Raw genomic sequence first — 72,089 nt, 5'->3', positions numbered from 1 at the left:
ATATAAGGACTAGAGGACACCAAATGAAATGAATGGGTAGCAGGCTTCAAACTAATAAAAGAAAGTTCTTCTACACAAAGCAAATAGTCAACCTGTGGAACTCCTTGCTGCAGGAGGCTGTGAAGGCTAGAGCTATAAAAGAGTTTAAAGAGAATGAGATAAAGTCATGGAGGTTGGGTCCATGGAGTGCTATTAGCCAGGGGGTAGTAATGGTGTCCCTGGCCTCTGTTTGTGGAAGGCTGGAGATGGATGGCACGAGACAAATGGTTTGGTCATTGTCTTCGGTCCATCTCCTCCGGGGTAACTGGTGTTGGCCACTGTCGGCAGACAGGCTACTGGGCTAGATGGACCTTTGGTCTGACCCAGTATGGTCGTTCTTATGTTCTAAGCTCAGGGTCGGGGGTCTCACTGGACCAAGGCTCCTGGGTTCGCATGTGACCTTTGGTGGCCAGGCTGGCAGCTATCCTGCCCTAGACGGCCACTTTCCTGTGCCTAGTGTGGAGATTGCGGACATTGGAGGCCTCTCCCCCCAAACGTGGATGAAGTCCACGATCTCCGCACTAGATCAGGCAGGTGCCCACCTCTTGCAGCCCCGGGCAGGCTCCTGGGAGCTGCCAGTCTGGTCCTGGGAAGAGGCGGAGGGTTGGGTGGCAGTGGGTGGCTGGCTCATGCCGTGCCAGGTGCAGGGTCTGCTGGCTGGGTGGTGGCAGGCTTGCACCTGGCACAGGCACTGTAGCCAGACAGTGGCCCTTTAAGAGCTCCGGGGCCGGGAGGGGAGAGAAGAGTTTCCCTGGTGGTGCCCAGAGTGGCCACCAGGGCAAGCTGGGGAGGGCTAGTCTCCCACTAGTTCGAATTAAGTGGCTACACAGCCCTTAATTCGAACTACTTAATTTGAACTAGGCGTTAGTCCTCGTAGAATGAGGTTTACCTAGTTCAAATTAAGTTTGCATGTGTAGCGCCTATGAAAGTTAATTCAAACTAACAGCTGTTAGTTTGAATTAACTTTGTAGTGTAGACATACCCCGAGGTCTGGAACCAATCAGGTATATCAGCCTCTGTACCAGATGGCTGGATGATAACTAATGCAACACGTTTTTAAAAAAATGATCCTGGCAATTACAGGCCAGTAAGCCTAACTTCAGTGCCCTGCAAATTGGTTGAAATTTGTTCAGACTCGTAGGTAAACACAACATATTAGGGAAGAGTCAATATATCTTCATTCACAATTCTTTCATGTATCTCTAATCATATGGATAAGGATGATCCAGTGAGACAGTGTATTTGGACATTTCAATAAGCTTTTGACAAGATCTCTTACCAAAGGATTTCAAGCAAAGTAAACAGTCATGGGATAAAAGCAATGCTGATTTAAATAAACTACAGTGATTCAAATGGTCTCAGAATTAGAAAATAAATAAAGAAGATATGGGAAAAAGAAGATTCTCTCTAAATATAGATATTTTCCTTCAAATATGACAAAAATATACATATCTGGCTACACAAGTACTTTTACCCTACCATTATCTTTAAATAATTGTTCATTATTGACAGGTAGGAGGCAAAGACTGGCAGGGGGATGGGGGGGTGGACTATAATTCCACTTGTAAAATTAGTATTTCTTTGAGTAATCCTGCAATCAGTCTCCTAAGGTAATGTTTTGTTTGACAGCTGCTACTGGTAAAATTCTGATTGTGACTTTGTAATTTATTTAAATAAATGAATAATCTCATTGTCAATAAAATTGGGAAATATGTGAGATTGGCTCCGGCAGTATCAAGAAGCAATCCTACCAAGTTACTACTCATGTAGGACTGATCCCAGAAGTGGCATCATGTGTACCATCCATCTTGTAATAACTGGAAAGCCACCATCTTTTGTTTACAGTCCAGCATGCTCAATCATATAATGTCTTTGCTGTTTTTCTTCATTTTTTTAAAGTGTTAGTGTGCTCTCTCTTCTTTTGATCTGTACATACATACAATGGTGTATGTCAGTGTGAATGCTGCTTTCTGTTTCACGTGCTATCCATGCTTCACATGACTGAATTTGCAGATGATTATCTTGTGGACTTGGGTCAAGTGGATCTTGAGGAGGATAAATTTGTGTTGGCTTCCCTGCATCAGGTTTGGGTACTTTCAGTGTATTTTTATAGTATATCAAAAGAACAATCCTAACAACTGATTGCTTTGTAGCAAAAATTAAATTGGAATTAACATATTTATTTTATATAAAACCTGGATACATTTTCTATTTCCCTAACAAAATTAATCAAATATTTGTTCATTCATTCATTCATATGAAAAGAGGATAGTTTTCTTTATCTGGGGTATACGAATAATTATATACCCTCTTTTGTTTTCCTGTAAGAAAATAAAGCTTTTATGTTTATATATTCAATGTCCTTTCTGTGAAAATAGTAAATTCATTTGTTTACGCTATGGAGTCTTTAACACTTGACGTTGCTTAGCACCTCAGAATGTCATAATGCAGCAGGACAAGTAGGAAGATCATCTCATGGATCAGAAACTGTTAAAGATAAATCAAAAGATGGGAATAAATTGTTTTCACAATGGAGAGTGGTAAGAACCCCCCAAAAGAACTGTAATGGGACCTGTACTGTTCAACATAGTGAAAAAATGATCTCAAAAGGGGATCAACAATAAGGTGGCAAATTTAAAATTACTCAAGATATTTAAGTCCAGAGCTAACAGCCAAGAGTTATACAGGGATCTCACAGAACTCGGTAACTTGGCAATTAAATGGCAGATTAAATTCAATGTTGACAAGTGAAAAGTAATTCACATTGGAAAACATAATCTGAATTATACATACACAATGAATGGGTTTAAATTAGCTGTTGTAACTCAAGAAAAAGATCTTGGAATCAAGGACAAACCTCAAAAAAACATCAGCTCAATATGCAGCAGCACTCAAAAAAGCTCTGACAGTACATTAGAACCATTAGGAAAGGGATATAAGATAAGACAACATATCATAATGCCACTGTATAAATCTCTGGTACACCCACACCTTGAATACTGCATGCAGTTCTGGTCATCCCCTCTCACAAAAAGATATACAGTACAATTAGGAAAAATATAGAGAGGAGAAACAAAAATAATTAGGGATAAGGAACTGCTTCCATAAGAGGACAGATTATAAAGACTGTGACTGTTCATTTTAGAAAAGAGATGACTAAAAGAAGGGGGATATGATAGAGTGAGTCTGATAAGTCTGTTCTTGACTATAGTTTCAACCAATTTGCCTGGTACTGAAGTTGCCAGGATCACCTCTGAAGCCTTTTTTTTTTTTAATCTGTGTTACATTAGCTATCATCCAGTCATCTGGTACAAAGGCTGATATAGATGATTGGTTCCAGACATCAGTAATTCTGAAATTTCATGTTTAAATTCCCTCAGAATTCATGGATAAATAATATTTGGTCCTAATGACTTATTACTGTTTAATTCCTGACCTTATAGTGGTGGAGAGGCTTATATATTCCAGTGATCTCAGACAGCGACTGGAGCAGAGAAAGTAAATAAGGAAGTTTTATATGAAGAGGTAAATAACACAAGAACTACACAGTCACCTAGTATAATTAATAGGTAGTAGATTTAAAACAAACAAAAGGAAATACAACAGAACCTCAGAATTATGAAGCGGAAGTATGCAATCAGGCAGGAGCAGAGCAGAGCAACAAATACAGTACACTACTTTCTTAAAGGTAAACAATTAAAAATTAAAGGGAAAGATTTTTAAAAGTTTTGGCAAAGTACATAAAATTAAATTAAGACAGTTAAAATCAGCATTTTTCTTCTGCTTGGCAAAATTTCAAAACTGTTTTAAGTTAATGTTCAATTGCAAATGTTTAAAACAAACCCCATAATATTTTGTTTGGAGTGACAAAAGTTTGAGAGTTATGAACAACCCCCATTGCTGAGGTATTCATAATGCCAAGGTTCTACCATATTTCACACAATGCAAACTTAACCCATGGAACTTATTGCCAGGGAATGTACTGAATGTCAAAATTATGAATGAGTTAAAAAAAAATTAGATAAGTCATGGAAGACTTTTAGTGACTTTTAGCCAAGATGGTCAGAGGTGCAAACCTATGCTCTGTATCCATAGCCTCTGACTGCCAGAAACTAGGAGCGAAGGATGAGATGAAACACTCAGTGATTGCCTATTCTGTTAACTTCCTATGAAGCAACTGGCATTGGCCACTGTCAGAAGACAGGACACTAGGCTACATGGACTACTGTTCTGATCCAGTGTGAATATTCTTATGTTCTAATATATCATGTAAAAAAAACCTTACTATTTTTTTACAACTATAGCACTAGATAGCACACACATATATATAGTTGTTATAAATTGGTGTAATTCAATTGGAATTAATAGGACTGAGGGTTTTGATCCATAATCTTTTGTCTGTTCCAGGAATGGCATTGAAGCTCTAGATGTACTCAATTATTTATTGACATTATACAATCAGTCTCAAAACTACTAGCCATCAGAAGGAATGGCACTACCTTGCCATGATCTGGCAGATACAGTAAGTGGCAATGAATAAAGTAGATATAATAATAGAGCTTAGCACTTATGTAGTAAATTTCACCCATGAATTATAAAATTCTTTACAAGAGGGGGCTAAGTGTTGTTATCCTTATTTTAATCCTGGGAAATCTGTCCATTAAAAGTTATGTGGCTTTCTCAAGGTAACACAGAAAGGTACTGGCAGAGATCAGAAAAGAACAACATTCCTTTAATGGCCAGTCATGTGCTCTAATCATCATGCTAAGTCTGAGGAGGTGGGGACAGCCAACTTCTTTTTTCTGCAGTAATAATGACATTCACGTTTACTTAATAATGATTTCAAAGTTTTTATTTTGTAGCCCCTTTATTCCTGCAAAATATTAAATGGTGATTTGGCCACAAGGGATTGTGCTATTGTATTTATATTTGAAATGTTTGTTATACTACTACTTAACAGTTCCTTTTACTATTATATTGTGCCCAAAAGCAGGCTCCTTCAGCTACATTGTTAGCTCTTGTGAATCAGTGGAAGTCTATTTACAACAGGTCCGCATATGGCTCAAACAAAAATATAGTTCTACATAGCAAGGGAAATATATTAAGGCTGATATTCAGAGTCACTGAGCACTCATTGCTCCAATCAAAGTTAATAGGAGCTGCAAGTGCTCTGTTGAAATGAGTAGCAAAACTCTCTTAGGCTTTGGTATGCCTAGAATTTGACCTATGTTCTACATTTTTATTAGATATTTTTAGTCAGAAATATAACTCACATTTCATTATATGTGGAATTTGCTAGAAAATTTGTATTAATAAAAAAATAGCGCTTTGACCATCTTAAGGCCCAAAGTCCTCCACTCACCCACTCACTTTTTTCTTTGAAACACTTTGTAAGAAGGACTGAGTTGCAAAATCACTGCCATGTCATTTAAACAATGACAGTAATTTAATTCAAAATCTTAAGTGTTGGTGTTTTTTTCAGAAAATGAGAACCCAAAAATTCAGAAGGAGGCCTACACAGAGACTTGAACAGTAGGCACAAGCTTCATAGCAGGACAATATTCCCTATAATAGGTCCAAGTTTGTAACTAGATTTTAAGAATAAAACCTTAAAGGGTACAAAATCCTACTGAAAAACTGGTATGAAATTCCGGCTCCAATGAAGCCAACAGGAGAGCAGGCTAGGACATGGAATTTCCATCTCTGTCAATTTGAATTTTCTTTTTTTGGAGGGAGGGGGAGGAGAAGGAAATTATCAGTATTTCACAGAAAATGTAAAAAGCTCACTGTTTTTCACTGGACACAAATTCTGGAAAAAATGAATTTAAATTGAATTTTTCAGCTTGCTGTGCAGTCAGAAAATAAAAATGGCAAGTGACTTCCAGGTAGAGTGACCTGGAGAAGCCATCAGGCTGTTTGGAGTAGAAATGCTGAAGTCCTGGGTTTCCCTTCCTCCTCCCCACCCTTGCTGTCTTGCTACAAGAGAGCCGGGGAAGCACTCAGCCTCCCTCCAGACTGGTTGTAGCTCCTCTAGAGAGACATCCTCATTTCCATTGGAAATGCTGACAATTGTCAGGAAGTTTCCTTTTGGAAAGTTTTAATTTTGAAAAAGGGTATTTTCCGCCTGAAAATCATTTTGACAAAATTTTTCTGACCATATCTGTTGTGATCAGAAATGGAGACAGGATTTCTCATTCACAACTTACTTTCTGATAGCTTTGAGAGACGAAACTTGCATCTCAGAGTGCTTACAGCCAAAGCCTGATCAAAGCCTTCTAGCAGAAAATCAATGGCTTTACATAGAAGACAGACAGGAGGCATCATACCCTGATCTCAGCACCAAAGGAAACATTTCTACAAGCTTTAATAAGTAGTAAGTATCAGATACCCTAGAATTAAAAATGCAGCAATAAATTTTTCAAAATCCTTTCCCCCCTTGGGGTCATTTTGACTTTTCACAGATTTCCATATGCATAAAGCAACAAGGGCTGTGTTCAAATAGCTAGGGGTTCCTCTTAAAGTTAACTAAGACCTTTGGTTCAACCCTCAATCCAGAATTTCTGAAATCACTGAATACCTTCAGTAGATGCCCTTAACATGCATTGCATTACTTCTCCATTCACAAGAACTAAGAATATAAAACAGGGAGAATTTTATTTGGGAAAATGGGAACACGGCATCAACTCGGGAAAATATAAGAATAATATATTACATGAATGATAAGTAAGACATTTCTTCATTGTAATTTTGGAAATAGTCCATTAATTCTGCTCCCTACCTGCTGGCATGAACATCCCGCAGGCCAATATCTGTTTACTGCATCACTTGCCCCTTCCCAATCCCTAACTCCCAGGCATTGAATCCCACTTATAGGTTGATATCCAAAGAGTTCTAGCTATAGGTCAGTAAAACTGTGATCTACATTTTCAACAACTGACTAGTAAAGCTTGGTCACTCAGTTTAAGACTCTTTAATGTTTTTCAGAAGTATCAAGTTCCTGCCTTTTCAGTGTATCAAGTTAGGCATTAAAAAATTGTGGGCTGTACCCATGAAAGCTCATAATACCATCTACAAATTTAGTTAGTCTCTAAGGTGCCGCAATACTATTCCTTATTTTTTAAGTTTTTTCAGTTAGGCTATGTCTACACTGCATTTTTTTTTATGGAAAAAGATATGCAAATTGCGAACCACAGTTTTTGTACTTTTTTCTGCTTGTTTTTTTTTGGAAAAGGCTTTTCTGACAGTTGGCCCATGTACACAGGGCCAAATGTGGGAAAACCCTCCTCTTTCGGAAGATCCCTTATTCCTCATAAAATGAAGAATACAGGGATTCCGAAAGAATATGCCCACTTTTTCCAAAACTGTCCTGAAAAAGCAGATGCGTTCCCTGGACATGGCTGAGTTTTTCCAGGATACCTCTGGTATCCATACATACCCTTACAGACTCGGTAGCCCCTCTGAAACTTCTGGATCACTGCTCACTTTTGAAAATTTAGACCCAACTGTTTTGTGTGATATACGTGCTAAAAGAGCTATGCACAGTTGCATCAGGAAGTTGTTTAAGCTCTCACTTTAACATTAATTTTCCTGTTTTCACTGATTTGTGACATAGCCTTACAAGTACTATAACATTGGAGATAAATGTAGCTATTTATCAGTCATTCTGTTTTAAGTGAATGGAAATTTAGCCATCACTGAGTTTGCTTAAACAAAATATAGGAAGAGGCTATGCCACAGAAGAAGTTAAAAACATTCTCTTTCTTTCAATGTTCTGTGTCTGCAGGTTCCTTCCATATCAACTTTTTATATAATGCCCATTCTCCCATTTAAGGGCTGGTTCTTCATTATGCTAAGCTAAGCCATGATGATTATATCTCAGGCTACAGTTAATTATATAGCCCATGGTGTGTTACTTTTCAACATCTTAAGTGGTTGTATCTTTCTTCTAGGAAAATTAAACAATGGGAGCTATCTCTTGTATGCAATAATACAGCTTGTGGTGTTGTACTTTGGTTTCTTTTCACACATTCCATATAATTCTAAATTATATCCTTCACTGATGTTTTAGAGATGTGCACTCTAAAATGCTAAGGTTGGCACATATTTTTTTGGGTTATTGTATTTTCAGTATTGCTCTTAGCAAGTCAGATTGAAATATAAAAATACAGAATTACAGAAGTTGTATTTCAAGTTCTCTTCCCCCCCCCTTACCCTGATAATCATGAGATAATAATGAAGCAGAGTAATATTGGAAAAGTTGAATACTCCTAATACCTTGGTACCCTAGGCTATGTCCACACTGCACTCATATTTTGAAAGAATGAATTATTTCAAAATAACAGAGTGCGCATCTACACAGCAAGCCCATTATTTCAAAATAATTTCAAAATAATGGGTTTCTTACCCCTGACTCTTATAACCCTCATTTCAAGAGGAGTAAGGGAAGTCAAAGGAAGAGTGTTCTTTCTTCAGCTTCCTGCAGTGTAAACAGTGCCTAAAGCCGAGTTAAGCAATTTTGACTTAAGCCACACAATTGATATATCTGAAGTTGCATAGCTTAATTTGATTTTAGTCCTGCTGTGTAGATGTACGCCAAGAGGACACAGATGATCAAAGATCAGTGAGGAAGGAACAAGCAGCAACCAAAACTTCCTACACACCACAGATCCATTTCTACTCCAGCTGAAATGGACGGGCGTTCTAATGAGGCCTGGTACATCTCATTCAGTTTTTTACCATTCTCAAAAACACAAAACCTCCAAGTGTGATCTTATGATGTGAGAGGAGTTGAATGATGAAAGTGTGACTAGCTGATCCCCAACTGCTACTTTTATGTAGGTGGTATTTTTAAGAAAGTGTTCTAGGGGCCTGATCCTGAGAGAGGTGTGCACAATGGCCCCATTCATTTATACTGGACTGGTGTGTGCCCTCAGATTTAGCCATAGAAAGCCTGATCCAGAACTCCCTGAAATTATTTGAGACCCTGCCATCAACTTCAATGAGCTGTGGATCAGTCCCACTGTGTAGATATTTTATGCGGATGCCTGGACGATGAGACTTTCAGTTCCAACATATGCTCATCTCTAGAACAATGAAAGTTCAGTTTGTTTATTTTACTTCCTGTTTTGAATTGCATTGTACATGATGTTCCTGAAGCAAAACATCTTCATAGAAAGAAAATGTCCAAAACTGAATATTATTAATCTGCCTACAAGATACAGCAATCATTTTCATCAGTCAATCATAACATTTAACCATAAGCCTATTCACACTTCAATGTGTAGCTTCTTCTGTCCTTAAGCTTCTAATTAATAATGTGTTGTCAAAATGCAGAAACATGTACAGTCCCCAAAGCTCATCCTGTATAGTAGATTATTAATACTTCACCATGAAATAGTTTATACACATGTTGAAGAATATGTGCTTTTAAACATGCTGAAATGTTCTGCCTTGCAGGCCTAATTCCATTTCAATTCTTCAATGTAAATTTCATGGAAATTGAGTCTCTTGTCATATATTTCTCAAAATATACAGTTTCCCTGTAGTATGCAGGACTTCCACTCTTAATTATGGGAAATATTCTGTTATTGGTGCTCACAAAGAGTAGACCCTTACTTTGTGAGTAGTTCTAAAGAAGTCATTTACCATCAATGGGACCATAGCAGACTAAGGGTTTACTTCAAGCTCAGAAAAATGGTAGGAGCTAGCTATAGGGGAGTTATTTAAAATGAAGATGGAATGTTGGCAAACTACAAAGATGAGAGCTGGTCAAAAACATTCTTATTACATATTTTGGGTTAGAATTTGCAAGTTTGTCAAGATCAAAAATGTTTTATGGAAACAATTCAGTTTTGACAAAGTTGTGATGGAAGCCAGAAACAGTTGTGATAGGTTTTGAAATCTGCTTGGCAGGCAAGACCCTTTTGGCTGGGAAAGTTTATACTGGAAATCTCCCTGTTTTTTCTAACAGCTTCCAGACTACCAACTGCTCAGCAGCATGCTAGGAGGACTACCTGTGAGCTTACTAGGTAAGCTTGCCACATGGGATACTGTTGAGTCAGGGCTCCATTAATGGAGAATTTTGAAATGCTGGTAGGATTGTTCTCAATCATAACAAAAACAGCTTTCAAAATATTGAACTTCTCCGTGAGATGGAATGAACTTTCTCCCAGCTCTATGAAAGATGAAGGAAAACAGAATCTCTTGCTATCTATTCATCTGTGTTTCACTCTTCACAGCTTCTTTCATCCAGATCAGCTTTTGAAACTAATACCATATTCACACTTCCAAGAAACTACACGGTAAAATGGCATACATTAAAAAATATATATACATTAGTATGCAGGCAGGAATAAAGGTTCAATTAGATCAATGTGTCTGTACAGAGACATAATGGGCACTCCCCCAATTCCATCCTTACATCTCAGTGCAGGTTACTTAGACTTTGGTTCTCTGTGGCAAGTAGCTGCTGATGTTTACTTACTGCTTCCCAAACAAGGCGGGGGGGATGAAAGGGCAAAGGGGGGGGGGGGCTTTGTTTCCTCTTACCCAGCATATCAACAAGCTTAGCTCAACTAGCCCAGAAAGCAGGTTAGTAATATGTTACTGGCTTTACCAGAAGTAAATTCTCACCTTTTGTAACAAGAGCCATGCTTATAAGAAATGCTATCTTTCTGGGGTATTCATTCTTCCCTGAACTGCCCTGGGGAAGTGCATCTATGCTCTTATATTGGACCAGTGTTCCCTGTAATCTGAATGTTTGACCAACACCCAGGACAGATTCAGGTGCTGCCCATCTGATTAGCAAAGGGCCCACAGCTGACAGAAGGTGTTTCTACTGGTGGTGTCCATCTGCACATGCCTCAGTCCACATAACAAAATTTATCCTACATATGAATAGAAAAAAATAGAGGGAACACACCACAGGATTTGTGTCGGATCCACAACCTGATTCTAAAACATTTGATCATAACACCCATAGCCAAAAAGGGAGACACATTCAGAGGTATAGGCAAGAAAGAAAAGATCTGCTTTAGATGAGAATGAAAGGAGGCAGAGAGCACAGGAGGTAAGAATATATGGCAAAGCTACTCTGGAGAAAAGCATTTTCAAGGGAAATCTCTCCTTTAGTATGACTGGGGCTAGGTAAAGTGAAAGCAGGTTCAGGAAGGTTATAAAGAATCAGGAGACAGACAAGTTCCGGGAGACATGATGTATGACCAGGAAGAGCATTAAAAGAAAACCCAGGAGAGCAATTTTAAACAGGAGGTTGAATGGAATGGGCAGCTAGTAGAGGTGTTTAAGGATGGAGTGGTTTAGTCAGTGCTTTTGTGTGTGATGGTACTGCCCAGTATGCAGTCAGAGCTTAGCTGGAAAGAACAGAGAGTACCGGCACCTTTGTAATGAATATGGCCAACAGTCGGCTGGGTCTTAAAGAGTAACGGAACCTTTTTTTTTTTTTACAAAAAAAGCACCGGGTCTAGTCATATTGAAGCATAAGGTGGGTCTATAGTGAAGTTGGAGGCATGATTGCAGCTCTGATAAGCATACCTATGCTAACTTAAGTTTTATCTAGCATGGCTTTAAAAACGCTGTGAAAATGTGACAGCATAGAGTCTACCACGGGCTAGCAATGCTAGTATGTATCCACGGCTCAAGCAGGTGTGTACACCCCACATTACTCTCTGCACTGCCATGTCTTTGCCACTATGTTTAGCCCTGTTAGATTAAAGCTACCATTGGTGTATATGTGCAGGCTGCAAGCACAGCTCTGACTGTAGTATACCATTAGAGTTAAAAGCTATTGTCTCCGAGACAAGCAAACACAATAATGCCCAAAGCCAGAGGCTGACAGTCACTGGGAGTTATTTTTTTCTGTCTTGAGGAAATAGATTTTAATGAAACAACTAAAATGCATTTTTATTTCATGGAAGAAACTGTCACAAAAGAGATACCTGCAGTTACAACTAGGAAAGTAAATTTATTTACCAAAAGAACAAGCAATTTGGTATGTAAATAGATTTAGCTTTCCTAGTGTTGTTTTTTTCCCCCCAGAATTCTTTCATGAAGCTGGAATTTGTTGAAAATACATTATATTAGGCATGTTGTGTTCTTAATAGCTTACCTCAATGGAAAATACCACATTCATTGTTGACAAACACTCCACTCTGTTTTGAAGTCCCAGATTTGCATTTATCCATAGTTTAGTAAAAGATTATAGTTTTAAGAATACAGTTCATTTTAAATAGGCCTATTTTCCTTTTAGCATTAGGTGTACGGGGGGTTTCTGGGGTTGTGGTTTTTAGAAAACAACATTAATGCATTTGGCAAATGGCTGAAAGGAATTGATATTGTAGTGTTGAGTGGTTCTGTGCAAGGCTCATGCTTTGCTAGATGGATATCCATAATTAGTGTCTGTGACCACTCTATCTTGGCTGATAACAGACAGATACATTGTTAGGATGCAACTGTATCCTTTACAATCTAGATCCTTTGGAAGCTGTGCAGACCTGTATGCACAAGCACAGATTCCCCTCCAGCGTCTCACCACAATGTGGATTGCCTGCAGACTGCACCAGCACCATTTCTTACTCACTTCTCCCTTTCCTTCCCTTTGGAATTGTGCTTTGAAGGCCAGTCATGATGTGGCCCTTAAAAAAATGAAGGCCTGGTCTATACACAGAATGGATACCTGTATAAATATTTTTGTCAAGGCTGCAATTTTTGTTGGCTTGTCAGTGAAATAGTTATACTGGGGCTGGAGCATGCATGGAAAAAAAATAGTGCATGCCCACCACCCCTGACAGCTCCATAGATCAGTGCTTCCCCCTTTCTCCAAGTGCCCCCCACCTGCCACAATCAGTTGTTTGGCAGCATGCAGGACATACTAGGAAGGGGAGGGAGAAGAGCAGGAGTACAAAGAGGTGGGGCATAGTGTGACAGGGTGAGAGAGGGTCCTTGGTGAAGGGGAGGACAGGGAATGTGTCTGCGGCCAAGCAGGGTCCAGCATCCCCAGGAAAATCACAAAATTGGCCCCTTTGCTACCCCATATCTTGATGCATTTATACTGATATAAAGGTGCTTTTTTCCATTATAACTGATTCCTCTTCCCGTATGGGAATAAAATATTCTACAATAAGCACCTTTATAAAAATACCAGGATAGCTGATGCGACAAAACTACTGAGTGTAAATAAGGCCTAAGGAACAGAGAAATAAAAATGACCAACCAGTAATGTCACAAGGGAACACTATTTTAGATTGTAAGGACCTATGGAAATCCAATAAATTCTAGCTTACAATTGAATAGCCACAGAGCTCCCATCATGTGACAATGGTAAAGCATCACAGAAAGTGTTGGTTTCTTGCAATGCCGAATATGGAACTTCTTTAGAATACGTAAAATGGTGTTTTCACTTGAAGAGCCTCTGACTATAAGCTTTGCCAGCCGCCTTCTTTCCAGGTTTGCTGCTACAGTTTTAAAGTCAGTACACATCTAGCAAAAAAAAAAAAAAAAACCTTCAGGAAGAATGTGGGATGGTCCACTCTTTATGTGTGGAGTTCACCCCAGATCATTCCACTTAGGAAATGAATATATTATTTTTGCCCCAAAACCCACAGATGTGAGGGGATCAGCTCAATCTTGGAGGTATGCATATGGAAACTTTAGACTCTGTTTACTGTTCATGGACAACACCGCTCAACTGATGCCAAGCTCTTTTGTGTGTCTTGTCCTTGTCTTTGGAGAGGGTCCAGTGGAGGGCAATCAAAATGATTAGGGGGCTGGACTTATGAGGAGAGGCTGAGGGAGTTGGGTCTGTTTAATCTGCAGGAGCGAAGAGTGAGGGGGATTTGATAGCAGACTTCAACTTCCTGAAAGGAGGTTCCAAAGAGGATGGAGAGAGGCTGTTCTCAGTAGTGACAGATGGCAGAACAAGGAGGAATGGTCTCAAGTTGTGGTGGGAGAGGTCCAGGTTGGATATTAGGAAAAACCATTTCACTAGGAGGGTGGTAAGCACTGGAATGGGTTACCTAGGGAAGTAGTGAAGTCTCCATCCCTAGAGGTGTTTAAGTCTCGGCTTGACAAAGCCCTGGCCGGGTTGATTTAGTTGGAATTGGTCCTGCCTAGAGCAGGGGGCTGTACTTGATGACCTTCTGAGGTCTCTTCCAGTTCTATGATTCTATGTGTTCCTTGGAATCCCCACAAAGAGCTTGTTCCCTAATACAGAACAGGATTCTCAAAATGACAAAGCTTGTTGACAAATGGGAAAACAACTGTACAAAATGATGAAATGACAAAGTTGATTCTATTTAGCAGGATTTAAAATTGACTCACTAACTGTTAACAAAATCCCAGAATAATTCTCAACAGAATTGTACTGAAATGCTGCATTTATTGAAAGGCTGAATGTTACATGATAAATGTGTTGGTATATTAAACATTTTCTATAGTAGATCTCAATAAAAAATTTGACAAAAATATGTCTGAAAAATGTATGGAAATTGTTAACAATATAACTACCTTTTTCCTACATTTCACTTTTGAACACCTTTTTTTTATGGCAAAACTTTACAGGTGAAATACTTTGACCAGTTTTACAAAATGGCTAGAAAGTGGATTCATTTTTCCCATTGAAATCAACAGGCGTTTGGTCCCAAACCTGTGAAATCCCGCTATTTGCCTATTAAAACATTCTTAAAGGTTTAAGTACCTTTACAAATGTACATGAATGGGCCCTAATTTCCTCTTCAAAAGTTGTTTAAGCCTGAAGTATAAGACTATAGTGAAGGTTAAAATTCTGCCCAAGAGAGTATGTCTGCATAGAAGTGAGCCTCTCAGTCCTAATAGGCTTATGTGTGGGGGACTTGTAATACTGTTCTAAAAGTGACTCTGTAGCTCTTTGAAATAATGGTTCAGCTGGAGCATAGACTCTGAAACAGCCCACCTCATTAGGTGTAAGAGCCTGACCTTCAACCTACAGCAACAGCTACACAATTGTTCTGAGCACAGTACTGTTGATCCAGGTTCACTTCTACAGGCTGCAATGATGTACAGTTAGTATAGAGGAAATTAAAACTGATCCAGGTGTTAGCTAAACAAAAAGCAACATTCAGAACAAGAAGACTACATCAGTATGATGTTCTGGATGTGATTTTTATCATGTTTTATTTAAACTCAAAGGTAGCTTTGTGCTTATAACAGCACTTTAACATAATTTTTCTCTCACAATGACAAAGAGGAGAAGGAGCATTTGGATAAATGCCCAAAATGCCATTTTAAGGCTGTGGGTTTTTTTGTTTGGTTTTCCCTCCCATATAACACTAGAGACAAAAAGAGATAAGTTTGGATGGAGCCATACAAAATTCACAAGGCAAATCTTGATCATATTACAAACAAGAAGCTACAGTAACAGAACAATACAAAGGTGGCAAGGTCAAGCACTCAAATTTGGGAAAAGCCCCAGAATTAAAGCTGCATGGGTAACCTTAATTTGCCTCCTTACTCTTATGTACTACGCTACAGTCAAGGGAGCCGACAGACTTGCCAGGCCGCTATGCAAGGTGGAAGGGGCTTCATGTTCTCGGAAGGGTTGGGGCCTTGGGCAAAAGGGGTGGAGCACACTGCACTGATCTCAAAGCCACCCAGAGTGCACCATGCAGCATTTAAAGGGTCTGGGGCTCTGGGTAATGTCACTCTTGCAGTAGCAGTGGTGGTGGCCAGGAAACTCGGGCCCTATTGAAGCACCTGGCCCTGGAGCAACTGTCTCCTTTGCCTCTCCCCCACGTTCCCCTATTGGCAGGCCTGGACAAAGTCTTTAATTACATGATCACCTACTATTTTTTGCACTGGACACTTGCCTCCTTCGGTTAACAGGATTCACAGATATTGTGCAGTTATTGAATCTCTTGCCTTATCCTTATTGTTCAATGTGTGTCTCTGTGCCTTATCTACTGCACACTGTTCAACCCTGTTCTGGAGACAGAATTATTAATGTCCTTGTGAGCTTTTCTATTCACCCATCACTGCAGTATCCATGTGCTTTGCAGATATTCATTTATCTTCCTAACATCCCTGTGAGATGAGGGAGTGTTATTATTCCTATTTTGCACATGGGTTACTGGGACACAGAGGGCATGTCTACACTGCAATAAAAATGCCATGGCTAGCCCATGCCAGCTGATTTGAGCTCACAGGGCTCAGGCTAAGTGCTGTTTAATTGCAGTGTAGATGTTTGGCTCAGGATGGAGCCTGGTTTTTAGGCCCCTAAGAGGTGGGAGGGTCCCAGATCTCACCTATACAGCAATTACACAGTCCCTGAGCCCATGTCCTAGGAGCCTGAGTCAGCTCTCACAGACTAGGCACAGCTTTTTAATTGCAGTACACATACCCAGAGATTACCGTAAAAAAAATCTACTAATTTTGGGTGCCCAATCTGGCCTGAGTTTACAAAGTTCTTAGCCTTATATAGCACATAATATGTTTAAAGCACAGCTCCAGCTGATTTTTGTTGCAGCGGTCAGTGTTCACCAGTTACCTAAATCAGACTGCAAATTAAGCACTCCATGAAGAACACACAATTCATGCCCACTTCTGAAAAGATTGGATTAAGTGATTTGCCTAACATCACATGGCACCTTTGTGGCAGAACCAAGCAGCATTCATCTCCCTTAACCATGAGACCCTTCTTTCTCTTCCTGCAGTCCCTTGTTTCTTTTATTACAGAACCTCCAACTTCTGCAATAAATGAGATAAGGCCATAAGACAACGGCCTCCTTCGACACTATATTCCCATAGCTGGTCCATCCTGAACATTAAATGAGATTAGGGTCTAATGGAAAATAGTATGTGATCATGTATCAATTATATGTGATTCCATAGTTAGCGATTATCCTACTGTATATGCATTTCCTAACTTCTGAGTGGTAGACTTTGCAATTTTCTTTTAATGAAGTTGTGACTGTGTGATGAGAGCCGGCAGATGAATCAGCACTGTGGTCACTGTAAATCCAATTAGTTTCCCTGGAGAGGGCCTGACTGAGGGAAGGAATGTGCCCTGTCACAGCAGTTTTGTTTGTGTGTGTGTAACTTCCTAAGTTTTTATAAAAGTAAACAGAAAACAACAGAAATTCGCATGGATACTTTCTGCTAACAGGGGAATGCTGAGACTCAGGAACCTCAAGCTCTGCTCCAGAACCTGGCAGAGAGTAGGCTCATACTCTTCTGCCCATTTCTCTCAACTTCAACCCATTCTGTCCTTCCCCTCCAATTTGTCACAGTCCTCTCTCTTTACCACCGCTGTCATAGTCCCATTCTCCTTGTCTGCCCAGCCCCCGCCTCTATTTCTTAGACTCCTAATCCCAATTCCAGTCCCCTCTCCTGGCTAGTCCTAGAGCTTCCTTCTGGCTCCATAGCTTGAGTCCAGAGCTCCACCCCAATTTCTCAATCTCTCCTTCTCCTCATGCACAGTCCTGTCTTTAGCTAGTCCCACTTCTCAGTTTCTAATCCAATCAGTCTCTGCCCTGGTCCTACTAGGTTCTCATCTCAATCTCCCTTCTGAAGCTCCTCATCCAATCTCAGAATCTTCCTCATGTTTGCCTTTTTGCTCGGGCAGTCTCACATCTCCCCAGAGCCCAGCCACTTGTCATATGAGTTTCTTCCTCTCCTACCACAACCCCCTTCCCCCAAAGATTCCTTATCCCAGTCCAGACAGTCCTAGTAGCTCCAGCCCCTCATCCAATCCCAAAATGTTCCTGCCCCTACAAGCCAATTTGACCTCTGTCCTCTCTCCCCATTTTCCTTATGTCTCCCAGTCCCAATGTTCTCAGCAGGGCTCCCAGTTCCATCTCTTTTGTGTACCAGTCACACCATGACCTCCTTGCTCCACTTTCCTTGCCCAGTAGTCCCAACTCTCCTCCCCCAATTCAATTGTCAGCCATAGCTTCTCTTCCCTTGCACTCTTCAGGCCCAGGTCTTACCAGTCCAATTTTTTCAATCTACTTTCTGAGCTCCCCCTCTGCCCTCAAATCAGACATTCTTTCCTGCTGCCTGGGCATCAGCAGGGGGTCGGTAAGTGATAGCACAGGAGAAACAGGCTCCTTGCTCTTAGAGCCAATGCCCTGCCCACAACAGCTGGGATCAGCCATTACAGGGAATGTCTAGCTTTGTCTCTGTAGATATAGAGAGGAGCTCTTTCAATCATTATGGAGGAATGGTGCACACACAGCCCTGCCAGCACTAAGAGAAATGCTCAGTGACATAGGTGGGAATGGGTGACAGGATGGATCACTTGATGATTACCTGCTCTGTTCATTCCCTCTAGGGCACCTGGCATTGGCCACTGTCAGAAGACAGGATACAGGGATAGATGCACCTTTGGTCTGATTCAGTATGGCCATTCTTATGTTTTTAAAGTTTTGGGTAAATCTTAATAATGGTAAGCCCTGCCAGCCCCACCTATAACATGCAATGGAAAGCTTAATTTTAAAAATATATTCTTGTTTTTTTAAGCTTATCTATATAGAAGTTTGTACAGTTTTGTTTTCTCTTCTGCTGCTGCTAATGATTTAATATTTTGCATTGAAGTAGCATCTGGCAACCTCAGTCAGGGATTGGAACCCATTGTGCTAGATAATGCCCACACATATAATGAAAGGACAGTTCCTGGCGCAAACAATTTACAGTCCGAAGCCCTGATCATAAAAGGTTTATGTAGGTGCTTAATGCTGAGTTTGTGAGTAATCCTATTGAACTCCTTGGGATTGGTGCCTAAGTAATTATCACTTAGTTAGATTGGCAGTAGCTTTGATAAACTTGCAGGCCAGGAGACATCAAATAACATTTTTTTTTGCAATCAGGTTTAGTCATCAGACTTGGTTTATTTTTAAATTAAGTGTTACCAATATATTTAAAGCTGTAATATGCTGGAAAGGGTTTGCACAAGCCCCTTGTTAGCAGAGGCAGAAAGATCCCATGAAGAAAGAAATCCAACTTCTTCCTTTAAAAAAGTTGCTAGCTGAATTTTTTTTCTTGCAAAGCTAGCTTTGATATGGTAAACTGATCCCTAGATTGAAATGGACAAGTATGTGGGCTCCACTTTTGTAGCACACTCATAAGGCTAAAGTACCAATGCACTGACCCTCCCTCTCCCTTTTTCTCTGTCTCTGTCTCTCTCTCTCACACACACACACATACACAAACACTTTTGTATTTGTATAAAATGAGTCATAAATTTGAGTTGTACCCAAAAGCATCACCTGACTAATATATCCAAAATGCTTAGTCTGTCTTGACACACAATAGTGTGACAATGATGTCAGAGAATAATCAATAATTGGATCTCCAAACTGTTTTATTTCAGGCCCATATCAAAACACTCAAGTCTATTCTTAGTGAAATGTTCAGTCCTTCCTAAAGCTGGAATCAAATCATTTGCTGTCCATGCTGGTAGCTGCTGTTTGTCGGTGCATCTACCATGATGATAGTTGTGGTAACTGCTGCAAGGTTAACTCCCCATCTTTAGTTGCCTAATAAGCATTAGGAGGAATGTCTTCTACCCCACTAAAAGCACATAAATGCAAGAGGTTAAAAATTTAAATAACTTCTCATACTGAGCATAAACTTGTGATACATCATTAAGCTTCCAACTTAGTGAGAGGTTAACCTAAAAACAAACAAATAAACAAACTTCTTTAGCTTGTATAGCACATGTTCTAGGATGAAAGGTATAATAATTTGTATTTCACTGAGGCAAGGGTCACAGCCAATGTCTGGATGTTGAAGCAAGACAAATTTAGACTGGCTATAAAGCATGTTTAACAAGAAGAACAATTAACAATTGGAACAATTTGCCATGGATCATGGCTGATGGTCCATCTCCCACCTTTTTAAAAACAAAACTGGTGTTTTGCTGAAAGATGTGATCTAGGAAATTATTGTGGGGAAGTTCTAGGGCCTGTGTTATACAGGAAGTCAGACTAGAGGATCATAAGGGCCACTTTTCTCCTCTGAATCTATGAAAAAGGGGCAGCTGATTGGACAGAGAATGGCATTACATATCCTTCAGTCACACTCAGCAGCAGAGACATTTCACAGAAGAAGCTAAATAAATGGCATCCAAGAAAGCCTCTCTTCCTTTGTTCTGCAGAGCGATTTCAAAGCCCTAAGAGTCTATTCTGCTTTCAGATGCTTGTTAGTGAACCCCAATCACTTAGGCAATTGAAAACTTGAATAGTACAAATTCATCCTCAACTGGTTGCTTATCAGCATGTATCATGACAAGTATTTCATGCAGCAATGACTGTATATGTACATATGCAGAGTATGTAGCTATCATGTAATGTATTTTGTGAATTGCTATTTGCATGCTTAGGGATAGTATGTAAAACATTGCAAAAGTACAAGTAGCTATTTTTTAATTTGATGTTTTATTCCTGGAAGAAAGGGGGGAAATTCTTTACCAAAAAAAAAAAAAAAAGATAAAGGCATGATTAATGGTAGCAGGGCTCACATCTACAGAAAAGGTTGCACCCTTCTTGCCAAATGCAGATGAAAAAATACATTTGTCCACTGCAACTAATGGGCACCCTCAAGCAGCCAAGGATCCACATATCTTTCTGGGTTGAGTCTCAGCCAGCTAAATCTCCTTTATACCTCAACCAGACGTTGGATATATTGCTTGAATGCACTATCCAGTCCAAAAAAACTAGATACATAGCTTTAGATGTAATCTACTTACAGAAGGCAACATGGCAAAAATCATTTCATTAAGGCTCATAGTAACTTCACATAAACATTGAAGGGAAGGGGCGATTCTTGTCAAATCTCTCATGAGAGATTTCTGAGAACAGACCTGGTCCAATACCACCTCCTGGGACCATTTCAAAGAAAGAAATTGAGCCATCCAAGTGAAACTTTGTCAAGCTTTGCTATGATCAGCAAACATGCCAACAATACCTCATGGTTAGGAGCAATAAAAATAATCAGATAGACCTAAAATAATTAAAAGGAAACTTCATATGTCTCCATCAACAGAGGCGATGGATAGTACATTGTCCACTCAATACAACAGCCTAATACAGGAATGAGTGATGTCACTGTGTCTGGAGTGGCTCACAGGCAAGAATATCAGCCTGTTAAGGAGCATAACCCAAACTGATTGTGAGTTTTACACTTAGATTTCCATAACCAAATAAAAATGTAAACTCCTCAGGCACAATACAGCTTTAAAATGGAGTCACAGATATTCTTCTTCAGAAGTCTGATCTATCTTTCCACCCAGGCAAACTTGACTGTGTGACAGTTGATGACTTTTCAGCAACGTTCACAAAATATTCAGGTTACTACTAGTCCCAAAGGACCATTCGCTTATCCCAGGTCAATTTGCACTTTAGACTTCATGCTGAAGACAAATCTATGGTAAACTAACTACACCTCTTCTAGCTAGGAAAAAAGAAAGGAGAATTATTTATGTGGTTAAAGCAAGTAAGGGCACATATCCTCTTAAGGGCTGTAGGCAAAGCAACAACAAAGACTTGTTCCACAATGGGCCATTTGGATTCAGTAGCCCTTCCTGTAATATTTCTTATGGAGTAATTCACACTTTGTAGTTTGTAATGAAGACCAAGCTTAAGATTGTAAATTTCCCACAGACAGGGGAGCAGCATTACAAAGAGAAGTTTGGGATTTTCCATACGCCTGAATGACATAGTTTTATAGACTTAACCTCTAATGTAAGCAGCACTTTGTCAATAGCAGGGCTTCTGACATAGTACCTATGTCAACAGAAGAAACTCTTCAATCTGCATCGGCAGCATCTTCACTAAACACTACAGTGGCACTGTTGCACCAGAGGAGATGCTTTTCTGTACTGCTATAAGTGTAGACTAGCCCTTACCAAACATTTTATAGTTACAGAGCAAACATTTAAATAACACCTTATATTATGGGAGACAGACATCATGGTGACTCAGACTGGCTCCCAGCTGTGCACTCATCAGTATTCAGTGAGGCCAGAGGCATTGGCAAGAGCTGACACCTGGTCTGCCAGCCTCACAATTGGGATTATCAAGACTGCCTTTCCCACAATTTTTGATTACCTTCCTCTGAAATGAGAAACCTGAAACAGATCAATAAGTAAGATCTTCCACATCACCAAAAGGTGTCTGGAGAAGGAACCTAATGATGGTTTCTTTAATAGATGCTGACACCCCTCCCTTCTTAAAGCGTTGACAATTTTCTCCAACAACAGATATAGATAAAGACATATTGTGAATGAGATCAATAATTAACCGAGAAAATTCATAATCAATCTGAACCTTGAAGTCATTGAGATCAGTCAATAGGGGTATACATTTATTAAGATCATAAGATTCTTTGGTTGGAGGACACATGTTTCTGTGTGTGTTTAATAGTATATAAGGGCATACTGATCCTGGATGGATGCTACATTGATATACATATTAAACAATTTTTATCACGCATGGCTATTAGAAACAAGCTGAAGCTGCAATATTCAGATCCAGATCAATGGGATTTCTGCTTCTAAATTTGTAAGCAGTTTTGAAATTCTCCTTTACTGTGTGCATGTGCTCTAGCCTACACACAGCACCTCCTTGCCACTTATGCATGTCTTAGAGCCACTGAATTTGCAAAAGCTTCAATACCATAACTCCTCCCACAAGCCAGTGATCTTCACACCATACTTTATGGGTCAGCATAAAACCCCTTTCTGTAGCACAAGAGGAACAAAGAGATTTCCAAGCATAGTTGGTCCAAGTACTTCCTTGCACAGACCCAGTGTGGGACTTCCATGATGCGATTGGCTCTGGACAAGGTCTCTGCATCTAGATGCATTTTACTTGGACAGGCTGAAGAGGAATTCTTTCCTCTATGTGAAACTGCTTAAATCTAACCATATCTATCAGCAACATGGTAACATCACAAAACACTATTTCATTGTATAAATAAAGCAATATACTGACGATAGTCCAAGTTTTAGGATACTTTTCCCTATTTCAACTTCTTGTTCTTTCGCTTCCCCTCTCACATTAACAGGAATGGATGTTATTTTGTATATCCAATAAAGAATCTCCTTGCTATCATGGTAGCACAAGTTTTAGTCACTACAGATGATTATAAGGCCTTTCTGAGAAATCTATTTGCTTTTACCTGGAATTGCAAATTACAAAATTAAATTGTGTCTGGATTGGAATAAAAATGATTGCTCTATTTATGGTCCCCGCTTTCCCTCCAAACCAGGTGATGCTGCATAGAATTTTTCCAACTTGACTACTAATAACGTATGTGTAATTTGTAATTTACATTCATTACTGATTACATGTATGTAGTTAAATGTAAACATATAATCAGTCACCGTATATTTTCAAAGATGACTAAGGATTTGCGCTGCTCAACTTGAGATATCTGAAAGAGGTCTGACTTTTCATAAAATGCTTGGATCCCACCTTAAAAAATCAGGCGTTTAATGTTGGATACCTGAGAATGGAGATGCTCAAAATCACTAGTCACTTTTGAAAATTCAGTCTCATATTTAAGAACTTATTTTTCTCTCCCTTCATTTTGTAGACCGTTAGCAGGCTTTTGATACATTTACCATGACTTCCATAAAAAAATTAAATGTATATAGCAAAATAAACCTTTGAAAATTAAGTACTTTTGCTCTATCTGCAGTCATTTATGAGTATTTACATTGTACTCTTTTTTGTGAAAAACCATTGCTATACTTAAAAGGTGACATCAGTGGAACAGACCATTCTCACAGGGAAATATCTCTTTCTGCTATATAAATATCTAGGGGGAAGTATGACATTTGTAAAGTAAATAAGTGTTGAGGTGAAGAAAAAATGACTATTCTTGAAGCTGGAGACACTAATCCCATGGTCTCGTTCCAGACAGCTATCTTCCATCTGGCAAATACCTGATGTAGATATAATCACTTTATCTGAGAGAGACTGGTGCAGTGAGTAAGGCAAAAGTTGTTCCTTAGCCATTGTGGAATTGCTGCATTCCCATTGTTTTAAATGGCAGACCAACCCAATGCTTCAGTCAATGGGGATGCAATTTGTTCATATGGATATAATGCAATTTTATGGCTACATTTTTCCTAACGGACTGTAAATGCTTCTTTTTGGCTTTTATCTATGAATGATAAAAACAATCTGTCAGTCTGACTACTTGCCATATACCCACTTCATTTCAGTGTCTGGAATTTTTTCTTACTCTTTGGTATCCATTCAAAGGTATTTAGTATTTCCTTAACACAACAAATACTTTCTGAATGGCTCCTTCCTACAGGCAGTGGGATATTTTGGTCAGAGGGGTCTTTTTAAGACTTTTGAATTCCTCTTATAGTCAAGGATTGCCTCTTGACTGCAATATGGTATCATAGTCTTGTGAATCCCAGTTGATACAAGGAATGTGCAATGAATACAGTTTGAAAGGAAACATTCTTAATGTAGTTCAGAAGCTCTGTACTCTCTCTCTCTCTCTCTCTCTCTCTCTGTGTATATATATTATATATATATATAATTTTTACTATGACACGTCAATAGAATATCAAAGTATCAAAGTCTGATTTTTAGGGAAAATCAGACACAAACAGATGTGGGAGTGTGTACGGACATTTCCCTATATATATCCTAAGATCATATATAAATACATGTAGCCTATGAGCAACTCATCACTTTAAAATCCTATTAATCTATTTAGAAGGGAGAGATGATGGACAACATTTTGAATGAAAATGATTAGGTGAGCATAGTTGTTTGGGGCAGTCAACAAGAAGTTCAACAGCATTCTGATATTATTAACCATTTCCCCCTAAGTTGCATAGGGAGACAGGGAGGAAACCATCAAAAAATCAAATCACTGCATTACCCTCGTAATCTCTGACCGATGTGGGATGCCTGACTGGAAATTGTATCAGTGCAAGAAAAGCACTTTGGTTCCAGACAAAAACCTGCTTTCCTCTAGCCTGTTACCCAGCCTAAGTAACAGTAGGTGGAAAGGTACAGAGACCCCAGAAAGCACGAAGGGTTAAAGGCATCATTGCAGCCATTTGAGGGAAAAGTTGAAGCAATGCAAACACAGTAGACTCCTCTCCCTTCCTCCCCTCCCCTTTCCCTCACTCCCCACTTCCTAAGCCGGATCAGTGTTTAGGGAGGGCAGTCATGACCACGCAATCCTGAGCAGCTGGAGCTGACGTTAGACAGAGCTGCCAGGTAGCTGAAAAAAAGGCAGAGAAGGCAACTGATACCCACTTTTCGACGTTTCTTTTCCTTTTTTCCCCCTAGTCTCAGTCTGGACTTCAAGCATCACAGCGCCCGAGCCAGCGCATCTGAACCCTCAGTGTATTGCAATACTCGCTCTTCCCAAAGAAAAGATTCCACCGAGTCGCAGAATGCTCGCAGTGTCGCAGCCAGGGCTACCGCGCAGAGCCGTTCTGTAAATTGGTGTGTGAGATTCCTTCTTTTGAGGGCACCTCTGGTTTTGGTTACCCTGATGTGACTTTCGCTTCGCTTTGGAATGATGGGGATCTTTCTGGCGTATGTTGGATGCATTTTCTTTTCCGTTTTGTACATTCAACAAGGACTTTCTACCCAAGGTAAGCTCGCGCATTGGCAAATAGTGTGTGTGTGTGTGTGTGTGTGTGTGCGCGCGCGCTCCGTTTCAAATCCGAAGCAGAGCTTCCAAAAAAAGATGCCCAAGAAAATCAGAAATGTCAGCGTTAGAAACGATAAACAAACAGCGGAAGAGGGAAGAAGTTTACTCCTAGTGAAACTAAACCGGGTTCCTTGTCTCGATTGCAAGGAGGAATTTAAAGGAACACGCTAGCCAGACTCCCCCCCCCCCCAAAAAAATGTTGTGTGTGTATGTTTATGATGAATGTACACAAACGCATGTTTGGGTTGAGTATATATGTGGGTTTACAGAAAATACCCGCCCATGCATACATGATTATTACATGCACACGTAATATAAGATGGCTAAATCATATGCCTTCCTTAAATATTTCAAACTGTATAGGGTCTGGCTCCCTTTCCTCTCTTTCCCGTGATCCCGATTCTCAGACCTTTGTTTCTCTTTGGTGACTAGGGATAGATCTGAAAAAAAGATCGACTTCTTTGAAGACCCCACTAAAAAAAAAAAGCTTGTCTTGCATTCCAAACAGAGCCCGCTCTGCAGAATCCAGTTGTGTGGGACTTTGAGGGCTGCAGTGATCATTTCAGAACCATGGACAGAGCGCCTCAGGCTGTCCTCCGAACGCTGCATCATTTCTGCAACAAACAACTCCCGTCTTAAGAGAGAGAGAGAGAGAGAGAGAGAGAGAGAGAGAGAGAGAGAGAGAGAGAGAGAGTGTGTGTGTGTGTGTGTGTGTGTGTGTGTGTGTGTGTGTGTGTGTGTGTGTGTGTGTGTGTGTGTTTTACATTGACCTGGGAGGAAAACTTCTTTCAGCCCCTGAGCACGCTGAAGGAACGGTCATCTTACCTGCTGAATAGCCAGCAATAAGTAAAAATAATGTGGCGGGAGAACACTAGGATAAAAAATGACCAGTCTGTTTATGCCTCTGTTTCATAATGCAGGTGTTTAGAAAACAAAAGGTGGTTCACTATATTCCCAAATCACCTCTTCCCCCGAATAAACTTCTAATAACGAGGTTGGGCGCATTAGGGAGAAAGAGGAACACTAGGAGTATTCCTTCCTGAGCTTTGTCAACCTATAACTACACACAGCTGCGAATGGATGTTGTATTCTTTGAGCAATGGGTCTGCCTGCCCAACCTTTCTCAGATTTCAAGCAGAAGGTTTATTTGATCCCCCCCCTCCTCCGCCCCCCCCCCCGCTTTGGCCAGGGTGCGGTTTATAAAATAAGATATACAGTACCATCAAGTTTGCTCTATTTTGAAATGAGCCACACGTGAAGCTAAGAAAAACACAGGCAGATACAATGCTGACTTTAAGAAATATTGGTGTCTTGCACTGTGTGCATTTGTAGGAATTTGCTAAACCGGTAGAGAGATATAGTAAGGGGAGAGGGGAGAATCATCTCTGAGGACGTGTGAGGTTTGTTCGTTTCGTAAAGTGTGTGTGCTAGGACGAAGAATGATAAGAAATACTGTTTCTTGATTTCATTGTGCCAGCATAAATTACCATAGAAATATACGTGACTCAGTTAATGTGTTTGAAAGGTGCGTTTTGATGAGTGATCATAACCCACCCCTTAGCACATTACACAATCTAAATATCTATTTCAGTTAACCATATAGTGTTTAATAATTCAAAGGGTATAGCTCATCTAGGAAATGCAATACATGAGCGGGGTTGATTTCCCAAATGGCCTTTCAGTGAAATCTCCCAACGTGTTCGGTGACATAATGTATTCCCCCAAGGATATTTAGACCTATAGGTAACTTTCTTAACCCGAGAGTGATCAGAGGGGATACTTTGCCTGACCATTAGCCAGACTTGATTACAAGAGAGGAGTTGTGTAGACGGGAGAAAATACATAAATGTGCGATGCGAAACAAAGAGCAGGGGGACGAGAGAAGAAGAGAGATGGGAAAAAGGAGCAAGAAAAGATCAGGAAGAGAGAAATGGGAACGAGATGTAGAAAGGTGGGCAGTGAGAAAAAAGGACAAAGAGAGTGGGAGGGAAACAGGAGAAAAGGTAGGGAGAAAGAAAATAAGGGGGAAACAGATGAAAATGGAAGGGGGAGAGGAGGGAGCGGAAGATCCCAACAAACGGTGTCTTTGTTTTGCAGCAAAATTCACCGAATTCCCCCGAAATGTCACAGCCACTGAAGGGCAGAACGTGGAGATGTCGTGCGCTTTCCAGAGCGGCTCCGCCTCCGTGTACCTCGAGATCCAGTGGTGGTTTCTGCGAGCAGCCGAGGAGCAAGAGGCTGGAGCCGAGGTGACGGGCACTCAGGTACCGAGGCGCCTCCACTGGGTCCCCCCTCCCTTGCAAATGGCCAATCCGCCCAAACACTCCCAAAGAGCGGGAGTCTGGGGGGAGGAGGGAGAGGGCGAGAGAGGATACATTATTCTTGCCGACGGTTTAATGCTCCCCATGAACTGCATCTCAGTAGGCATCAGGGAGACATGCCCACCCTAGGGAATGGGTTCTTCGGTGCCTGCCGCTCTTAGGGAAGCGACATGGATAGCTCAAGTCTGAATCCCTTGTCAAAGAAAGCCTATGCTAATAGAGTGCTCCCTGCAGGGCGTGTATTTCCCCAGTGGCAGAATAACACCCCAATCCCTTATTAGCCATTGGTGCACTCGAACGTGTAAGTCTAACTGGGCAGGCATGGAGGGGAACTATTGTGGGGAGCTCTTATATACGCACCTCCCAAAAAATCCATCGCGGGAGCCTTCCAAGTGCACTGCCAGCGAGGACTCTTTTTTGTAGAGAGTCTCCTTTTTTCTCCTTGCGTTGTTTCTGATTGATAGTTAACACTGAAAAAAAACTGGATAGCGGTCAGATCCGAGTCTGTGTAGCATTTCGGGACAACCACACCCGCATCGCCTGCGTTCAGTGCCTCCTTATGTAAAGAAAGGGGAGAGGGAACTCTCCCTTTGCTTTAAACATTTGAAGGGGGGGGGGAGAGGAGATAAGCATCGTCTCTAACCTTTTCACCCTTCCCTGCCCTCCCCATGCGTATTAAGCTAAGGGCCAGTCTCGCCGCCTAATCCTAACAGGGTGCAAAGTGACAGCGTCATCTCCAAAGCAGACCCTAGGCATCTGGTCTAGTGCTCCAGTGTTTGCCGTGTGCACGCGCCTGTCATGCTGGCTGCCGCATTAGCCCTTGTTCCGAACCGACGCTGGCTTCGCGCTCCCAACGAGGTTGTGCCGATAGGTGGCGCCCTTAGCACGCGAGTGTTCCCGGAGAAAGCCCGGCTGCTTTGCCTTAGGGATGGTTTGGCAGAAGGGCCAGTAGCCCAGCCCGGCACCGCGACTGCTGGCCACAAATGTGATCCTTTCCCAACAGGTGGAGCTCCTGCCAGAGAGAGACTTGGACAACGACGGAACAAAGATAAGCGTAAGTATCTGACGCTAAATGAGAGAGCATCTCTCCAGAGCTGATGACACTCTTGCCATCTGATTTCACACGCTTCCAAAAGTCGGTGGGCAACCAACTTGTTATAGGGATGGGGCTTACTTTGGTTTTTCTGTTCCTCCCTCTCAGGCTGGTTACAGGATGTGACAGACTTCTGGACAGATATTTTCGTAGCCCTGTACACAATATGACAGGAACAATACCGCCCAAGGGGTCTCATTAATCTGCATTGGTACAGATTTCCTCAATAGAAATAAAATCAAGGGCCAGGGCATGCTTGCCACAAATATTCCTCACCCTACACAGAAAGGTGGGTCAGTTTCCTCCTGAGAACTGCTCCCCATTTCAGTTGAACCCAGGCATACATCCCAAGGTCTTGCAGAGGGCTCTACATTGGGGCTGGGATCTGCAGGAGTATGTCACCTAAAGTCCCCACCTATCCATTTCCAATTAATCCCTTCTGTTGGATTGACCCCAGGAGAAGTTGATCCAGACCCAGAATTCTAAAAGAGGAATACATTTTGTTGCCCTGAAACCGTATTTCCCTTCTGGTGGAGTAGGTACCTACTTAAATTGATTCAGCTACTTAAATGGGTGATTTCAGAAATTTGTGAAAGCTGGGAGCCAGAGGCTTCTGGCCTGATAAGATCCAAGATGTAATTCTTCCTGTGGTAATACCTCTTTTGCTTTCATTAGGTGTGCTCTCTGTGTAAAACCTTCAAGAATAGACTCTAAAATACTGGAATTAACTAGTCCCCATTTGGATATTAATATTTCCATGCAGTTGTGGGTCAGGCAAATGCTGGGCCTGGGCTCTGTCAGAAGCTGGGAATGGGCAACATGGGATGGATTACTTGTTGATTGCCTGTTCTGTTCATTTTCTCTGGGGCAAATGGGATTCACCACTGTCAGCAGACAGCATCCTGAGTAAGGTGGACCTTTTGTCTGTCCCAGCATGGCTGTTCTTATGTTCTTATGGAGCTTGTAGCAGAGAGTGGAGGGCACAGAAGCCTTTTCCCTCTTCTGCAGTCTCTGCACTTACAGGAGGAGAGGGACTACCCCCTTTCAGTGCCCTAGAGATTTAAGGTGATAGGACCATAGTGAATTCTTAACAAATACTGCAGTGTACACATCTCACTTGTCCTGCAGAGGGATTTTGCCTTTCAGATAAACTCCATTTTGAACTCCTGCTGGAGCAGTGCAGCCCAACACAAGCACAGTATGGCCCTAAATCATCAACAACCACATTAACCAGCAATATATACTAATCATGTATATTAAATACTTCACTCCCTTCTTCTCTGGTGCCTACAAGCTGACTAATTAATATTAGATTGAAGGGCAGTTGGCTGTAGCTGAAGTGACATTTTAATGTTCTGTTAAACAGTGTACACACTTTGACCACAGTCCTCTGACTCACATTTCCTATGTTGCTTGCCACTTTACCCTGTAAACCCATTGCATAACAGATCATATGTTCTGATAAGGACTTCTGATTGAGGCTTTTTGTGTACTAACACAATAGAAATACAACCGCTCCTAATAAACTCTCTAATTACTCAGCACCTACTCATTCAAAACTCCCACCAACGTTCATAGAAATGTTGACTTAATACAGGATTTGGCTCATGTTTGTTACAGTGGTCAGGCTTTTGACAGTAAATGTGTCTCCTATTATGTATGTTAATAATTAAGGCCAGGATATTGTATTATACAGCCCAATATTTTATAGACTTGTGTAATAGATATTTTATATTTGTAAAATACATTAACTTGATATACTTGTTATAAGAGGAGACTACTTTTTCTTGGATGCATGAATAGAATTCACATTAACATTAATGGAGTTTATACTTAAGAAATGGAGAATAAACCATGTCTGCATTTGGTAAATCCTTATGAAGAGATGGTAAAAGGTGGAGTCTGGGTTTTTAACAATGATGAAACTCACCTTTTCTGGTGATCAATCACCTAACAGATAAAGTTCAATATGGGACACAAGCGAACACCAGCTAATTCACACTAGGGAACAGGTTGTCCATCTCTTCATGCACCTATCAAAATTGTATAGGGAAAAAATTGATCATGGGGAAAATCAGTTTGAGTTACATGTGCTGGAATTCTCATCCTCCTAGTACTAAGCCATCATTGGAATTTCTAAATAGTATAGATGACAATTTCCTAACTCAAAAAGTGTTGCAGCCAATATGGGGAAATTATATATTAGACCTTGTCCTATCAGATAAAGAGGGACTGATCACAGAACTATAAATTAACAGTAGCTTTAGTACACGTGATCATGACTTGATTACTTTTAAAACATGCAAGAAGAATGAAATCCTGGCCTGAAAGGTGTATATGCGTAGGTATATAAATTGTACTTTAATAGACCAGTTTCACAAAACTGAAAACAATTAAGAAACAAATCATCTGGAAGAAAGAATTTAATTAGAAAAATGTGAATGATATTTGGAAATCATTTAAGAATGCCTGACTAGATGCCTCAAAAGCCACAATCCTGCAAAAGAAGAAAAATGTGCTGGTTAAAAAACAGAACAAAACCTACCTGGTTTGAATGGGAAGGGAAGACAGCTATAAAAATAAAAATAAATAAAAACAAAGAAAGGAGAACTTGATAGTAAATAATATAAATAAGAAATTAGGAATTGAAGCAAATTGGTCAGGGAAACCAAGGGACACGAGTTGAAAGCTATGGCCAATAGAGTTAAAGACAATAAGAAGCAGGGATTTTTTTTTAATGTATTAGGAACAAAATGAATCCTGACACAATTACTGTTCCATTACTGAATGGAAATGGTAGAATTATATATAATAATGAAAAAAAAGGCAGAATAGTTTAATACATATTTTTATTCTGTATCTGGGGGGAACAGATGGTTTGGTTTCATCAACTGATGAGGACACTCTTCCCATTCCACTAGTATCTTTGGAGATCACTTAAGAGAAGTTACTAAGTTAGACATTTTTAAATCTGCAGATCCAGATCACTTGAATCAAAGATTTTAAAAAGAGCTGACTGAGGAGCTTACTGGTCAGCTAATGTTGATTTTCAGTAAGTCTTAGAGCACTGAGAGGCTCCAGAAGACTAGAAGAAAGCTGATGTAAGGCCAATTTTAAAAAGGGTAAACAGTATGACCTGGATAATTATAGGCTTGTCATCCTGACATCGATCGCTGGAAAGCTAATGGAGTGCCTGATAAGGGACTTGATTAATGAAGAATTAAAAGAGAGTAATATAATTAATACAAATTGACATGGATTTATGGAAAATAGATCCTGTCTAATGGAAGGGTTTTTTTTGGTCCAATTACAAATTTGTTTAACAACGGTAATAGTGTTGATATAAAAACTTAAACTTCTATAAGGGGTTTGACTTGGTACCTCAAAATATTTGCTAAAAAAACTAGAACAATATAAAATTAACATGATACACATTATATGGATTTAAAAAAAAACTAGTTAATTGATAGTTTTCAAAAAGTAGTTGTAATGAGCGGGTCCATTTCCAATGGGGTCCAACTGGGATTGGTTCTTTGCTCTAGGTTATATAGTACCTTTAACAATGACCTTCAAGACAATATAACATCCCCATTGAAAAAGTATGCACATAACATTTAAAAATGTGGGAATGAATGATAAATAATGAAAAGAACAGGTTGCTGATTCAGAATGATCTAGATTGTCTGTTAAACTGGGCAAAAGCAAACAGTATACATTGTAATAAGGCTAATTATAAACACATATGACTGGGAACACAGAATGTAGGCCATACGTGCAGGATGGTGAACTCTGTCCTTGGAAGCAGTGACTCAAGATGATCAACTCTATTGTAATTAAGTCACCCTCTAGCTTTCTTTTTGTTTAGCTAAATTGATTGAACATCTGGAGTTGATAAGTATGTGTATGAGGGACATATTTAATAATGGGTCTACAATCAAGCAGCGAAAAGCAAAATGCTATCTGATAACCAGAAGTTGAAGACAGGCACATTCAAACTGCAATAAGGTGTCATTGGTTAAAATAATTAATCCTTGGAACATATTACCAAGGGTCATGGTAGATTCTCCATCACTGTCAATTTTTAAATCAAGATTGGATTTTTTCTCTGAAAAGTTATTTTGGAGAAGTTCAATGGCTTGTATTATACATGGTCAGATTAAGTGATCACAGTGGTCTTTTCTGGCCTAACAATCTATGAACATATAATTTGGAAGAGGGATACTATAAAATGAAGCTAACTGTCATTGCATTTTAAAATTTAGAAATGGCCAAAGAGAAAAGACATGTCTCTTCACCATCATTGATTTGGTTGATGCTGCATGGAGATTCATGAAAGCAGAATTTGGCCTCACAGAGGCAATTTCCACATTGACTAACCTTTCAATTTCTCTTGTATTGTTTTTGATGAGTGGATCAATATAGGCATTACATTACTATTGATTAAGGTTAAGGGAAGGGGGAAATACCTTACAGGAGTGGGAGGGAAGGAAAGCCCCCTCCAGAGCCCCTTCCCTGCATAGGGTAGCTTCAATAGGGGACTATGTCAGGCAGCCCAGCCAGAGGCTGCCAGCAGTTCTTTCGCCTGCAGTTAAGGTGGTGAGTGCAGAGGAGAGGGAGGGGAGAGCCACTTGCAAGAGTGGGAGGGAAGGGAAGCCCCGAACTCCTTCCCAGTATGGGGAGCTGGGAGAAGGGAGGCAAAGGCAGCCACAGCTGGGCAGTTCTTTTCAAAGCTTTTTCTTGCAAAGAACCTCCTGCATGCCATATTAACAGATATGAACCTGGAAAGCCAGTTAAGAATAGCAACATCTTCAGTTCTAGCAGACATAACAAGGCTCACCACACTAAAATATTAAATAAAAAAGAACATCACACCACAGTAAAGGGTTTTCTGGGATTTGTGTGTGTGTGTGTGTGTGCGACAGAGACAGCATGTGTATTCATGCACATGTGTGCGTGCCTCAGTTTGGGGGGGTTGCTTCTCACTTTTGTGTGGCCCCCAATTGATATCCTCTTGGGTTAGTGGCCCCAACCCAAAATGTTTCTCCACCTATGATCGATAAGGAAAGAAGTGTACAGAAAAAAAAAATTGGCTACTTTTGCTAGGGTAGCTTGGTACCTTTTGCTTATGAGTACATTGAAATGTCTTGTTCTGTTTAAAAAAAATACATAATTTATGCTTTTAAATTAATTATACAAGGTGAAAAATGTTACATTGCCTTAGGATATCAAAGGCTGCATTGAATACCTCAGTATTAGTTGATGCCTCCTAACATAACAGAGTATGAGCTATTTTCTATTGTCAAATCACAGATATGTCACAATATTTTAATTAGCACATGCTTCTATAAATAAGAGGGGGAAAAAACTGGCTACATGTCACCAGATGCTTCATCATTACTGCTAAGAAACTAATGTACACAGGCTTCTACAAGTCTGAAGGAGACGCATTTAATGTTGTGATAATTTTTAAAACAATGAAGACTACAAGTTAATCTAATAAAGAAATTTAAACATTGGCAAACATCTCCAATAATACTGCTAATATAGTGGTTCAAAATCTGAATGATTCAATAAAGTCATCTAATTGGAAAGGTTTAACCAAAAAAATGCACTGACATCAGCTTCATGCAAGAAAGCTCATTAAGAATGCTCATGATCTTAAAGAATTAATTAAGGAGCATGGCAGACGAGGTTGTTTGTCTGAGGCCAATTAACATTTCAGAGCATACCATCTAAATAGATTTGGAATTAAGTCACCAGTTGTCCCTATGCATATAGAGAGCAAAATTAATCTTTGGTATAACTTAAACTGAAGTAAGCAAAATTACATCATATTGATTTAAGACTATGGTCTTTTATGGTCTGCTACATGGCATTTAGACACCAGGGACTGGCCCCTTCCAACTTACTTGGGGTTTTGGGCTTAAGCTTCGGGGCTATTTAACAGATGTGTAGACTTCCAGGTGCATGCTGCAATCTGAGCTCTGGGACCCTCCCACTTTGCAGATCTTAGAGCCTGGATTTCAGCCGAGCTCAGAAGTCTACATTGAAATAAACAGGCTTGCAGCATGAGTCATGTAAGCCCAAATCAGTAGGCATGGGCCAGCTCTTGGGGTTTAGCTACAGTGTAGACATACCCTTAAGATAGCTGCATTCTGTAGGTCGCTATATGCTTCATAGAGAAAGAATGGCAGAATGATAATATCTGACAGTATTTTTTGTTCCTGGACAAATTTCAGACAGTGAAAGTACAAGGGAATGACATCTCCCACAAGCTGCAGATTTCAAAAGTGAGGAAAAAGGATGAAGGCTTGTATGAGTGCAGGGTGACAGATGCCAACTACGGAGATCTTCAGGAATACAAGGCCCAGGCATTTCTTAAAGTCAATGCTAACAGCCACTCTCGGCGAATGCAGGCCTTTGAAGCATCCCCAATGTGGTTGCAAGGTATGAAACCTCGCAAGAACATCTCAGCAGCTGTTCCAAGTAGTGTTCATAACTCTTCCAATCAGCATCTGCGCTCCACATCCAGCCCCGAAGCAGCAGCTAAAATCCCAAAACAGAGTCCACAATCAGGTATGATAAGCATTTTGAGCATTTTATTTAATTTAATTAATTTATTTATTTCTAACCAGCGCACAACATGAGGTTAACTCTAACAGAAAAGGAAAGGTTGGTGCCCAATAAACATTCTCTGCATAATTAACTGAAACTAAACATTATGGGTAACATTTTCAAAAATGTGTAAGAGAATTTGAGCTTTAGTACCTATCTCATTTATGAAATTTGGACTTAGACTCCTAACTCACTTAATTTTTTTAAACAAATAATGCATTGTGTATGCTTTAGGAACAGATGCACAGAGAATGATCATTTGCCACTAGTCAGTCATCAGACTAAAGGCACTCATATGGCAATGTCTCATTTTCTGTGTCACAGAAATTAATCTCTGTTTTATTTGGAAGCCATGAATAACCTTCACTAGCATGAGTGTTTGACACCTAATTTACAACAGGGATTAGAGTGTGGTCCTGCATGGTTTCATGATACTGATGGTGAGACTGAGGGAATGAAGAAATAAAACACGGATGAATGATCAAAACAAGTGCTTTAGAAATGCAAAGCATCTAAAAAAAAGTTCTGAAAAGTCAGTTGTGCAAGTTAAAGCTTCTGAGACTTTACATGACCTTCTTATAGACCAGATAGGGAAATATAGCCTAATAAGCATATTATACATGGGTGTACTACTGGCTAGAAAACCATACTTAGGGTATGTCTACATTAGGAAATTATTTAGAAATAACTACATTCAAAATAGTAAGTCCTGATTTTATAAAATTGAAATAGCAAATCCCCACAACGGGAGAGCCTCAAAATTAATCCAAGGCAAGCTCTATTGTGGTGGATGCGCTACCTCAACCTAGAGCCCCAGGAATAGCTATTTCAAAATAGAAGCAGTGGATTGTTCACACTAATGCTATTTTGAAATAACTATTTTGAAACACGTGCTATTCCCAGAGGAAAGCAGGAGTACAGATTTTGAAATAACCAGCCCCCAATTTAAAAAAAAAGGGGGCTTGGTAGCATGAGTGCTTCACATATTATTTCGAAAGAAGGGGGGTTATTTTGAAATAATTCCCTAGTGTTGACCAGGGCTTAAAGAGTAGTTATCAATGGTTCACAGTCAAACTGGAAGGATATAATGAATGGGGATCCACAGAGGTTTTTTCTGTGTCTGCTTCTCTTCTATAGCCTCATAAATTATTTTGATAATGGCATAGGGAGTACACTTATAAAGTTTGTGGATGATACCAAGCTGGGAAGGGCTACAAGTGTTTTGGATGACAAGATTAGAATTCAAACTGAACTTGACAAATTAGAGAAAAAGTTTGAAATTAATAGAATGAAATTCACTAAGAACAAATACTATGTACGACACCCTATTTCCTCTTTTGAGTGCATCCATTATTTTGAAATATAACGGCCTTGCTATTCTGACGTCCCTGTAAACCTCATTCCATGAGGGTTAAGGGATGTTTCGGACTAGCACTTTATTTTGAAATTACCTTGAAATAAGGTATGCAATTGAAAAAAATGGGGAGTGTTTGATCTGGAAAGAATAGACTGAGAGGAGACATAACATTTTAAGTATGTAAAAGATCATTATAAATGGAAGGGTGATAAATTGTTCTTTCTTAACCACTGAGGACAGGACAAAAAGTAATGGGTTTAAACTGCAGTAAGGGCAAATTATATTAAATATGAGAATGAACTTCCTAACTGTTAAGAATAGTTAACACTAGAACAAATTACCTAGGAAGGTTGTGGAATCTCCATCATTACATGTTTTTAAGAACAAGTTAGACAAACACCTGGCAGGGATGGTTCTTAGTGCTTACTCCAGGATACTGGACTAGATGACCTATTGAGGTCCCCTCCAGTCCTACCTTCCAGTGATTCACAGGTATACTCCCATTGACTGAAAGAGAGAGCAGTTCAGCAAGATATTTAAGGATGTGCCTAACTATAAGAACATAAATAAAGCTCTTAAAATGGAATATTTTGATATTAGAAAATGCCATTTCATCAAAACTGAAACTTTTTATGGAAATGTGTTAATTTCCAAAGAAATTCTATTTTGTTAAATAAATAAAAACGAAAATTGTGATAAGTCAATACATTCCAGTGAGACATTTTTTAATAGAATATGTTGATTTTTCATATCAAAATGATGTTCTGTTTAGAATTTTCTTTTCTTTTATAGGGTGTGTCCAGACTACAGGGTTTTTTTCTTTAAAAAGTGGCCTTTTTTTAAAAAAAACTTCACCTGAGTCTAGACTGCTGCCACCTTCTTTAGAAATTAAATCAAAAGAATGCAGCAGTTTTTTCAATCTCAGAAAACCTCATTTTACGAGGAATAATGCTTTTTTTCGAAAGTGCTCTTTCGAAAAAAGGTGTTATTGAACTCAAACAGGGCTTTTTCAAGAGAGAGCATCCAGACTGCCTGGATGCTTTCTTTCGAAGAAGCGGCTTGCCTTTTCAAAGGAAGTGATTTCAGTATAGACGTTCTCTTTTGAAAGAGGCTTTTTTGAAAGATTCTTTTGAAAAAGCCTCTTTTGAAAGAGGCTTACAGTCTAGACGTACCCATAGAGTGTGTGTGTATATATATATATAAGTCTTAAAATATGAAAATTGAAATACAATGCTTCGATTTTATTGAAACAATTTTTGATTGGCCTGAGCAACATTTTTACTGTCAATTTTATGTCACATAAATCCTTCATCCTCATTTAGATTCAGAATAAAACTAAGCTCAAAATAACAGAATTTCCTACAAATCAGAGCTTGAAATTCTCAAAAAGCTCTACATATGAGTACTTCCCCTTAAGTCACTAGGACAAGATAGAAGCTTAACGATAGACACATACTTAAGTACTTTGACCAGAATATGGATGCAGCAGTAGTCCAGCAAACTGCTCTGGTAGTATCACAGGTATAAAAGATTCAATATTATAATTCAGGTTTTTTTCCAACATTTTGCTCTGGAAGGGCAGCGTCCCATCAGTGATCTGGACACAAACCTCTAATTGAATTGTACTGGTATTTCAAATTCAAAATGATTTGCAGTCATAGCTCTGAATGGACAAGAAGTATGCCTCTTTCAAATGGTAGTTTGTTTTCAAATATGGTATTTATTGTCATTTATTGACAATAGAGAGTCATAATAATAAAATATTAGGAATTTAATTTCTTATCTATATGTATGGAATATACAAAATTTCATGTGCCATACACAAAGACAAGTTCACCTACTGAAGAAAATGGATTTTCACCAGTACTGAATTGACTCATTATATTTTATGTTGAATTCTTCTAATAAACACTCAAGTGCCATAATGTAACTGACAGTGGATTCAACACCAGTAGTTTAACTTTTGAAGCTCAAGATCAGTTTCCTCACTGAGAAGATTGAGCTGATTTTTCACTTTCAGTCTGATTTGGTAATATTTTAGATCCACTTTACACTCTCTTCACAGAGGTGTAACTAACTATGTAAGTCACAGGGCAGAGGAGAATTTGTCTCGTGATTCCAATTGTAGAAAAGGAGGCATCCAAATGTGGGGCTTCAGAAAGGAAGAGAGATTATAGCCAAGGCAGGCACATCATGGATAATCTTTCTTACTCATACATTTAATCAACAGGTCTGCACTGATTTACTTGTATGGTTCAAAAAATCTCTTTCCCCATCTTTCAATATAGTGCACAAATACAGAAATGGCGAGAGAGACATTTCCTATTTAATTTAATTTTCTTCAGTGATTATATCAATCCTAGAGAATGGAAACATTGTTAAAATTGCATACCTGTATAATTCAAATATTTATTAGAGTTCATGCCAGGCCATAGCTGGTGAGACCTTTACTTTTGTTGAGTAGTACCTTGACATCAATGGGATTGCTTGCAGAATAAGGTTTCACTCAGTGTGGGTGATGATATCAGAATTTGGTCCAATATTAGAGTAGGGGTTGTGTTACCTTATGACTAACAGGAAATTTTTTCATTGCATTGATAAGCACATTACAAAAAAATCTGGCTCATATAATAATAGACAAATATTTGGGAATACACACACACACACACATACACACACTATAGGCTACATATTTGAAAGACTTTGTGTGTCTGTGTGTCTGTTTGTTTGTTCAAGAATTTCGGTATATTGTTTTTCTTATCATAATTTAAGTAAGGTAAGGTTTTGGTTGTGTCAGGAAATTGGATGTGCCTGGAATGGGATTGATTCTCATAAAACCATACAGGGCATCCCCTCTATACATTGAAGATACGTTCCTAAAAACATGGACGTACAGCAAAATGACATAAAGGAGGGAATTTTTTTCCCGTGGATGACTTCTGTTTGCACAAATTGGTCTTTCCGTGTGTGTGAGAGATGTATGAGTGGAGAAGGGAAAGATTTAATAACACAACAGTTCCTACATGCGGAACCAACATATACTAGAGCAACATATTTCGGGAATGCCCTGTACAGAAAAAGAGAATCACGTGGCAAATGCAAGTGGCTGGCTGGGGGTGCCTTCTCCAGGACTGCCCCAGCCCTGGGCCTCCCACCCCTAAGGCACCCTTGATCAGGGAGCAAGAGGAAACTGCACAGTTTTCTGCATTCTTCACTCTGGCTGGGAAGCACAGGGTGCAGATGGACCTGGACCTGCCTCAGCCAGGGAACATGCACACATCCCCCAGCTCTGCCCACTGGAGCTGCAACAGCCATGGAGAGGCACTGCTCACCTGGCCTAAGCTGCTGTGGTGAGAGAGGGCTGGGTAGTTCTCTCTCCTGGAACAGCCTACATACTGAACCCCTCATCTACAGCCCTCCCTCAGAGCACTGATTTAAATGAAGCATGTGCATTTTCATTTTATTTCCCACCCAAAAAATTTAGTTAAGAACACAAGCAATGCCAGGTAAATTTTTTTTTTCTCTCTCTCTCTCTCTCCCTATCGCAGGGCATAGCTATGAGTTAGGCAAGATCAGTTATATCTAATGATATGCATGTTTTTCAACCCAAATTTATATTTGAACATCACTCTGTTGAACTCTTTCACGGCTGATGTTTACCACAAAAGTGTGTTTCAGATGGCACTAGTTTTGTAAAATTTAGCACTAGAGACAGCAGTCATCAACATAAAAAGGCATTTCCCAACTATCACCATTTACTAATACCTGTGGTTACCATAATTTCCCCATATCCTCAGGAAACAGAATATTTGTGGTAATTGTGAGGGGATTGCATAGCAATGATTGGTAAATTATAATTTTGATTGTCTTATTCTGTATGTATGATTTGTGGGCTTTTGTATACCTCTGTGGGTCTCATATAGCCCTTATTTACCTCACAGGATATTTTGAAGCTTACTTAATGAAAGTGTATATAGCACAGTGAAGTGTTGCAATAAAATACCATACATATACTTGAAAAATCACTATAAATACAGAGACAGATATAGACTAGAAAAGAAAGAACAAAAACATATATTGAAAAAATTCGCTGAAGATGTAGTAAAGTCTATTTTGAAATTTTAAAAAAATCAGTGAAGCAAAAGTCAGAGCTGTCATAGTTTGGCCCTTCGATTTCATGTGCACGGTTGGCTGCAAATGAAGTCTGCCATCACAGCATAACAGCAATCTGAGTAATATGACAGCCTGATATGCATATATTCAGGAAAATGTCTTAAGTAGGTGGAGTGATAGACATTTTCTCTGCATAATTCAAAAGAGTGTATCATATTCCAAAGGTGAAATTACACATTTCATTTATCACTAAGTCTTATAACTATGGCAAAAGGTGTGGTTTTTCTTTTGCTAGGCATCAACAGTGAAATGAATTTGGTTCCATGTAAAGGGAAGCCAAGTGAATTAGAGAGATTGGGCCAAATGTGTCTTTGATACATATAAAAAGTTATTTTAGGTCCATAATCTGGCTACTTAAATGCAGACTTCTTAGATACCTAGGAAATCTATATACTTCTCAGGACTCACTAATTCAAACACAGAACTGGCTACATCTTAGTATCCTTTCTGTCATCTTAGGGTATGTCTACACAGCAGCGTTATTTTGGCATAACTGACATTATTTCAAACTAACAAAGTGCATGTATATACAGCAAGCCATTATTTTGAAATAATGTCAAGATGGAGGACTTCTGAAATGAGTGTAACCCTCATTTCACAAGGAGTAAGGGAATATGAAGGAAGAATGTTCTTCCTTTGACTTCCTGCTGGGTAGACAGTGCCAAAAGCCAAAGTAAAGCATTTTGACTTCAGCTACGCAATTGACATACCTGAAGATGTGTAGCTTAATTCGACTTTTGCCCTGCAGTGTAGACATGCCCTTAGACAGGAAATGTGTGAAGAGCAATACCTTTGATGACAAGGGGGTTCAGTAAATAACCTGTAAGAGAGCAAGTAAGGGTAAATGGGTCTTTGCATTTTATAGCACCTACTAAATTCCTTGAATCAGGAAGACCCATGGCAAACCTCAGTACCAAGCAGAAGGACAAAGGGAGGAAATTATAACATTTTTGGAGTCTGCAGACTCTAATAATGGATGCTCCCCCTCATCTGGGACTTTGAGTACATAGTTCTGAATCTACCAGCTTACAATTAAGACACACTCCAATGCCCAAATTGTAGTGTTATAGAATATTCACCAACATGTTTTTCCTTCTGTCTATATATTAGAACATCCACACAGAGTCAGTCTACAAAAAACCCTTCAGCCTTCACACTGAGACCACTGGCAAATTTCCCACTGGCATCACTTGGGGGCTGATTTTCTAAAGTATTGAACATCCACAATGACAGCTGAAGTCAAATGTAGCTGAGGATGCTCAGCAATACAGAAAATAAGGTGATGGGGTGCAACATAAAAAAAAGCACTGTTGATTTTTATTTTTTTATACATTACCAATTTTAATAATTCCATCAGTAAAATAATGTGTAGGTAATAGGCTATATACTATCTGTTACAATTAGATATATTTACGTGCCATGATCTTTAATTTTTGTTTACTTAAAAGGACTTGCATATTCATCTTTTCTGAGAGCAACAATCATTTTTCAGTTAATCTCAGATAACAGAATAAACATCCAATTTATATGCTGATGCCCAAGGAAATGTGGACTTCAGTTTGAAAAATGCTAAGTACCTTCAGCTCCCATTGTTATCCCTTGTGATGCAAGGAACAATAATAAAGGAATGAAGTAACAGACTCCAAACATTTCTACACACACTTTTCTATGACATAAAGTATGGTTCAGGAAAATATATTTTTCTACTTAATAGTATACTCGGTCCCCTTGATTGATCAGTCCTTCAGTTCTTGTGTTAATCAAAACGTGTCCTCCATTTTTCTCTTATTCTAAACTTCCTTCTCCATGTATGGCCATGTCTTTTCACAATAAAATCTTCCCATTTCTTTGGAGATTGGCCAAGTGGCCATTTCAGTTCCTGTGGGTACTATGCAGTGACAGCTGTACTGTCTGTGAGCCTTGATGTATGCCTGACCCATCACATCTTGCTAAACTTTCTTTAATCACTGTATAGCATTCATTCTGATTAAAGCTTTGTATGGGGTGAGACTTTTTTTTGTTCCAAGTTCTACCTTAAAGCAAATTTTTATGACAACATTTTATTAGGCTGGGAATTTCAAAGAAGAGGTAAAGAATTAAGTTGCTAGTTCCTTAGGGATTTTTAAAAATCCTAGTTTAATTTATTTTATATATGCGTGTATTCCAGACATTAGGCACCCTCAGGGTAACCCTAGTCCCCCTGAGAATAATAAGACTATGTCTAAACTGTGGTACTATTTCACGATACAGAAGTATCCCAAAATAGCTATTCCACGTCTTTGGGCATGCCCATTATTTTGAAATATAATGGGCTTGCTAACCGACGCCTCAATAAACCTTATTCCACAAGAGTTAAAGGATGTTTTGGAGTAGTACTTTATTTCAAAATTTGACTCGGTGTAGACAATACCAAATTTTGAAATAAGCTATTTTGAAATTATCTCAAAATAATCTACAGAATTTGCATAGCACAAATTGTGTAGCTCATTTTGAGGTAAGGGTAATGTGTAGATGCACCCTAAAAATACTCCCTTTTACTTCAGTGGAGCCAGGATTTCATCTCCTGATGCTTATGAAAATACATAAATCAGTAGCAACTGCTCCCATTCTTCTATGCAACTGCCAGTAAGTAGGAAAATATTATAAAACAAAATCTCACCACCCTTCAAATTCCCAATGGAGATAACAGAATTGGGACCTGAGAAAAATGTGCATAATAACTGCAGTTCTATGTATTTTGAGATGCATTTTGATAATTACAGGATTCAATCTTCACAGGTGATGATCAATATGACTGGGTTTCATTAGGCACATAAATACATAGACACATTGAAGTCAATGAGAGTACTCACATGCTTCAAATGTAAGCACATGTTTAAGTTCATTGCTGGATGTGAGCCAAAGCAGTCAGCATCATACTATGTTAAGCCCCATAAGAGGATTCCTTTTCTGGGGCAAACATGGAATACAGAGTCTGGAAAGTATTACCAGTTGCTTTGTTCTTTGGGCTCAGTATGGATAGTCATATTCTGTAAAGCCACCCTATTGCTTATCTTTAGTTATTTCAAAATGGTTTAACCTCTGAGGGTATGTCTACCCTCGTGGAACGAGGAGTACAGATAGTTCGGAATGGCTACGTAGTTCGAACTATCTAGCCCGTGCCACGTGTAGCCGCGCGGCACGGGGTTCGCACTAGCCGGCTTTTAAAAATGGTGGCGCCGGTTTTATGCTAATGAAGCCCGGGAAATTCAAATCCCGGGCTTCATTAGCAAGTTCGGTATGTATACATTACCCCACTAGTTCGAACTAGCGGGGTAGTGTAGACATACCCTCAGTTACCTTGCCTCCAGAGCCAAAAATGATAAATTTCATGAGGAAACCTCTGAGAAGCCTCCTTAGTAGAGAGCAAAGAACAAGTAATCATTAACCACTATGAAAAATATGCATGGACCAATGTGTTTTATTTGTTCATACAAATTACTTATCATTGCTGCTCGTTCAGTATCTTGCACCAGGACATTGGAAATCACAAAGCATGAGACAGGACACACACTTAGCATAATTGATGGGATTTCCTGGTTTCAGAAATCATCCAGTTTGTTACTTGATAAATATACAGCAATGTGGAAGGCATTCTTTTTCATGATTTTGGATATGAAGCAGGGAATTTCCTTTCTCTGAAGGAAAACTCCACTCCTGATTGCTTCTTTAGGAAGATGGATGTCATTTGAAGAATATAGGATTCTCTTTTTCTATACCCTGGACTGGGTGTTGGGGGGTTTCCCCTTTTCATTTTACCATTTCGTTTACAAAATGCATCTGGCACATTTTGTTACTACAATTTAGTACACTTTGTGTATGTGTGTGTATGTTTGTGTGCGCGTGTGAATATGCACATGTGTGCTCCAGTCTGATACATCTAATTGAAGTTTGACACCCCCAAACACACTCCCTCCAGCAAATGTTACTTTTCTGGAACTAAGCTGTCTAACATAATGAAAAGAGTAAAAACATAAAAGTGTAAGATAATGGCCACAGCAAATATTATAGATACTATTCACTCAGGCTCTATATACCCTGCAACAGTTACTAAAACATAGAACACCATTTTGCTGTTGCTGTTTCTTCTGTTGTTACAGCTTCTTTTACGTCAACTGCTATTGTTACTTTCATGAACAGTGTCACTGGGGAAACTGTCCAGCAAAATAACACTTTCAGAAGAGCAGTGCTCATTGACACCATGAAAATTGGAATACATTGTTGGACACCACAATAGACCTACAGTATTCCCCTTCTTCCAGTTCCTCTTGAGCCTCTGAACAAAATGTTAAAATGATAAGATTAGTTGGGAGAAGGGGGGAATTAAGAATTGAGGAAAAAGGAGTAGCTTGTCACTAAATAATTATGAGCCTGATTCTCAGCTGATGTAAGCCCATTGGCTTCAATGAAGCAATGTTGATTTATAAATATGATTATATTGTCCCTGTCAGACACTGCATCTACTGAAATAATAGCTCACACATTTTTTTTTTTCTTGAAGCACATACAAAATATCTGTGAGTGTTCATGCTATTCCCTAGGGCTATGTCTAGACTGCAAGCCTCTTTCGAAAAAGAGCGTCTAGACTGCAAGTGGAACTTTCGAAAAAGTAAGCTGCTTTTTCCAAAGAGAGCACCCAGGCAGTCTGGATGCTCTCTTTCAAAAAACCCCTGTTTGCATTCAAGAACGCCTTTTTTCGAAAGAGCACTTTCGAAAAAAGGCGTTCTTCCTCGTGAAATTAGGTTTACCGCCGTAGAAAGAAAAGCCGCGTTCTTTTGATTTAATTTTGAAAGAACGCGGCTGCAGTCTAGATGCAGGTGAAGTTTTTTCGAAAAAAGGCTACTTTTTTCGAAAAAAACCCTGAGTCTGGACACAGTCGAGGTGCCTGCTACATAGAATACTGTCAAAGGACTGCACACAGTTCTAACCACCCCAACTCTCATCAGCTTAAGAGAGGAGGGGGGAAGATTGAAAATAGATTGAAGAGAATGGTAGAGAAGCTCAGTGATTTAGAATTAGTGGGAGGATGGATTTAAAGCATTTAGAGAAAGACTTTAGACCTGTATCACCCATCTCACCATTTTTATGTCATTATGAGCTAATGGATTTTCATGGAATTACTTCCAGTTTACACCAGTGGAAAGGAAGAGAGATTCAGGCTAACTACATCTAAAAGATGAGGCTGAACATGGTCATATAGGTGCCAACATTGATATGTGGTTTGCATACCTGGCACAGACATGTTTCTCTCTAATGATTAATAATTCTTCAATGTCTATGACACAGAAGCTTAATTTTGTAGATTTTTTTTATGAAAGTGCTTCTGAATTCTGATACAGTATTAAGACCTATATTAGGTAGGATTTCTTTTTTTGGAGGAGTGAACGAGTGGTAGGTAGGAGGAGGAGATTGGTGTAATTCAGTTTTGAAATGTGAATCATGTTTTCTTGTGGATAATGTAAAGGCCTTTTTACCAGCCAGAAGCTATATTGCTATTTGGTGATTAGGTTTAATGTATAAGAAGTTCTGACAGTCATCCTTAGTTAACATAAAGTGTGAGAAAAGTGATCAAACCTAATCCTTTATGCTGCTTGCTTACCAGTGACCTAGTAGTGCATTGGTTTGCTCATTTGCATTTTTTTAAAAATATCTAAGGGTATGTCTACACTACAGCGCTAATTCGAACTAACTTAGTTCGAATTAGTTAAAAAGCGCCCTTTTCCGGAGGCTCTTATTCCTACTTCGAAGTAGGAATAAGAGCCTCCGGAAAAGGGCGCTTTTTCCGGAGGATCGGGGCCAGTGTAGACGCTCTTTTCCGGCTTTTCTAAAAGCCGGAAAAAAGCGGCGGACATTTTTATTTAAATGCCGCGGGGGATATTTAAATCCCCCGCGGATTTCCCTACTACGATAGCTGAAATTAACATGCCCCTTCCGGAAAAGGGGCCAGTGTAGACGTAGCCATGGAGGTTGGGTCCATGGAGTGGTATTAGCCAGGGGGTAGGAGTGGTGTCCCTTCCCGAAGTTTGTGGAAGGCTGGAGAGGGATGGTACGAGACAAATGGCTTGGTCACTGTCTTCGGTCCATCCCCTCCAGGGTCCCTAGGGTTGGCCGCTGTCGGCAGACAGGCTACTGGGCTAGATGGACCTTTGGTCTGACCCAGTACGGCCATACTAAGCTCAGGGCTCAGGGTCGGGGGTCTCAGTGGACCACCTTGATTTTCATGCAAACCTGCTCCTGGGTGGCCAGGCTGGCAGCTCTCCTGCCCTAGACAGCCATTTTCCTGTGCCTAGAGCGGAGGTCGTGGACGAGGTCCACGATGTCTGCACTGGACCAGGTGGGTGCCCGCCTCTTGAGGTCCTGGGCAAGCTCCCGGGAGCTGCCAGCCTGGTCCCGGGAAGAGGGGGAGGGCTGGGGGTCATCGGGTGGCTGGCTCGAGCTGTGCCAGGTGCAGGGTCTGCTGGCTGGGTGCTGGCAGGCTTTCACCTGGCACGGGCACCGTAGCCAGCCCATGCCCCTTTAAGGAGTCCGGGGCCGGGAGGGGGGCAATAGAGTTTCCTTGGTGTTGGCCAGAGTGGCCACCAGGGAAAGCTGGGGAGGGCTAGAATCCCACTAGATGGAATTAAGGGGCTACACAGCCCTTAATTCCAACTAGTAAGTTCAAACTAGGCTTAGTCCTCGTAGAATGAGGTTTACCTAGTTCGAACTAAGCGCTCCGCTAGTTCGAATTAAGTTCGAACTAGCAGAGCGCTAGTGTAGCGCCTATTAAAGTTAATTTGAACTAATGGACGTTAGTTCGAATTAACTTTGTAGTGGAGACATACCCTAAGATATCTTAAGACCTCTGTTTCCAAGGGAGAAACAAAGTAAAAGTCTGTTCAGTGCATAAAGAATCCAATAAGAGTATTCACAGCACATGCTACCAGTGTTTCCCAAATATTAGGAGTAACTACCAATTTACTGTTAGGATTTTAGCTGCACTACCACAGTCTGCAACCAACAGTCTGCTTCTGAACTTAGTTTGAGTAACTAGCAGTGACATTCCAGATGCCAGGATGCAAAGAACCCGTACATCTCAACCCTTTTGCAGAGAAGCAGTTATTCATGCCAAGTGGGTTTAAGACAATGGGAAATGTCAGATGAATAAAGGATATTCAGAGTGAGAAAATATTAAAGAATCAGGCCCTAAATTAGGGAAGAGAAATCAGGTATGGGTCATAACAGACTGAAGTATGAACATGACTATTCATGATTAACAACCAATGATATACACAACCTTATACTCAGAAGGGTTATTAAGTGGGTCGGGAAAGTTGGAAGATCAAGACAAGAAGAGAAGGATAAAATAAAGGGTTACAACACGGTTTTGGAATGTGCATGTTGATGTACAGAGGTGACTAGTTCAGATTATATAAGAACTGAATAGATCCTTTGCTCAAATATGGAATGAGTTAATCTAGTCCCGTTTCTGAGCTGTGACAACCTCAAGTTTCTCTTTTTTTATGTCTCTGCACTTAGGGCTTATCTACACAAATATTGAGTTTTTAGCATATTGAGATGTGAGTCTACCCCATACGAGCCTATTCTAAGTGTCTGTGTAGATCTCTGTGTCATACACTCACAGCTCCTTAGTTTACTTTCCATCTATTCCAATTGCAAAGTGGGATACTGTGGGACTGTTAATGCATGGCAGCAGGGTCCACATAGACACTTAAGGTGCAGCAGGATTGTGCAAGGCATATTCATACCCAAGCGAGCACAAACTAAATGTTCATGTAGCAAGCTGTTAGCCTCACAATATTTCCCAAGACAGCTAAAGGAGTACCTGAGAGGAAAAATATATTCTTTTGGTTACAAAAATTGGCCTGAGGAAAGGGCACTTGGGCTTTAATACTGACTTGACTGCTAGTCCTTGTTCTTCCACAAACTCAGGCAAATCACTGGTAAACTCTCTATATCTCGTTATACTAGTTTGTACAGTGGGATTCTGCTATTTACCTTTCTCACAAGGCTGCTAGTGGTCTTTAATGTTTTTTTATATATTTGCATTATGATTCACAAATGCCAAGCACAATAGAAATTAAGATATGCAACTTCAGCTATGTTAATTGCGTAGCTTAAGCTGAAGTATCAAGTCAAATTTTTGGTGCCCTCTACCCTGCGGGAAGTCAAAGGGAGCACACTCTCCCTTTGACTTCCCTTACTCCTCATAGAACCAGGATGACTGGTATAGACAGGAGCACCCCTTTCAGTTTGAATTAACATGTCTTCACTAGACCTGCTAATTCAAACCCCAGAAGAAGGATTGCAGCTGCTTCAATCTCATCTGTAGTGTAGACATGGCCTTATTATCCTCTACCAGCAGCAAATAGCAACATCAGCCTACGCCTATTTAGCTGTGCTGGCCAGCAAGTTGTGGAGATAGATCCATAATTCTACTCATTTCCCTACTCCAGCATTCAGGAGCAGTGAAGATGACACAATCACACAATATCTGCTTATCCCTGTGAGTCTTGCCCAAATCTAAGTAGCTTGTACAGAGGTTTAAGGGCAATTGTCCATGTCATGATCTTATCCTTAATATCTTCTGTTAATTTAACTAATATTCTGTTTATTTCCTCTTCCCAAACAATAAGGGGCAGAAAAAGACAGATCCTTACATAGATGTTCCTGGGGGGAGGGCAGAATCAGGGACTTTCCTCCATTCCATGGCTCATCTTGTGCAATGGCCTTGTCATAATCCAGTCCCAGAGCTCAGGAATGGATGAAGAAATCTATGTAGTTGCCCTATTTACTAGGCTCCTTAAGAAGGGGAAACTCACTTATAGGATAGAGTAGCCCTTGAGTCACTACTAGCCCAGACCAGAATGTCAGGCTGTGTCTACATTGGCAGCCGCTTTTGCGCAAAATCTTGCCACCTGTCTACACTGACCGCGAGTATTTGCGCAAGAACACTGATGTTGTAATGTACAAAATCAGTGCTTCTTGCGCAAATACTTTGACGCTCCCGCTCAGGGATAAGTCCTCTTGCACAAGTATTCTTGCACAAGAGGCCAGTGTAGACAAGCAACGTTAATTTCTTGTGCAAGAAAGCCCAATGGCTAAAATGGCCATCGGAGCTTTCTTGTGCAAGAGAGCGTCTACACTAGCACGGATGCTTTTGCGCAAAAGGACATCTTTTGTGCAAAAACACATGCCAGTGTAGATGTTCTCTTGTGCAAATACTTTTAACGGAAAAACTTTTCCACTAAAAGTATTTATGCGAAATCATGCCAGTGTAAACGCAGCCTCACAGTCTAGTCATCATGATCTGGAATCTTTAACTCCTCACATATGCACATCAATAATTGGCACTGAAGGCTAAGCATAGAAATAATTCCTGCCCAACATAAAATTTATTCTCAGTTTAAGGTGAATTTCTTCCATGCAGTGTGTGTGTTTGTGTGTGTGTGTGTGTGTGTGTGTGTGTGCGCGTGCGTGTGCGCGCGCTCATTGTAGTTGCATAAGAGAGATGCAGAATAGGTTAGGATCTTTTTCTGGTGGAGAAAGGTTTTTTTTTAATTGAAATGCCTTGTTGATGAATCCTATACTTGTTAACAAACCAGTTTTACTTTTGATGACTCTCCTGACTCATAACAATTATTGGAAGAAAATGTTGCAATTGTCACAGTATTAAAATTTTCATTGTAAAAAATATAGAAATACAGGGTTTTTTTTCAATTCCAAGTGACTTTTTCAACTGAAATTTCAGTAAGTTTAGAATAAAAAACATTAAAAGGGATTGAAATTGAAATGAAATTCTGAAATTTTAAAAATAAAATATTTTGTTTCACCTGCACCACTCCTCTCCTCTTTCCCCCAATTTTTGTTTGCAAAAAATTGTGAGATTTCTCACGTTTTCCCTTGCTTCAGATTGGTGGGGTTGGTTTTTTTTGACATCTCAAAAAATTTACTGCATAGCAAAATCATTCAGATGATCAAGATTTCCAAAGATAAACCTTGGCAATGATTAGTAGAGTGACGACAGAGAAGGCATTTATTAATTTGAGGACTGCATGAAATAATACACGATCAAATGAAATGAACCTTTCTGGATCCAACACTCTTTCCAAACTCAAAATTCTGAAAACCTTTCAACAAACCTGATTTAAGGTTCATAGTTTGAATGATCTTAGGACAAGTTAAGTTATCCTGGACTGATTTTACATGGAAAGCATGCAGAATTGTGACTTCTTATCATTTGGCTTTGAGATTTAGGTTATTTGCAATCCAGATCACAAAGGAACACTGAAGAGAGTGGAGGAAGATGCAAGTCAGAAAACTGAACTGAAGAAAACATCAGCCAAATTTCTGCAATGCACAACAGCCAAATGTTCACACACTTCTATTTATGATTTAGGTGATCAGGAGAATACTAGACACTCATACCTTTATAAATGTATACACATCTATGGTGTTGAAATTCAGGTGATTTGTATTCCGTCCATGTGATGAACTGAAAAGTTTCTGATTAACTGTACTACTCCTGATTGCTGAGCACCATTCTTTCATTTTTCTCATAAATTTGTCCCTGAGATTTCATCTGATATTCCAAATCCTAAAGGCCACATTTGGATGCCCTTAACCAGCCTGCATTCAGTCCAATTGCTTTTGGAATAGGGTATTATTCACTGTGCATAAAGTTCTAAGAGGATCTGGCCATTAGAATTTAGTATATCTGCAAGATAATAAGAACTGGAAAGATGAGAAGCACTCAGATACCCAAGCACTCTGCAGAGGTTAGCTGTCCCTTGGGGTGCAACCTAGCTAAACATGCTGAAGCTCCTAAAATAGAGAAGTTTATAGGAATACTAAATAGCTTCCACTGGTGACTAAAAACCCCCAAACAAGATGGATCTTTAACAGTTGCTTTTTGTTTAATTGCTTTAATGTGTTCTGTACTTTGTTTATTTTTCCCACTACTGACAAATAGGGAAGAGAAATGTTTGAGCCAGGAAAAGAATGAAGAAACTTCTTCAGTGGTTCAGTGAAAAAGCTGAATACATTTAGACTCCTACTGTATTTCAAAGTTATCTTTGAAGGATAAAAATGCATTTAATCTTCATGACCATTCATACTCACTCATATTCATTGTAGCTTAGAAATCAATTTTATTTTATAGGAGATGTTACTAGAAATGTGTCTGTCATGGTTAGATGAGCATTTTGAAAAGAAATAAAACTACTTAGAACAAGTAAGACTCCAGTATTGTGTTAGGATGCTAGAGGGTCAACTTCGTAGACTACTTAAGGATTCTGATGCAGGCCCATGATGACTATGCTACATAACTAAAGTAACCTCATCTATTTTTAACAGCCTCTTTTTATTATGACATTTAAAATATATTAATTTTGAGATTGTTCCCAATATGCTCAGTTAAGCTTTAACTTGCACATGTGTAACCTGTTCATATAAAATCTGTGAACAAACAAAATCAACCTGCCATAGATAGAGACCCTGGAATTTGTATGGTGGAAATATCATTTGCAGGATACATTTATGTTATGATTGAGAGAAAAGGATGCACTCTTGAGTATTCAGAACACGCCATCAGTTCTGGGTTCTACAAAAATGGTGGCTGAGAAGAAACGATTTTCCTCTTTTCCTTAATTAAAGGAGGAATTTTTTTCTACATTTAGACTAATTCAGGTTATTTTTATTTTTCAGGTGTTTTTACAATCTTTTTGTGATCCTTGTCTTATCAATATGATCCTATTTCAATTGTTCAATCAAATTCTTTAAAAAGTGATTAGAATTGCACCCTCTTCTCATCGAATGTACAACACAGTTTAAGGACAAAAGGCTCACAAATCCCGTATGAATACTTTAAAAAAAGCTTGTTTTGAAAAATTATTTAATAGTAACTGATTGTCAGTTTGAAAACCATAACACGATGGTGAAGGAAACCCCTCTTACAAAATGAAATTGGCGTAAGTGTTTCAAAATTGAAAAGGGAAAAACTGCAATTTTTGCAGCCAGTCATTGATGAACCAATTCAGGGACACACTTGATATTGAAGTTCTATATTTAAATAATTTATGAAGTATTGGTAGTTCATTTACAGATGCTGTCTTCAATGTTAGATCAGTTATTAGAGTTCAAAACCACATCAAGTGACTTATAAGCAGTGACAGTACTATCCAGAGATGACTTTATAAACATTTATAAACACATGCTGATTGTATTTGTAACGTCTAATATATTATTCAGTAATACTTTATAAAGCACCCCTTAATGTAGAGTATGACGACATTCAGTTTACAACTTTTCCCTAAAATAATATAAATACTTTTGCATATATTTATGAGGTACAGCACTGGCTTTAGACTTTAAGGACTAGTATATCACACATCTAGAATTCAAGAATACTTATGCAAATTTTTCAGTTTTGATTAGCATAGTTCTAAGGGAACTTACATTAAATCTAGTGCCAGTTTAAGCATCATTCTCTTAGGTTTCTGAAGAAAAAAAATCCCTGGAAGATCTGGTACTCAAAATAGACTTCAAGCAATTTCTTCCCTTAGACTGCACTACATTCTCCCAGGTTCCTTAGCATTGCTTTTATTTTGCAAGCAAATATTTTGAAGTTGACAATAGTCTGTTTTGTTAGTATCCAATATTTTCATTACAAAGCAACTTTAGAAATTATTTTGTAAGGATTTGATGAATTGAGGTGGAAGGTAGATTTATTTCTCTCTGTACATGGTAATTGGATTACATTGTTTAAAAAGACATAGCAAGCAAAAAAAAACCTCCCTGGGACTGAAATACTTTGTATGTGTTGTTATTTGCAGTGCATGCCAAGACATTCATGGGCACCAGAGCCAAGCTGGCGAGCTAATTAAATATATAAATGTATGTGTTTAAACAGCCTTATAAGGAGCATTGGAAATCTGCAAGATGAGCGAATATCTTATAACTTCTTCCGCAGGTGCGAGGATAGCTACAAGCCATGGACTTTCTGTCCTGCTTCTTATTTGTGGCTTTGTGAAGGGTGCTTTGCTTTAATCTAAAAGTGCTGACTTTTTCCAATATCACTTTCTCTTCTTAAAGCAAAGAGCAAATCGCCTGTAAAATCCACGGAGCGGACAGCAAAGTTGACCCTAACCTCCAACCACCACTCTGCACCCAATGTACTCTAATTCGCTACACATGGAGCACCTTCAGGAAGTACAAAAACAAAACAAACATATATATTGTTTAAACATATAAATATATATATGAAGAGGATACTACGTTTTCTTGATCTATATTATTTTCTTTGCTGTATCACTGATCATTTATTTAAAGAGAACTGGTGTGATGTCACAGGACATTTTGTAACAGCAGGACCTAGTTTCCTTTTCTTTCAGCAAATAGAAGTATCATATTTTTGACTGCTCAGGGGTTGGCTTGCAAGTCATCACTATTATAAAAAATCACTATGGATGATATTTCATTTCCTTCTTTGAAAGGACTGTTGAAGGCAAGAGGCAAGCAGCAGCTAATTATATATACATAGATAAAAAACAACAAAAAAATCTCAAGAAAACAAAATGACTCAGCATCACGTCTGGCAAAAACACCTCAGAAACTGATTGAAAGCCTATTTTTGTTTGTGCGGGAGAGTGCAAAATGAAAATAACAACATTGTAAAACAACTAACAGAACTAGAGGACGTTGTTTCTGAAGACAAGCAAGAATTATTACTGAGGATTTTTTAATTTTACTTTTTTGAAAATTTTCCACTTTTTTTCACCCCCTTCCTTTTCCTTTTCCTTTTCCTTTTTTTTCTTGGTTTGTTTCTTGTTCAATGGTGGCAGTTGCTGACTTAGGCCAACCCCTTTTGACTGTGTGGTGGTTATATAAATACATTTTTTTTGTGTGTGTTCTATCTTTCAATGTGTTTTCTCTAATTTTGCAACTCCTGTATATGCAAAACTAACTTCAATTCTGTAAATTGCTTAGAGTATGTGTGATATAACATCACAGTAGACATACCATGGTCCTCATGCAAGACAGTTTTTAATATTATCTATATGTCGTACCACCAACAGACATTTTTGTTTCCTTTTTTGATGATGCATTATTTTTTAATTTGTAACTCAGTACTGTGTGGATTTTGTAATACATGCATTCACTTCCACTCGTTTGACCCCTCGCAGATGGCAGTGCAGCCCTCTGTTTACTCTGTAAAATGCACATTAAAATTTGTTATGGTCTCTGAACAATGAATTATTTTACTTGTCTGTATGCTATTTTGGAATCTGGTGGCTGAAAGCCCTTTTAATTTATTATGTTTATTGGGAATGAAGTGATTTTATCATCATGGAATGTAAAGTATAAGTCTGCAGGCAAATACTGCATGCAAGCAAGGTCAAGCAAAAAAAAATAGAATGTGTTCTTGGAAGATTTTATTTTAGGGATGAGTTTTAGTCAAGTAATTTACTACAATGAATCATTCAAGAATTCTTCTTGCAATAGCTAAAATGGTATCTTCATTCTTTCTGTAGGTGGCTAGCCATTGTTCATTCATATTCAATTATATTTCTGTATGCCTACAAAATGAAAATGTTGCTGTTGATTTGAAGTAATATTCATAATGTGAATTAATATATTAATGAAGAAAGGAAAAACCACAAATATTTGTTAATGGAATCAGTTAGGTAGCTTTCAGTGTCCATTCTTCTTTTCTTCCCACTTGAATAATCCAAATCCTTCCTGCTGTTTCATGTACTAACACAGTGAAACATGCGTGTAACACTTCAAATGGTTCTGTGACCTACTTATTAGAGGACTCTCTGATATAAGACTGGCCCCTAAGCATAATATTTTCTCCTTATAGCTAGGAAAAATTAGCTTAGCCACATTTAATGTCCTATGAGTATAACACCTTTATATTAAAGTTTAAAAGGCCCACAAAAGTCGCTGTCGTTCCCTCCTAATGTCAATAACAAATCTCTCATTAATTTTCATGGGAGTAAGATCAAATCATATACTTCTGGGATAAAAGAGTTATGCATTAGTGATTTGTGTCTGGATAATGTAAAGGTGCAATCTTCTTTGGACTGTTCACAGATTCATTTCTAGTAACTTCATTTGGAAGATTCACAAGAGTAAATCAAGTGCAATATGGATCACAATTTACTTGGAAAAAATTCAATGCATTCCTTATACATCCTAATATTAGGCTCTTTGACCACCAGTGCACACTGAGGGAAGATATTTACTGAGCTATCCATGTGATAGTCTGATCTTTTTTCAGCGCAGTTACAGTTAACTTGGAACACAAAATATACAATTAGTAGTTCAATTCATCCCTTTTTACCTACATTACTTTGCCTTTGTCAGCAGTGAATTTCACCTCATCTTATACTAGCTACTAGTTAGGTCCTTTGGAAATTCCAGTATTCTCTTGCCTTGGCTAGTGTTGGCTAGAGAACAACTCAAGGATTTTTGTTTCTGTTTTTAAATAAGATTTAAAAATTTGATTTTTTTGTTTCTTTGTTCTGAATTGGAATGACACTGAAACCCTTCAAAGATTGAGAAAGAGGAAGAGCCAAGTGGCTTGAGCACTCCCCTAGTGCAACTCCAGTTCAAGTCCTCACTTTGCCTCATTCCTTAGACTATTGGCTCCTCTGGGATCAGTTTCTCTTTGCTTCTCATCAGAAATTCCATCTGGAATCTAAAGAGTGTCACCAATCCAATGCACTTCCTCAAATTTTCAATTTGGACCAATCAACATACTCCTACAAAAAGCATATCACCTAAAAAGAAATCCTGACCATCTTAGTTATGACCAACCTAAATAATTTTGTCCCATCTACACATTTTGCTTCCTTTTACAGGCAGTCCCCGGGTTACGTACAAGATAGGGACTATAGGTTTGTTCTTAAGTTGAATTTGTATGCAAGTCAGAACTGGCTCCAGATTCAGCCGCTGCTGCTGAAACTGACCAGGGGCTGACTACAGGAAGCTGGAGGCAGAATTGCTCTGCCCCCAGCTTCCTGGAATCAGCCACTGCTCAGTTTCAACAGCGGCTGAATCTCGAGCCTGGGACAGAACAGCTGGGCTGCCAGGTAGGTCCCTGCAGGACCAACCCGGCAGCACCCCAGCTGCTCTACCCCAGGATCCACAACAAAAGCCTGGTCTGCTGGGGGGGGTGCACTAGCAGACCGGGGACACCAGGAGCAAAGCTGCAGTGGCAGCGGAGTCCCGCGCCTCCCCGGCTTTGCCAAAGCAAAGCCTCAGAGGCGCGGGACCCCTCCACCTCCCCGGCTTTGCTCCAGGGCTACGTCTACACTGGCCCCTTTTTCGGAAGGGGCATGCTAATTTTGAAAGTGGGAATAGAGATATCCTTGGGGGATTTAAATATCCCCTGTGGATTTAAATAAACATGTCCGCCGCTTTTTTTCCGGCTTGGGGAAAAGCCGGAAAAAAAGCATCTAGACTGGCCCGATCCTCCGGAATAAAGCCCTATTCCAGAGGATCTCTTTGAAGTAGGAATAAGAGATCCTCCGGAATAGGGCTTTATTCCGGAGGATCGGACCAGTCTAGATGCTTTTTTTCCGGCTTTTCCCCAAGCCGGAAAAAAAGCGGCGGACATGTTTATTTAAATCCGTGGGGGATATTTAAATCCCCGTGGATTTCCCTATTCCCACTTTTAAAATTAGCATGCCCCTTCCGAAAAAGGGGCCAGTGTAGACGTAGCCCAGGTGTCCTTGGTCTGCTGGAGATGGTCCCCAGCAGACCAGGGGCACCCGGAGCAGCTTTTCTCGCCCCGGAGGTCGAGGTGGTGGGACTGCTGTGCTCTAGGTGGTCCCGCTGCCTGCGAGCTCTGGGGCGAGAAAGCCCCGTTCGTAAGTGCGGATCCGACATAAGTCGGATCCTCTTAACTCAGGGACTGCCTGTACTTTCTATCATTTTTGTGCTCCCTGATAAATATATTTAAGACCACAGACCTTAGCTCAGGTCTACGGAGCTCCATGCAGCTTCTCTTGTACTATGTGAAAGTTTACTAGGTGTTACTGTTTGTTTTCTATTTGATAGATGCAAGTTAAGGCCCATAAAATATCAATATTTAGCTATTTAATGCTTGTTCGGAAGATATGCAATATCTTAATATATAGTACTGCTTCCAGAGTATACTCAAAAAAAAAAAAAGCACTCCAAGGTATTATAACTAATACCTATTAGTTATTTGGCAATCATAATGTCAATACTTCCATTTCAGTCGATCAGCAACTTGACAATCAGAAGACCCATTGATTTCAACATCATTTTGGTGTTCAAGTTAGGATCACCAATGGTGTGGGAGGAAAGCGGCAAATGGGGCAACTGCCTGAGGTCAAAAGGGTAATTCAAAAGTGCCCCAGCCTCCTGACCACCACTGCCACTACTGACAATGGCAGCAGATGGAGTGTCGGGTCCTTTAAATCGCTGCCAAAGCCCCGGGCTCTGCTCTCTGTATGTCACTGAGTCTGTGGGGGAGGGTGTGGCACAGTCTGGGAGATGCTGAAGGCTGGCTGTCCCCAACCCTGCCCCATCTGCCCAAGGCACTGTCCCTTCTGGGAGACTGGAGCTGCATGGAGCTCCCTCCTCCCCCCACCACACACATACCTTGCCCAGGGACCCAGCATTTCTATCAGCCCCTGTGGTTCAAGCTGACTTAGAGTCAGATGCTGGGAGTATCATGCCTTAGGCATATGTCACAATATCCACCTTAGCTTGCTGTGCCCTAATTCTTGTTTTTCTTGTAATGTATCCATCCGATGAAACAATTGCTATAACTGATTATGGATGGAGATTAATTTGATGGAGATATTTATGTATATTTTGCAAACTAACAGTACCTCTACCCTCCAGTTTTGCACTTAATCAACCATTAAATATACTAAAAGAGTATCTTCCAATTCCAGAAACATAGAGCAAACTGTGGGCAAACTGTGGGCAAACTAGGACAAACTGCCCATACAGTAGAAAAAGCTTGATGTACAGAAACATAGGCTACGTCTAGACTGACATGATTTTCCGGAAATGCTTTTAACAGACATTTGCCCGAAAGGGAGCAGTATAGTATTTCCGCAAAAAGCATTGATTTCTTACAGTAGGAAGTCAGTGCTTTTGCTGAAATTCAAGCGGCCAGTGTAAACAGCTGGCAAATTTTTCCGGAAAAGCAGAAAAATTGGCCAGTCTAGACACAGCCATAGAAATAAAGAAAGGAAGAAAAGGAGCAAAGACCAAGAGGCAAAAGCAGAGGTAGAACTGAAATGAAAAAGATGGGGATAGGTAACCATATACATGGTACTAAAATTAATGTATCCATTTGTGGCATTCACTCTGGTAACCATTTTCCAATCTAAGTTGATATTAGACTTCATCCTGCGATAAACTGAACACTTCTATCAACCTCTTCTTTTTAGTGCCTGTAAATCCTATTGGCTGCATTAAAAGCTGAGAAAACTCCACAGCCCACAAAAAGCTCAGCATTTTGCAAGATGAGACCCATAAAGCATTGCTTTCCTGGAGAAATGTAAAACATGCACTACTTTATAAGGTGCACATGTTGAAAAACATATTTTTCTTAGGGATTAATATCCCATTCTTATGGAGAGGGGAAGTGGCTAATATAAGGGGGAAAATATTGCAGAATATGTTTCAGAGGAAGAAATACTGGTATTACTTTTCTCTAGCATCATTTCATCCTTATTCTGTAGTTGTTATTTGGTTTATTTCTTGATTGGTAAGAAGAGTGTTAAGAAAATATATAATCTTTCTAAAGAAAAGGAATGCCTTACTCTGTGCACATTCACATAGTGTTCAATTCTTTTGTGTCTTGTGCATACTTCAAGCTGTAGGCCTAGACTTTTTTTCCTATAGAGTAAATCATGTAAACCAAAATATCACATAATAAATTATTAGGTCTCTAACTAAATTTCAATAAAAGAATAGAAATTCCAAACTTCTCTTAGAAAAGTATTATGACAATGCAGTCATTTCCTTTCCTGTGTAAAAAATGAGAGTTTAGTAGATTTCAAAGTAGTTATCTACATAAAAGCTGGTGATGTTTCTTGCATATAATTTTAAATATGGGATATGATTCAATGTACATTTCACATCATTCACCAGATTTTTTTTTGTTCAAATGTTGACAAGTACTTCATGTAATAATATAACCCAAATGACAGAATGAAACCTCTGGAGATGGGCTGAATGATTCAGTAGAAACTCTCCATTTCTATGTCAACTTATGGAGGAGTTCCTAGGCAATATTGTTTGTTACCCACAGAAATGTTCTTATCAATAGGGCAATCTTCAAAGATGTAAAATAATTAGTCAGATCCCCAGCATCATAAGAACAACTTTAAAAGTGAGATTTTAAAACCCCACAGTTATTTAGGGTTCTTATAATTTCCTTTATTAGCACCCTCTGAAACTCAGATTCCACATTGGTCACATAAAACCTGATGCATGCAAAATCAGTAACCACTTACAAAAATCAGAAAAGTCTGGTTGAATTAAATGAGTTAACCTGGTGCCTTTATGTCGGAAGTAATAAAACAGGTCAGTTGCAAATCCTGCATATTATAAACAAAAGTTTTATATACAGTGCACTGAATCCTGGAAAATTCACTTGTAAGACAAATGTATTACCTTATTTTCACATGTTAGCATGCAGCATTCATAGGGTTACAGGAGAGTGGTTTTGGGGAATGTGCAGTATTATTTTTTTCTGGACTTTATAATGTAGGATCAAAGATATTTCAGTTTTATCTGTCAGTGCATGGAGACCAAAATGGTACTTTATGAGCTCTTACAAAGGAAATCTAAATAATACTTACTGATTGAAGCACAGTCAGTTAGTTACAACAAAGATTCTAAGTCAGCATGTTACTTTAGTACCAGGATAGCTTTAAACATGTGAGCAGTAATGTTATTGCCTTCAGGAAGACGATTTGTAGGCTTAAACATACACATTTGGTTAAAACAAAAGACAGGAGTATGCAGCTCTTTAAAGACTAACAAGATGGTTTATTAGGTGATGAGCTTTCGTGAGCCAGACCCACTTCCTCAGATCAATATGTGGAAGAAAATTGGCACAACCATATATAGCAAAGTGATACAATCCAAAAAAAAGTGAACACATAAAAATGATGAATCAGGTTTAAGAACAGAGGAGGGATGAGGGGGGAAGGTTAGTGTCTGTGAGGTAAATGACATTAGGGGTGATAATTGAGAAAGCTATCTTTGTAATGGGTGAGATAATTAGCATCTTTGTTAAGACCCGTACGCAAAGTGTCAAATTTAAGCATGAATGACTGTTCTGGGGCTTCTCTTTAAAGTCTGGAGTTAAAATCTCTTTGAAGCAATATGCATGTTTTAAGGTCGTTGAGAGAATGGTCAGTCTGGTTAAAACGGCAAGCAACAGTTTTCTCTCTGTGAGGGTATGTCTACACTACCCTCCTAGTTCGAACTAGGAGGGTAATGTAGGCATACCGCACTTGCAAATGAAGCCCTGGATTTGAATTTCCCGGGCTTCATTTGCATAAGCCGGGTGCTGTCTTTTTTAAATCCCGGCTGGTTCGAACCCCGTGCCGCGCTGCTACCCGCGACACGAAGTAGGTAGTTCGAACTAGGCTTCCTAGTTCGAACTACCGTTACTCCTCATTCCACGAGGAGTAACGGTAGTTCGAACTAGGAAGCCTAGTTCGAACTACCTAGTTCATGCCGCGTGTAGCCACGCGGCACGGGGTTCGAACCAGCCGGGATTTAAAAATGGTGGCGCCCGGCTTATACAAATGAAGCCCGGGAAATTCAAATCCCGGGCTTCATTTGCAAGTGCGGTATGCCTACATTACCCCACTAGTTCGAACTAGCGGGGTAGTGTAGATATACCCTGAGAGAGCCTGATGTCTGTTTTATGTGCATTGATTCTTCAGCGAAGTGCCTGAGAAGTTTGTCCAATATAGCAGATGGACACTTTAGGCACATGATGGCATAAATTATGTTTCTGGATGAACAAGAATATGTGTTCTTGATCTTGTAACTGGCATGGTTAGATCCAATAATGGTGTCAGCAGAGTAAATATGTGGACAAAGCTGGCACCAGGGTTTGTTGCAAGGGAAAGTTCCAGGGTTGGTATTAGTGTGGCATGTCCTGTGGTTGTTGGAAAGAATCATCCTGACGTTAGGTGATATAGGAGACTATGCGTCTGTAGTATCCTGTTCTAGCATTGGTTGTAGTTTATTGATAATGTGTTGGACGGGTTTAAGTTGGGGGCTATAGGTGATGACAAGTGGTGTTCTATTGTTGGTTTTCTTGGGTCTGTCTTGAAGTAGATGGTTTCTGGGTATTCGTCTGGGTCTTTCAATTTGGTTTTTTATTTCTCCGGTTGGGTAACTGAGGTTTATAAATGCTTAGTAGAGATCCTGAAGTTTCTGGTCTCTGTCAGTAGGATTAGAGCAGATGCTATTTTATCTAAGGGCTTGGCTATAGACGATGGATCGTACGGTGTGTCCTGGATTGGAGCTAGAGGCATGTAGGTAACTGTAGGAATCAGTGGGTTTTCTGTAGAGAGTGGTGTCTAATTTACCATTGGTGATTTGTACTGTGGTGTCCAGGAAATGGACATATTGCTTCAAAGAGATTTTAACTCCAGACTTCAAAGAGAATCCTCAGAACTGTCATTCATGCTTAAATTTGACACTTTGTGTACGGGTCTTAACAAAGATGCTAATTATCTCACCCATTGCAAAGATAGCGTCCTCAATTATCACCCAATGTCATTACCTCACAGACACTAACCTTCCTCCCTCATCCCTCGTCTGTTCTTAAACCTGATTCGTCATTTTTATATGTGTTCACTTTTTCTTTGATTGTATCACTTTGCTATATATGGTTGTGCCAATTTTCTTCCACATATTGATCTGAGGAAGTGGGTCTGGCCCACGAAAGCTCATTGCCTAATAAACCATCTTGTTAGTCTTTAAAGTGCTACATAGTCCTGTCTTTTGTTTCAACTAGACCAGACTAACACGGCTGCATCTCTATCACTATTCTACTTTTGGGTAAGTATGTGGCTGACTGAGGATGCAAATGGACATTGTAAAATGAAATAACCAATTTATGTTCATCTCTTTAACAAGCATTGCTTTTTAATATGAATATCATAGAGAGGTCACCACCAAAAGCCAGTATTAACCTATAGTTGCCATGTGGCAATTTAAAATGTTAAACTTTTGAGTAGTAACCTCTGCAGTCACATCACATTCTAAAAATAAAAGAAAATGTTCCCATCTCTCTGTCCCATCTCAGCTCTAACAGGGGGGGAAATGCCAACCAAAATCATTGTAGTGGAATGATTTTTTCTGACATTACTATTGACAATTGTGAAATGTTTACAGAGCTAAAAGCATTACAATTCTAGAATGGGATCAAATACCTCACAATATAATTTTTTAAAAGTTAATCTGTCAAGATTAGCTTTGCTGAGCAATAAGCACACAGTAACATTTTTAATGCAGATCATCAGAAATTGCTGCAGTCTCTTGTTTCAAACATCCCCAAAATAGTTTATTTTATTTCCTCGAGATCAAGTTTTATTGAAGGCATAATGAACACAAAAGGATATATATATTTAGGTGCTCTAAATATCACCAATATGAGACAGAAAAAAAAGGGGGGAAAGCTAGATTCTTCTACATTGATGACTCATTACATAATGGAAGAATTAGAGGCAAATAAAGGACAAACAGAGAGGTCAATATTGTTTTAAAAGACTTTTAAAAAATATAAATAATACAAATATAGTCTTGGAAGGGACCTTAAGAGACCATCTAGTCCATCTTCCTCCCATGTTAAACCTTGTAAATCTCTGACAGTTATTTGTCTACCATATTTTCAGGAAGTTACAAAGATGTTTTTTCTATACCCTATAACAGCATAACTTTGTAATTAAAAGGATAGCTAAATAACAAATTAATATTTTAATTCATTTTTCTCCATTCTGAAATAGTCTTTTCTGTTCTCATTACCCTCTCAAACATGATAATACTGCACTTCCCTTCTACAGCATAGAGCAAAAGGTCCTTTCTATTTTATGAAAGGAACAACAATTAATAAAGCTGTTTCTTTTTAACAACAATTTTAAATATATATAATATCATGTCAAAATATCTTTCATGGAGTAAGCTATTTATTTTTTGTTTGTTTTGTTTTATGAGGAGAAGGGAAAGGTAGGTTTATTTTATAGCACCTTCATCCCCTATATTATTCGCGGTCCTGGAAATACTGTTAGAGCACATCTACACAGCAGGGCTAAAGCTGAGATAAGTTACACAACTTGTACTACGTCAATTGCGTAGCTTAGGTCAAAATAGATTATTATTATAGATTATTTCGGCTTTTGATGCTGTCTACACAGCAGGAAGTCTGTGAAAGAGCACTCTTCCTCTGACATCCCTTACTCCTCATAAAATGAAGATTACAGGAGTCAGAGTAAGAAGTCTTCCAGCTTGAAATTATTTTGACACTACGTCAAAATAACTGCATGTAATGTAGATGTGGACTATGTTATTTTGGAATAATGTCAGTTATTCTGAAATAACACTGCCATGTACACTTACCCTTAGTTAATTATGGCTGAGGAGCTAAGCACAGAAGACCAACACAATGTAGCTTGTAAGCTTCACAAATGTAATTTTCAAAAAGATTCTCAGCTATGGATTGTTCAGTGTGTTGGACATGGTACATTTTTACATTTCGGGGAAGACCCATGGGTTGTGTTATGCAGGAAGTAAAACTAGATGGTCATAATAATGATTTCAGACCTTGGAATATATTGAAATCTAAATCCATAATACTTTTTCTGTAAGGGTATGTCTATACTATAGCGTTATTTTGAAATAAGCTATTTTGAAATATTTCATTCGAAATAGCTTATTTCGAAATAACATGTCTACACACAAAATGCATTTCAAAATAGCGTTTTGCTATTTTGAAACAGTGCATTCACACTGAGTGGAGGCTGAATCGCATTCAATGCCAGCCAGAACCAGGTCTGGCAGGGCATCAGGTCAGGATTTACTTTTTGTGGCTGCTGCCTGAGGCTATCGGAGGCCTGTACTTAAAGGGACCCCACCTGGACAGCTGGTTCTCAGGTTTCCCTGCTTGCTTGCCTATCTCAATGAGGGACAGCAAAGCATTTTGTCTCTGCGTACTCTGGTTGCCCTCACTCGCGACACCACAGCACTCTGCAACATGGAGCTGGAGCTGCCCCTGGGCACTTTGGTGCTTCTCTTGGACACATTGCTGCGAGCCTGGTTGCACTTTCTGCAGGCTGCCATCTGGGAGGTTCATCAGGGGGCTGTCAGTATCCAGGAGGCCGTGTGGGAGAGCTTCCACCCTGAGGAGCACTAAGAGTCTCCCTGGTCTGCCCCACTGGCTCATTCCTCCCTCATGTCCTTCCACTTACCCCTCCCTAACCCCCCTTCCTGATATCAAATAAAATACATGTATTTTCATGAACACAAATTCTTTTTATTTAACAAAATGGGGGGGGGAAGGAATGAAACTCTGGTGAGACTGGGGAAAGGAGATGGGAGAGGGGAGGAGGAAGAGTGGGAGAGGGGAGGGGGAAACCTGGGAGGAGGGAGCTGGCAGGGCTCAGGGCTGGGGGTCTTGCTGGACCAACTGTCTCCGTGCATGGTGAGTGTGAGGGGACTCAGTGGGGGTGTTGGGTGGGTAGGGAGGAAGAAGAAGGAGGGGGAGTAGGAGTGGAAGGAAGAGTGGCAGGGGCTGGAGAAGTGGGAGGCATCAAGCTCTGCCCCAGGGTCGATGACCACCTGGGGGGCACGGACTACCCTGCCCCCCAGGATGCGGTCCATGGCATCAAAATAGGGGCAGAGGTCTGGGTCTGCCCCTGGTTGGGAGCTGCCCCCTGTGGCTCGGCATACACCTGCTGCAGCTCCTTTATTTTCATGCGAACCTGCTCCTGGGTTCACATGTGGCCTTTGGTGGCCAGGTTGGCAGCCATCCACCTGTAGACAGCTGCGGTCCTCCATTTAGTGCGGAGATCATAGACATTGGAGGCATCCCCCTCAAACCAGAATTAGGTCCCAGTTCTTCGTAGTGGACAAGGCAGGCGTCCGCCTTTTCTGGCCTGTGGCTGGCTTCTGGGAGATGGCAGACTGGTCCTGGGGAGTGGTAGAGGGCAGGCTGTCACTGGCTGCCTGGCTCATGCTGGGGCCACTGGGTCAGGTGCATCGACTGAAATAATGCTGTAGTGTAGACATGCCCTAATATAATTGCTTGCTAGTAATGAGGGTACTTTGAGGAAGAAAACAAGAATTGTATAATCCATTTCAGCTCATTTCAAATTAATTTATCTTCAGCTTCATCCTGTTTTAGGGCCTAGCACTGCAAATCCGTACATCAGTGCTCAAGGTTAGTCTCACAAGCTCTCCCAATTGAGCTAGAAGTGAATTACTTTTGTGAGGCTAGCAGTGCAGGACAGTGTTTTAGGGTTGGGATTCAAATCTGTTGCCAACTGTTGTGATTTTCTCACAAATCTTCCAATAACTGTATTTTTAAGTAAAGATTTACCTCTTTTCATTTTTTTTTAATATAAAGAGAGTTTCTATCACTCACAGTTTCAGGAAAAAAACGTTGAAAATGTGACCTAACTAGCCCCTAACGGGTCAAAATTCAGAAGGAAAATAAAAAGAACTCCAAAATATTTTTTTACATCTACATTTTGGATGACTGATTCATGAATTTGCATATTTGGGGGTAGCCGTATTTGATAAGAAGTTCTGTGGGTAACAGCAATATTGCTTTGGATTGTTTCTGTTGGTGAACATAGAAGAGTAGCATTTCTGCTGAATCATTTAACATACCTCCCATGCTTTCATTCTGTGCCATTTGAATTATATTAGTTATAAAACATATTTATACTGTTGTACAGAAAAATATCTGATGAATGAAACGAAAAATCCATTGAAATATAACCCATGTTCAAAGTTACATGTCAAATAATCACCAATATCATACAGTTAACTCATTTAAATATTTATAATCCTAATATTTTACACAGTAAAGGAAATTACTGCATTGCAATGATACTCTGAGAGTGTTTATTTTAGATGGATCTGCACAAGATAAGGCATTCATTTTCCTCCATGAAAGGATAACACACTTTTTAACACTCTTCTTGCTGATCAGTAGTGGCCATTTGGTTCAGTCCCTGAACAACAATAAAATATTGCTAGAGAAAAGACGTACCAGTGTTTCCTCCCCAGAATATACATAGGCTCCAGTGATTTGGTTTCTTATATTAGTCATTGTCTTTCTCCATGGGACTGGATTTTAATCACACATTTTTTTTAAACATGCACCTTATATAGTAGTGCATGTTATACATTTCCCCAGGAAAACAGTGCTTTATGGGCTTCATGAATGCAGAGCTTTTTATGGGTTGTAGAATATTCTCAGTTATTGATGCAGTCAATAGGGTTTGAGGGCAATGAAAAAAAAATCTTGCAGGACGTGCCTAGCAACATGAAGTCTTACATGAACTTTGTTTGGAAGAATGGCTTCCACATTTCTATGTATAAGGTGATTCCCCTTGCCCCCATCATTTTAATTTTAATTCTAACACCACACTAGTATTCTAGCTTTACCTCTTGTGCTTCTCCAATTTTCTCCTTTTCTTTATTTTCATTTATCTATACATCAAGCTCTTTCTATTTTGCAGCCAATTTGCTCTAGTTTGCACACAGTTTGCTGTGTTTCTGGGTTTGGAAGATACTGATTTGACATATTCTTAGTGAATGATCATGAAAAATTGAGGGCACTAGTTTGCACCAGGTACACAGTATCATTAGCAGATATATCTACATCACATGCTAAATTATTGGATGTAAATCATCAGATGACCTGATGAGGTGAACCTTGTGCCCTGTTGGATTCGTCCCCTTGGCCTTGCTCATTAAAGATTCAGGGATGTTCCAACCTGGTGAAAAAACCTGTACTCTTTATTTTGTGTCTATTTCCTATGCCCAGTTTCCCACTATTTGTAAGCTATTTACATGGCCTCTCTTCACACTGGCCTAACCAGCAACAGAATAGTAGGCTTACTGCTCCCTCCTGCACTGACCTTCCCCTCTTGGTCTCCTCCCCGCCCCACTCTTATCCCACTTCCTCCCAGCCTTGTAATTCCTGCTAATGAGAAGCAGTTCTCAGGCAGGCTTTAACTATTGACTCAGCCCCACCCTGGTCCATTCTTCCTGATTGGGGCCGGGGTGGCAAGAGCTGACTAAGGGCTTTCCTAGCAGCACCCTGGCACAGATGGATACACTGCAACAAAAACAACATTTAGGGCACAACAAACAAAGCTGGATGTTAAGAGTACCATATGCTATTCAGAAAGCATGACTGTATCTTAGCTTGAACATAGTTTAAGTGAATGAAATTTCTATTTTCTGCAGGTATAAACTGCAGGAAATAAACTATGAGGAAGCAAAAATGGTAGGTAACATAATATTTAGGTTAGTCATGGCATGAGGATTTTTTTTTATTCAAGCTTTATTTATTGGAAAATGCTGATTGGCAAAACTGAAACTTTGTGGAAGTGCATTTGTTTGGGGACACTTCAGATTCAGGATGGAATTTCTGGTGAACAAAACCAATTGATCCCAGAAGAGACTTATAGCCCAGGGAATCAAGCAGAGTACGAACTTCAACTGGAGTCTTCCACAGCCAAGGTGAATGTCTTCACCTCTTGGCTTTCTCTTTCTCTAAGTTTCATTTTGATGAACAACAAAAATCAAATTCCAAAATACCTATGTTTGTTTGCTTTATTTTGTAAAATTAAGTTTTTACTTTCCAGCCAGCCCTGATCAACACTAGAGAAGATTGGAAGGAAGTTCAGAAGAACATAAAAGAGCTAGGCAGCAAAATAAGAATTGAAATTCACTGTTAAGAAAGGCAAACACATGCAAAAAGGAATACATTTAAATGATCAGCTGTATATTTTTGATGGGTTGGAAAAAGCCTGGCCACCACTGTTGCTAGCTGAAAAATATCTTCACTCAGGAAATGCCTTCACTAAACAAAAGATCAACACGGCCATGATCGATCTTCTGGAGTTTGTTTTAGCTGGTCTAGTTAAGACCTGCTAAATCAAACTCAGATTCTCCATCACTGATTATTTCTAAAATCAAAATTGGTTGTTTTTCTAAAAAAGATGCTTCCAGGATTACATAGGCCTGACTGGTTGATCTCTTCTGTCCTTGGAATTTACGAATATATGTCAATATATAGTTGTGTGTATGGCAGAAAATAGAAGAGTTCCATGGTGAATGTTAAAAATGATTAGAGCTCTGGATGGACTCACATTTAAAAACATCACTGTAGCATGAAGCAGAGATAAGTAAGAGTAGATATACAAGATGAATACTTATTAAGAAATGGTATGGAGGAGGTTTAAAATACCCTTCTATTTACCATTACTCATTATTAAAAGATAAACATTTACAGTTGGTAAAAGGAGTTATTTTTAAAACTCAGCACCCGGTTAAGCTGTGAAACTCATTACCATCAACAACATTAAAGCCTCTGCTTATGAGAAAGGATGGTCTCCTGTTTAGAGAACTAACTTGGGACTTAAGAGATGCAGGTTAAATCCCTGGTTCTGCCACAGACTTCTTGTGTGATCTTGCTCATGATATGGCCTCTTTCTGTTTAAACACCACATGAAATAGGGAGACTACTCCTTTCTTACCTCAAAAAGGTGTTGTGAAGATAACTACATTTTAAAATTGTAAGTTGCAATTCCAGAGGCCATGTAAATGCTTAAGACAGATAGTAGGATTCCAAATTGAACTGGAAATGTATATGGATAATGACAACAATTACACTAGAAAAGTTTTTATAGGGTTTGTGTGAATTCATATACATCCTTGGGCTTCAGATCATAAGCCAACCAGTAATTGTTACTACAGGTTGAACCTCTCTTAACTGGGGCTCTCTGGTCCGGCAACATTCCTGGTCTGGCAGGACCACGGATGACCCAGGAGCAGAGGGGCCCAATAAAATCAGGAGCACTGCATGTGGAGGGGCCAGCGGCAGGGGAAAGCTGGTTGGGAGGCTGGCAGTGAGGCCATGCCTGGGGGGCTGGTGACAGGGGTGAGCCCAGAAATGATCTTCCCGGTCTGACAAAATCCCTCATGCAGGACCGTCAGGTACCAAGGGTGCCAGATCAAGGAGTTCCAACCTGTAGTTAGGAAGAAGTTAACTTATGGACATTAATCATTAGGCTTCTTTCAGCTTTCTCAAAAATATTTAGTACTGACATCATTCCAAGAAAGGATGTTGAGTTAGTAGGACTTCTTGTCTGATTCAGTGTAGCTGTTTGTGCTTTGGATAACCAGGATACAAGAAACTGCAGAGATTTTTCAATGTTATTAATAAGCTACGTGAAACACAAGTCTATCCAGGAGATTTTTTATTTTGGCTAGTTGCTGTTAGGCTAGTGAAAGCTGTGCCATATTAAACTTTTCTTACAGCAGACCCACAAATCTACATTATTCATTGTTCTTAACACTGAAGGGACCAGGAATGGATATGGCTGCTAGTCAGAACTGCCATTACAAACACACAACAGATCTGCAATCAACATAACCAGGTGAGTGGCTTGGAAACAGTGTAAGAACGTGCCTTTTTTAACTTTATAAGATTCAATAGGAGACCAGCTCTTAGTGAAGGTTATATTCTCAATTTAGATACATTTCACAAAGCCTGCTAAAATAGACTCCACTTCTCAGAACTAAGAAAGAAAGTACATTTCCCTTATAGTCTAATATTTTCACACACCTATGAGAGGTAGTAGAAAACAACAGTCCTACCATACCAATACAAGGTGTAGTTTGAATCTGTTTTGCCTAATTTTATCTCCTTGCTCTATGGCATATACTGTAATAGGAAGAAATAGCTTAATACTGCTCCCACTGAAGTCACTGGAATCTTCCCATTGACTTCAATAGAAAATGGTGAAAACAAGTCTTGTCTGAAAATGAGGAAGAATGGGAATTAATATGCAAAGACTGAGCAAAGGCAGATTGACAGATGGATTACTTTACATTATTATTTCATCTTTACTGTTCTGTCTTTCAAGCATCACATAGAAGGATACTTTTTGCCATTAGTACCCCAAGCTGCAAACCTTTCTTCCCCCTCCCTTTTCTTTTTCTCTCATGTGCATATATTGCAGAGGAATGTAAAATAGCCAGCACTCAATTATTAATTTTATATCATTCAAGCCTGGCAGACAACTCAAGAAACAAAAAGTACAAAGGACACTTAGATTCAAAACCCTACTTCAGGAATATTGCCCAAATAGAGTTAGTTTATGTATGAGCCACATGCTTTGATTTTCATCATTGAAACACCTTGGTAGAATTCTTAAAACAAAATCCAAATTCTAAAGGGTATTTTCTTTATTTGATAGGGCAAAGGCACATCTTTTTCCAAACTACTGACCAGACATTGGAACTGCATGTTACATGGAACACTGCAATATGATTTGATCACCTTAGTTAGAGATGAAAGAACACAGCATGTTAAATCTCAAACCACTAGAAAATCTTTAAAACTTAGATTTTCATCCATCTTGTGCTTTTCAGCACTTTGGGCTGCCCACATTCTCTATGCATGCTTGTCAGCTGCCATGAGACCTAAGTCCTCCCATTTCAAATTATT

The 72,089-nt window shown here is 39.5% G+C and overlaps 1 protein-coding gene across 3 annotated transcripts; it reads left to right on the top strand.

The window, feature by feature from the left end:
• The first annotated feature begins 25,149 nt into the window (after positions 1-25,149).
• VSTM2A (V-set and transmembrane domain containing 2A) lies at positions 25,150-55,574 on the top strand. Of its 3 annotated transcripts, none has more exons than XM_006119378.5 (5): positions 25,150-25,660; positions 27,817-27,983; positions 29,044-29,094; positions 35,373-35,709; positions 54,285-55,574. In XM_006119378.5, exons 1-5 carry the CDS (start codon positions 25,582-25,584, stop codon positions 54,359-54,361), a joined length of 711 nt encoding a protein of 236 aa, XP_006119440.1. In that variant the 5' UTR covers positions 25,150-25,581; the 3' UTR covers positions 54,362-55,574. The 3 variants fall into 3 exon arrangements, with proteins under 3 accessions (XP_006119440.1, XP_006119441.1, XP_006119439.1); XM_006119379.5 differs by having other exon boundaries at positions 25,151-25,660; positions 54,148-55,574; XM_006119377.5 differs by having other exon boundaries at positions 25,152-25,660; positions 54,407-55,572.
• Positions 55,575-72,089: the final 16,515 nt, after the last annotated feature.

Source organism: Pelodiscus sinensis, chromosome 2 (genome assembly GCF_052426305.1).
Source record: "Pelodiscus sinensis isolate ZL-2025 chromosome 2, ASM5242630v1, whole genome shotgun sequence".
NCBI lineage: Eukaryota > Metazoa > Chordata > Testudines > Trionychidae > Pelodiscus > Pelodiscus sinensis.
This window is presented reverse-complemented; position numbering and strand designations above follow the sequence as displayed.

What these genes read in the sequence shown, in the direction of transcription:
- VSTM2A (XM_006119377.5), top strand. Translation starts at nt 25,582, where the DNA reads ATGATGGGGATCTTTCTGGCGTATGTTGGATGCATTTTCTTTTCCGTT. An exon ending in ACAAGGACTTTCTACCCAAG is followed by an intron (nt 25,661 to 27,816) that starts GTAAGCTCGCGC and finishes TTTGTTTTGCAG; the next exon opens with CAAAATTCACCGAATTCCCC. An exon ending in ACGACGGAACAAAGATAAGC is followed by an intron (nt 29,095 to 35,372) that starts GTAAGTATCTGA and finishes GACAAATTTCAG; the next exon opens with ACAGTGAAAGTACAAGGGAA.